The sequence below is a fragment of the Erigeron canadensis genome, chromosome 6, assembly GCF_010389155.1.
Source record: "Erigeron canadensis isolate Cc75 chromosome 6, C_canadensis_v1, whole genome shotgun sequence".
NCBI classification, from domain to species: Eukaryota; Viridiplantae; Streptophyta; class Magnoliopsida; order Asterales; family Asteraceae; genus Erigeron; species Erigeron canadensis.
The window spans coordinates 5995653-6057157 of NC_057766.1; the positions used below are offsets into that span (position 1 = coordinate 5995653).

At 33.3% G+C, this 61505-nt stretch overlaps 2 protein-coding genes, 1 long non-coding RNA gene and 1 pseudogene across 3 annotated transcripts; 1 reads left to right on the plus strand and 3 right to left on the minus strand.

Annotated features, from left to right (window-relative positions):
* Nucleotides 1–20832: 20832 nt before the first annotated feature.
* Nucleotides 20833–22553, minus strand: LOC122604213 (annotated as a pseudogene).
* Nucleotides 22554–25735: 3182 nt separating this feature from the next.
* On the plus strand, nt 25736–26292 carry LOC122602532. Its single transcript, XR_006324302.1, has 2 exons — nt 25736–25869; nt 26007–26292. It is a non-coding gene; the product is annotated as an uncharacterized LOC122602532 (long non-coding RNA).
* A 10078-nt stretch (nt 26293–36370) lies between these two features.
* LOC122604214 (disease resistance protein At4g27190-like) lies at nt 36371–39150 on the minus strand. Its single transcript, XM_043777107.1, has 2 exons — nt 38291–39150; nt 36371–38207 (listed from the first exon to the last, which is right to left on the minus strand). Exons 1-2 carry the CDS (start codon nt 39148–39150, stop codon nt 36371–36373), a joined length of 2697 nt encoding a protein of 898 aa, XP_043633042.1.
* Nucleotides 39151–40915: 1765 nt separating this feature from the next.
* LOC122604215 lies at nt 40916–41729 on the minus strand. Its single transcript, XM_043777109.1, has 2 exons — nt 41290–41729; nt 40916–41219 (listed from the first exon to the last, which is right to left on the minus strand). Exons 1-2 carry the CDS (start codon nt 41727–41729, stop codon nt 40916–40918), a joined length of 744 nt encoding a protein of 247 aa, XP_043633044.1.
* Between the last annotated feature and the right edge of the window lie 19776 nt (nt 41730–61505).

Below are 61505 nucleotides of genomic sequence, written 5' to 3' on the forward strand. Positions count from 1 at the left end.
CCCACAGCGTCGTATCTTTGTTAAAAATATGAATATTCGGCCTCCAAGTCACTACTTATCTTCAAAAACAAACGCTTTGACATACGAAAACGTTGCCTAAACTGTCTTGGATTATACGTTGGATGCTCAAAAAAACAATGACGCATCAATCTATCATTTGCCTCTACCCTTCATCGAACAAGTATTGTTCGACGAAAGAAGCCCAGTGGTTGAACCGGGGGCGTAACCGCGACTTGTCCGACTCGCATTGCGAGTTGGACGGCCATAATCGCAACAATCTCGACCGCGTTATCGTACTCATCGGAACCAAAACTAGTTGTGGACTTATCTTGGCTAACATGAGAAGCCGATGACGCGGAAGACATGGATGATTTTTTAGAGAGAAATGGAGTGAAAGATGTGAAAGAAGTGTTTCAGTTTTTTAAAAATGAAATGGTGTAGTAGTATATATATATAAGTAAAGTGAAGTTTTAAATAAAATAAAAAAATCAAAATTTTGGAAAACTAGCAGTTTGTAACTGCCATTTTTGTTTTGAAAACAACACACAAACCGGGTGATGAATATTGATCAGGGAAGCTTTTTTTGGCATTTCCGCCCCCCGGGGCGTGTAGAGGGCGGCGGTGCGGCGGCAAAGTGCGGTGTCGGGCTGTTTATCGGACCACTCCATACAGTCTAAAAATACAGTTTTTCGATCTCTCCACCGTTTCCATCATACAAACAAATATAAAAATAAGCTTTTGATAACAGTTTTGATCTGTCCCCAGTTTCATTTGCCCGTCAGACATCAAATCAGCAGCGGTGGCCGCAGTAGCAATGGTGGTGGTGGTGAATAGTGATGGTGGCTAATATCAGGCGACACATCAAATTAGGGAAGAGTTATCTATTTTGGTGTTTAATTGTGGGAGGAGATTTTGGGTAAAGGTAAAGGAATTCCTTGGAATATTTAGACATTCCATCAAGATAGTGAAGGAATTGTCAATTCCTTATTTTATGGAATTTGATGGAATTTTTGAGATTCCAATTCATTTCAATTTTCAACCAAACAAAGAAAGGAATGAAATTTAAATTCCAATTCCCACGAATTCCGAAGGATTCCGACGAACCAAACAGCCCCTAGAGTAGTTTCAGTTATGGGAGTTTGACTTACCCGTGACAAATAATATAAATTGTTAATATAAAAGGAGAAAGTATAATTACTTTAAAAAGGAGGAAGTAGTTTGAATGCGTGTAAATCATCTTATTAAACCATGATAAAATATATTCTTGAAAAGTTTAACCTTCTTTCTTTATTTTAGCGATACTCTAGTGATCTACATGTTCTTCTAAATTACCTGCATGATTGGGATAAATCTTATGACTTTTGAAAAATTCTTTATTAATCCATCCCACAAACGTGAGAAGTAAGACTTGAACCCAGGTAAACTCTCTCAACGTCAAATATCTTATCAATGTGTCAACAAGCTCATTGGCAGTTATTACTTTTAATGACTTAACAAGTAATAATAGAAAGCTATAAATAAACAAGTAAAGAACACAATAGCTAAGCAGTCATATGTTGTGTTGAGTCATGGATTCGCTGAGGAGACTCAACATTAAAGCCTATCAGCGACTCAATGATGACACATTATCTTCAAAACAAAGATAAGTTTGATGACTCGCTACACAGTTTGTAGTTTGTAAGAATGTAAGTCAAATGTGGGCGGGAAAATGAAGATAAAAAGAATGGGTCCCAAGGACGCGTGTCAATCTGCAAGTACAAAGACATGTGACCCTTGTACCAACATGGTACATTGGAGCTTCTCTAGAACCCACTATGCAAACAAGCAAGATTGAAGGCAAGAAAAATTGTGTACCAGACTTCTACATTGATAGATGATCGACAACCTTCCAAGTGTCAACATTTACATGCTGACATGTATTGCTATCTATCTATCATTATATATGGCAACACATTGTCTAGCCATTTGTTGGTTGGTGTATGTCATATTGTATTTCACATAGTGTGTGTTTATTTACATAAGTTTAAAAGAATTATGTCTTCTGTGTGTCAAAAACTTAACTTATATTTTCTTCTATGTTTTTGTATGTTCATTCACTGTTTAATCAATACTTTGATTAAACTTGTTTTCAATAATGTTCTTTTACATTAACTAATTTACATTAGTTGTTTAACTATACAATATTGCAGACTGGAGACATTTATGTTGCCTCTGATATGTATGTGTAAAAGATTTGTAACTTTCAAGTTTGGTGAAACTAACTTGAATAATATGCTTACCTTTATCGGGGCTAGGGTTTCCCTCATTACCCTTTTTTTCAAAACAAGCTCGTAAAGGAATCTAGTCAAACTAAGATTCACAATTTGTTTACAATTAAACATCAAAAGTGAATAGCAGTACTTCTCATTATAGCTCATTGGTTGAACACCAAATAAAGTCCTCTAATGAAGCAGGTTTAAATTCTGCAAAGGGGACAAGGTTTTATCGCAATTAAATGTCGTGCCTTCGGGCGGTTTAGTTGGGGATTTCTCCTCATACTAGATATTAAGGGTGAATAATATCAGAGAAACTGTGTAGAGAGAGAAATGAGATTTATCATGCCAATTGTATATATTATTTCACTAAAATGTTGTTTATATACATCACACGCACACCACCGACTCACAACTAACTTTCCCGCCAATCCCAACAACCAACCAAATATTTACATTTAGCCCTCCTTGACTATTTATTCTATTTATTTATATCCATACAATATTACACATATATCATTACCCCTCTCTTAAGAAATTTTTGCCATCAAAAATTAAAAGTGGGAAATCTGCATTTCAAATCTTCAAGAAACTCCCAAGAGGCTTCACTGATTGGCAGGCCCTCCCAGTGAATTATCACCTTAGTAGCAGCCTTTGAACCTCGTTTAACCATTCGAGTATCCAACACTGCACGAGGAGTAAGGAGAAAACGTGGGCCAGTTGGAATTGGAGCAGTAGGCACAATAGAACCATGAGCTTTCCTAAGGAGAGAAACATGGAATGTAGGATGGATTTGGGCATCGACAGGCAAATCCAGTCGATATGCAACTTGTCCCAATTTTTGTAAAACAAGAAATGGGCCAAAATACCTTGGAGAAAGCTTCCTGTTATGGTAATGCTTCATGGATTCTTGGGCAAAAGGATGTAATTTAACATAAACCCAGTCACCCACTTTAAGTTCTCTATCTGTTCTGTGTGCATTTGCAAGTTGCTTCATTCGATTTCTAGTATTTTCCAAATTCTGTTTCAATTTCTGGATCATGCTTTCTCTGACTCTATGTAAATCCTCCACAACAGCCAAAGATGTATCACCAGGAATAAATGGGAGGTGAACTGGTGGTTTAATACCATAAAGTGCTTCAAAAGGAGACATATTGACCATTAAGTCAATGGTAGCCATTTCAGCCAAGTTAAAGGAGTGTCCATACACATATTTCTGAGATAAGACTCCAAGCATCTGTTTACCACTTCTATTTGACCATCAGACTGTGGATGATAGGCAGAAGAAAGAGCTAGTTGGACACCCTGCAGCCTCATAAACTGTTGCCAAAACTTGCTAATGAAAACAGGATCTCTGTCAGACACAATTGTGGTAGGGTTACCATGTAGTTTGAAGATATGATCCAGAAAAACTTGTGCTATGGTAGTGGCAATATAAGGATGAGATAGGGGAATGAAATGAGCAAATTTTGTGAATCTATCCACGACCACCATGATAGTATCCTTCCCTTGAACTCTGGTAACCCAGATATGAAGTCCATGGAGATGTCTGAAAAAATAGTCTGTGGTACTGGTAATGGTTGAAGCAGGCTAGGAAGAGCTTTGGGCTCATATTTTGCTCTTTGACATGTTTGACAATTCTTAATGAACCGTTGCACATCCTTAATGCTCCCTTTCCAATAAAATAAACTCTTGATCTCAGCCAATGTGGGAGTAATACCTGAATGACCTTCTATTGCTGATGCAAGAAAAAGATGAATAACTGTATGCTTGAGCTGAGAATTACTGGGAATGATAATTTTGCCTTTTCTCTTCAATAAACTGTCCTCCCATGATCTATTTGGTACAGTCTCACCCTCTTCTAATTTGTCAATAAGAGCTTTAGTGACTGGATCAGTAAGCCATGCAGCTTTGATTTGATCTAATAAGCCTGCTTGAATACTGCTAACCCCCATTGGAAGAGTTGTTGAGCTATGTAGTCTGGATAAAGCATCAACAACCACATTCTCCACTCCTTTCTTATAGCAAATCTCATAATTATAACCCATGAGTTTTGTTAACCACTTTTGCTGCAAGGGAGTTGCAATCTTTTGTTCCAAAAGGTATTTTAGACTCTGATGATAAGTTTTAATCACAAATGGCTTGGCAATCAAATAATGATGCCATTGTTTTACTGCCATTAAAATGGCTAACAACTCCTTCTCATAGACTGAAAGGCTTTGTTGTCTTACTGAGAGGGGTTTGCTGATAAAAGCCAAAGGATGGTGGTTTTGCATAAGTACATCACCAAAGGCCTATTGAAGATGCATCGGTTTCCACAACAAACGGTTGTGTGAATTCTGGTAATTTAAGGACAGGTGGGGTGCTTATAGCCTTTTTAGGCTTATCAAAAGCATTTTGAGCTGCTGCAGACCACAAAAACTTATCTTTTTTGAGTAATTCATTGAGAGGTTTAGATAAAATACCAAATCCTTGCACAAATCGTCTGTAATAACAAGCTAAACCCAAAAATCCTCTAAACTGCTTGACATTAGTAGGAATTGGCCAGTCTTGAATAGCTTGTATTTTTGTTGGATCAGTAGAAACACCTTCTCCAATAATAGTATGACCAAGATATTCTACTGAAGTACCACCAAAAGAACATTTGTACCTCTTAGCTTTGAGAGAATGAATTCTCATCAATTCTAACACCTTTTCCAAATCTGCCAAATGATTTTGCCAAGTCCCACTGTAAACTAGGATATCATCAAAGAAAACCAGAGCTCCTTTCCTTAAAATATCCTTGAAAGTTTCATTCATTAATGACTGAAATGTGACAGGGGCATTGGTGAGTCCAAAAGGTAATACTAAAAATTCATAGTGACCCTGATGAGTTTTGAATGCAGTTTTATACACATCAGGCTCATGCATCCTGACTTGGTCATAACCAGACTTTAGATCCAACTTAGAGAAAGTTGTAGCACCATGAAGTTCATCTAAAAAATCCTCCACTAAGGGAATAGGAAAGACATCTTTTATTGTAGCTTCATTCAATCTTCTATAGTTAATAAACATCCTCCAGCTGCTATCCTTTTTCTTAACCAAAATGACTAGAGCTGCAAAACAACTGCTGCTATGCCTGATAATGCCACTGTCCATTAGTTCATGTGTCATCTGCTCAATAATATCCTTTTGTGCTTTAGGATATCTGTATTGTTTGAGATTGATTGCAGCTTGTTCATCTTTTAATGGAAATTTGTGATCACAAGATCTCTTTAGGGGCAGGCCTTGGGGTGTTTCAAAAATGTCTGCAAACCTTGATAATAAACTCATTAAATCATCTTAAGTTTTGGAATTCTTCAAAATAGGATCACACATTGGCTGCCTGTCTGCAGAATCTTGCAGTGTAAACAATTGTGCCTGAACTACTTCTCTAGCATCATTGACCATGGATCCTAATTTCTCCATATAGCATAAACTAATTCCACGTTGCACAATCCCTCTTAATTGTATATCCCTTCCCTTAAAAGTGAACTTCATGGTCAATATCTTAAGAATTTCAAGCCACTGCACCCCCAAAAATATATCATAGTTTGTTAATTCTATGATAAGCATATCAGCATTGAAATCAATCCCCTGCATTAGCCACTCAAAATGTTTACACAATGTAGGATACTCAATTCTATTTCCATCTGCCACAGTCAGTTTGACATTTGGAATTTGGATAAGAGAATTGCCTGCCTTATCCACAATATTAGAACTCATGAAATTATGAGTTGATCCACTATCAACTAAAATGTGCAGCCTTCTACTACCAATGTAGCCAACCACTTACATTGTTGAATATGATGGAATCCCCATAATGGCATTCAATGAAATGTGAGGATCACCCTGCATTAAAGGTGCCTGAATTTGTCCTTCTCTTTCAATTACTTCTACCATTTCATTTTCCCACTATCATCAACCTCTACTAAAAATAATTGTCTCTTTCCCTTGCATACCCTAGTGTGATCAGCTACAAACTTCTCAGGGCAGTAAAAACATTCTCCCTTGGCCCTTTTATCTTCTAAAAACTTATTTGTCACAGATTTAAGTACTAAAGCATTGGATGGAACAGAATTGAGTGGAGTAGCTAAAATAGGATGTTTGGCTACACTAGTTAATGATGTATTCTAGTTGTGTTTGCTCTGTATGAACTTCTAGTGCCAATACCAGTTTTGGCAACCAATGCTTTGTTAGCTCTATCCTGCAGTCTAGCTAAGGAGTGAGTTTCCTACAAATCCTTTGGTTTAAACCTGATATTGCACTTAATTTCAGGTTTAAGGCCCTCAATGAATAAACTCACTGAATATTCTTCTGGTATTGTGACCTTATTTAACAGCAAATCAAATTCATCACAATATTCATCCAACTCTCCAGATTGAACTAAGGCTTTAAGTGCTCCCATGGCATCCTCAATCAAATTTTGAGCAAATCTAGCACTAATAACACGCATATATTCATCCCAAACTATATCCTTAAGATCCTTGCCACTAGATCTAACATAAGCTAAGTGCCATGACAAAGCTCTACAAGAAAGATGTAAAGCAGTGTATCTAAACTTGTAATTAGCTAGAGTTTCATCCATAATGAAGAAGTGCTCACACTCGGAGATCCATCCTTCCACGTCATCACCTTCAAACTTTGGAAGTTCGATTTTTATGAGGCAATTATTGGAAATCCGGCTGTCATAATCGGAATCCCTAGCAGTTCCAATCGGACGTTGACTTTGAAGACGGTCAAAAGTATCCTCCATTTGTTTCTGCATATCGAGAAACATTTTCTTCATTTCTGTGAATCTTGCCGTTGTGAATTGATCAACCCTAGCAATGCCCTTAGCGAGTTTCTCAACATCTTGATTTCTCGTCGTCATTTTAGAAGAAGAAGATCTGATCGGCGAGATTAGTGGTGGAAAATTCGACAAGTAACGATCAGAATGCGGATCAAAAACTGAGGAATCTGTGATTTCTAGTAATTTTGATAACAAATGGTAATCGGAGAATGAACTTCACCGGAAAGTTGATCGGAAAACAGAAGCGTGACCGAAACGGTTAGCTCTGATACCAATTAATATGAGAGAAACTGTTTAGAGGGAGAAATGAGATTTATCATGCCAGTTGTATGTATTATTTCACTAAAATGTTGCTTATATACATCACACGCACACTACCGACTCACAAGTAACTTTCCCGCCAATCCCAACAACCAACCAAATATTTACATTTAGCCCCCCTCGACTATTTATTATATTTATTTACATCCATATAATATTACACATATATCAGTGAGGGGGTTCTCTAGCGTGGACTCGGTTAAGACAACGTAAGCTAGATCTCTTGTTACGAGCAAATGATCCATACCTTAAAAAAAAATAGTGAATAGCAAACTACGGAAAACACAGTTTGATTAACAAGCTAGAACTTTTTCTTCACAGGTGGTCATTTGTATTTTTGTTGGAAAAGAATGTTTTTCTAAAAGTCGAAATTATTACTCTTTTTCTATTTTAAATATTGAAATTCGACTTTTCAATTTTTTTAAATTTGATCATAAATTTTTGTTTAGATTATATATCGGTCGATGAAAAATCTATGTCAATATTTGTTTTACTTATCTTTGAGCTAATGGATCTTTCAACAGGAGTAGATTTAGGTTTTAATAAACACGTTACGTTACCTCAAACAAACAAACGTCCTATGGTCAATAACATGAACAGGATTGTTGAAGTGTGATCATTTTATTATAAATCGCATGTCCAGGAATAGTTTAAGCCTACGGGGTCACACGAAATGACACTGTAACTCTATATTATTAATTAGTATATTAAAGTAATATATTAATTAATTAGATTACGAAATGATTAATTTAAATATATTAAGGAGTTAATTATATTTAATTAATTAAATGGAGGATTAAAATGTGAAATATGAAAATTAGAGTTGGGCTCTAAATCCATATGGGGGCCGGTTGGATTAAGGCTTGGAAAGCCTTACTTCTAACTTGTTTTCCAAGATTGTTTTAACCTAATTATCCCCTATATATAGAGGGCTTAATTCAAGGTTTTTATTCATTCTTTCACATAAGATAATTCTTCTCTTTTCTTCCTCTCATTCACTCGACCGAAACTTTTAAGGGTGTTCGGTTTTGGTGTTGTTCGAAACATCCACATGAACATGGATATATATAATTAATCATTAGCATTAATTATAGTATTGTTCTTTAGTCGGCAAACTTGGTTTTAGATTCACGGAAGTTTTCGAATTAAAGGGAAATTAACAAAGGGATTTGTTAATTGTGATTCGGGTACTAGCATACAATATACGGGGTGTCTAGTGTGCGATTGTAAAGGGGTTTACTTTAAAACCCTATATAATAATAATCTTATTATTAATAATATTATTGGAAGCTTTGCGCAAAGGTACACGTTTTGATTCTCTTTTTGTTAATTAATAATATTGCATATACGTTTCTTTTCCGCTGCGTACTCGTGAATTGTTATATGTTTATGTGCTTATATTCTAACAGTGGTATCACGAGCCACATATGTGATCTATTAATTACAAAGATGAAAACTTGAAGGGGGTTTAAGGGTGGTTGATTTTAATTAATTGTTAAATAATTAAAAGGTTGTTTTTCTTATTTTCTAATTAATTAAATCGGATCTTGATTAAATAAAAATTAGTTTTTTGTTTAATTAAAGTTTTAACCTTGTTCAATGGAGATTGAAACCCTCAAGCAAGTTTTGAATTGTGAATTGATATAAATTATGTGATGAATTGTAAGATTATGTGTATAGTTTTATTTAAAGTTGTTAAATAAATAGCAAAATCATAAGAAATTCATGCAAAATTTATTGTGACTTTACTGGATATATGAAGAGTTATATTATGCAAAGCATGTTGATCCAATAATTAGGGTTGATTATTAGATAATTATGTGACAATGTGATTTTTGTGTGTAAATTTTCTGATGTGCGACAGTTTACTAGAAAAATCATATTAATTAATCTGTAATGAGTTAGAAGTCGTGATTTGGACTGTAGAAGCCCAACACATAGGGCTACAACTTTGTAGTTTTGGTCGAAAGCTGAATCGGAGCAGAAATAGGCTTAAACTGGTCGTGAAGCTACTGGAAATTTCCAGACAGCATGTATATGTGTTTATTTGCAACTTGTTAAGTTAATATGTTTAAAGGCTTACGCAATCAAGGTAACGTGATGCATGTGGTCCTCTTCTTCCGAAGGGGGAGCCGAAATTGAACTTTTGCATGAACCATAGTGACCATGTTTAGGTGGCCCACCTTAACTTGTTACTTGATTAAATAGTTCGGTAATTAGTAAGTTTTATTAATTTTTGTATTTTGTTTATAAGTTGTATAAAGGTGATGCAAAAATTGGTTTTGAAAATAAACTTGACTAAGAACTATCGAAATAGAGATTTCATTAATAAAACTGGAGTCTTGCAACCTTGAGATACACCGGCTCACCCATTTGAACAAACTCTAAGAGAGATATAAGTCGGAGTGCGCTAGCCTTCTAAAAGGGCGGGTTTTTAAATCGCGTTCATCGCATACCTTTGCCCTTGCGCTTCTTTGTGCGTTCAAATAGAGCTACCGAGCTCTCTTGTGTTGTAAGACTATACAAATGATTTTATTAAATATTATGTTTCGAAGATTATGCATGAGTCTTCAAACATAAACTTTTGATTCACATCAAATGCATTACCCATTTAAAGTTAAGTCAATGCCACCCACTTTGCTAAGAACACTTGCCAGTGCTTTTTGCTCTACGTGAGACGTAGGTGAATTGTATCTCTTCAAGGTGGATTACCACTCGTTGTGAGACAGCGGTGGACTATCTACATGTTCTTAATTGGGCGACTTAAAACGAGTTAAGAGGTGAGACCTTAACCCGTGGCATAAGATGGGACAAAACATGTTTACAAAACACTTAATACCCCTTTACAGTGTTGTTGTAAGTCCCATAATTCTAGGAGTTGCATGAATGCAATTATCGATTCTCGATTACCTTTTGAATACCATTATTTCTAGCAGATCAACTGATGAAATGATTGTATGTCAAGTTGGATCCTAGCCTTAGTGAAAGTAGTTTGTTAGATGAATTTAACAAGGGTAAATTACATTTATTAAGGATTAATTATTGAAAATACCGATAATTGAACTTTTGTCTGTTTTGAAGATGGCAACAACAAATCCTTCTCAAAACATACACCAATCGGCTTTCAGGTCGATGCTAGAAAGGAAAAGACTTTCTGGAGCCAAACTTCAATGACTGGGTTCAAGTCATTGATGAGCAGACACCGTTGTTCCGGGAGCGAATGCTTCAACTTGAAAATTGGCTGCATACAATGCTCGGTATGATAGACACGATGAGGTTGCTTGTTTAATGTTGGAAAGCATGAATGCCGACCTTCAAAAGCAATTTGAGCGTTCATTTCCATATGATATGCTCACTGAATTCAAGTCTTTGTACTAAAAGCAAGCCGGAGTGGAGTTGTTCGACCTAGTTCATCAACTTCATGACTTGTGTCACGAGCATGGAACATCGGTTAGTTCTCAAGTACTCTAGTTGAAGAGGTACTCATGGGCAATTGAAAAGGTTAAACTATACTTATCATCTACATATTACTATTGACATGAACCTAAAAAGGGGATTTTTTAGGAGTTCATGCGCAATTGTGATATGCATAGCATTAGTAAAACCACAGCTAAACTTCATGTCATGTTAATTGAGTATGAGAAAGAGCTTCCAAGGAAATCTGCTACATCCCGAGTTCTTATGATCAAGGGGGGAAAGGTTTGGAAAGCAAAACAACCGTAAGCTAAGGGCAAGATTTTTGGTAAGAGAAAACAAGTTGTGTTTGTCTCAAAACCTTAAAAGTCCCTTTTGGCAAAAGGAGCATACGGCTAAAGTATCTAGCTGAGTTAAATGTGAAGAAGAAGCAAGCTGGTTCGGCAAGTGCTTCAAGTATCTTCAAAATTGAATTATATGCGTTGTTATACAAATAATAGTTCAATAGCAAAGAGTCAAGTTTAACTTGGACTCTAATTATCTTTGACATAGTCATCTTGTTTAATTTTGTCAAGAGATGCATTTAAAGACTTCAAAGGGACGGTGTCTTACAATCAAATGATGAATCATTTGATAAATGCATGGATTTGACATTATCATTAGCAAGAAACGCATTGGAAATCTTCATTATGAAGAGATCTTGCAATCAAATGATGAATCATTTGATAAATTGCGTGTTTTTTTGGGATTGTCGTTAGCAAGAAACACATTGGAAATCTTCATAATGAAGGAATCTTGAATTCAAATGAATCATTTGATAAATGTGTTGTCGTTAGCAAGAAATGCATACTTCAAATTGAAGGGATCTTAAAATCAAATGATGAATCATTTGACAAGAGATTGTTAAATCAAATGATGAATCATTTGACAAATGCATGCCTTGTGGTTTTGGCAAGATGACAAGAATACCTTTTCCGCATAAAACCGGAGAGGGCTAAGGAATTACTTGGACTAATACATTCAGATGTATGTAGCCCATTTAGGCATGTAAGTCGAAATTATTACTCTTTTTTCTATTTTAAATATTGAAATTTGACTTTTCAATTTTTTTTTAAAAATTTGATCGTAAATTTTTGTTTAGATTATATATCGGTCGATGAAATTAGTTATATCAATATAAGTTTATATATATTTTATATTAAGTATTATATGACATACACTAAAATACTTATAGTTAAAGTTGCAAGAAAAAACACTCAAATGATCGAAACAAAAGATTTAAAATGATACATAGAGAGTATATATTAAAGATAAAAGACCAACTAGCAAATTACTAGTGGCCAAATAATACAAAAATACAATCTAAAAATACAATACTATACACAATTTAGATTCAACTAATTGCAAAGACCGTAAAAAACTTGAAAAATCTATGTCAATATTTGTTTTACTTATCTTTGAGCTAATGGATCTTTCAATAGGAGTAGATTTAGGTTTTAATAAACACGTTAAGTTACCTCAAACAAACAAACGTCCTATGGTCAATAACATGGACAGGATAACCACCCCATAGATATTAGTTTTTAATGACTATAAACATAAACTTTATTTATGAAATTAGAATATCAGGACATTCACCTAACACTAACACATATGCAATGCATAGAGAGTATAAATATTTATGGTTTTATGTACCATAAAGAATTAATGTTTGATGATTTTTTATTTTTATACATGAATCACAAAATATAATATAATCATGTTAAAAAAAACAAAATATAATATTGCTAATTATATTTGAAAAGTTTCGAAACCATACCCTATAGCTTTTATTTGTAGAGCGCAACGATAAAAGTGAAGTTTCAACTACACAATAAACAAATATCTTAAATAACCATAATTTTTTAAGGACACGAAAGCTCAAATTGGATTTTTCAAATGCAACCATGTGATTTGGACATATATCTTAAATCTTATAATATAATGTCATTATTGATTCTTTTATATGCGATTTATCTATGTTATCTTTTACATATTATATACATTTATAGTCTTTTTCTTAAAAAAAATTTTTATCACACATATAATTGCACTTTTAGTCAATTTCAAATGGGCATAAAATATTACGAGAGAGGTACTCGTGCAATGTGACAACTAGGGGTGAGTACGGTTCGGTTTAGGTCGGTTTTTGACTAAAACCGAATCCAAACCATTATAATTTGATTTTTGAAAACTAAAACCATTAGGTTTCGGTTTTTTCGGCTTCGGTTTTTTCGGTTTGGGTCTATTTCGGTTCGGTTTTAGTCGGTTTTTAACCACTTGTGCTTTTGGTCAAATTGAGCTTGAAAAGTTTATAAGTTTATACCCTATAATTACACCATATTTAATTTCAACATGTTTTCGAAACAATATTAGTAACAATAACACTACAACAATGACAACAAATCCATAAAATAAAGTTGTACAAACTTCAAACAAACTTTATATATAACTATTTGTATCTTTTACGCGTTGTTTAATTATACAATTATTAAAGTAAATCAATCTTGTTGTGTATTTTCATTTAAAACATATAAATGATATTATTATATACACCTAAAAATGCAAATATATTAACATATTTACCAAAAATTAATAAAGAAAATGATATAAATATAAAATAAAGTAAACAATATATATATATGGTTCGGTTTTTCATTAGAAACCAAAACCGAACCATAAATTTCGGTTTTTAGAAAACCAAAACCAATAGTTTTCGGTTTTTGGTTTTTTCGGTCCTTGGTTTTTTTGGTTCGGGTTTTTCAGTTTTCATGGTTTTTTCGGTTTTCGGTTCGGTTTTTGCTCACCTAGTGACAGCGATGGCGGCGACAATGACAGGGGGTGGGGTGACGGTGTGATTATTGTTATAAAAGTAATTGATGTAAAAAAAAAAGTGTTATTGTAATTTTAATGTTTGTGGGACGTATCCTGTAAATAGTTTTATTAAGAGGAAGGTATTTAGATAAAGAAAAAAAAATAATTAGTAAATAGAAGAATATGAGTATTTTGGGTTATTAGTTCTTAATATTTGTGAAGATAGAGTTTGTGTTTGTATTGTGGGTTTGGAGTTATGTAATGGGTTTGGTGTCTCGAATGTTGCTATCAACTACTAACTATTAATTCGTTATTCAACAATTGAAAATGGGTACATTCAAAACTAAATGGTTTACAAAAAGATAAGTTTATCTTATGGGAAAATGTTACATGATATTAACATCATCTAACTTAAATGATGTTCTCTCATAAACTTACTCATATCAATTTTTACACATGTCAAAAAGTCCCCATGATTTTCATGGTTTGTGAGAGCAACATCATCTAACTAGATGATGTTAACATCATTTAAGTCATCCCCTTTATCTTATATGTAGTTAAGATAATATTAAATTAAGTAATTACAGAATTCGCCTTTATCGTGAACCGTACAACTTTCACCCTTAACTTTCAGAAATTACAACTTTGGTCTAAAAACTTTTGCTCTACCAAGTTCATATTTAAATCCACCCCTAAAACAACATCCACAACGATACGACCCAAATACCACCACGAGATTTATGCCCATCACCACCACCAGATTCATATAGATCTTAAAACACCCTATTTAATAAACTATTAACACAACCAAAAATTTGAAACTGAATATTATATATTATTAGTAGAGCAAGAGAAAAAAATTAAATTTATCATTTAATCTTGATCATTGAAATTCAAAGAGAAATTAATCCTAACCATTAAAATTGAATTTAAACTTTTCTTCTTTAAACATTGTAACTAATTTTAATTTAATTAATAGTTTATATTAATGGTAGTAGTCAATTTGTACATCAAAGGCTTGCTGTTTTCGGAAAAAGCATGCAAAGTCTTCATACGGGTATGCTGTATGCATCTATCTTCAACCAAATTTATACACACACCAAAGTTTAATTTTATCCATATACAAAAAATGAAAATAAAGAAATTCCCCAAAACAATAAACGATTAATTCAATGAAGTTGATGTAATATAACATTATCTAATAAAATTTCTTTTTAACTTTTAACTTTTTTATTTATTATTGAAAAATAAAAAATAAGCTTTAAAAAAAATTTAGTTTATAAATTAGCATTAGTTCATCAATATATATATAATATATATATATAGTAAAAAGTTAAAACGAGAATTACAAAAATGTCGAGAACCATGAAAACTATTATTTTATTAAGATAAGTGAGGGTACTATTGTAATATAATAATTGATAATTTTAATAATAATAATTTAAATCATAAATTCCCTTAATCCACGGAACGGTTACAAGGTATTTAATTAATTAAAGTAGCTTTGACATTATCATATTGATCTAACCAATTCAATTTTAACTATAACCTATATAAATCGTAAAGCTCACAGGCTCATAGTTTTAGCACTTTTTTTTTTCTATTTGAGAAATTGGCACATAGCACTTTCATCGTGACATTTTTATCAACCAATTTTTTTAATATATAAATAGTAAATTATTTATACATTACAAAAACTATTAAATTCTTTTATTATTTATACATAAAAAAATTGTTTTATTATTTACACATAAAAAAGTTAAAAACCTATAAACACATGTGTACACCGAAATACGCAAATGACCATATCCCAATATCACATACGAAGCATCTAAACGCATTCATATCGTAACATAAGTGTACATTGAATTGAAACACACATATTCCTTTTGATCTTAAAATAAACACATTCACACTGTGACACATGTGTTATGTGTACCCCGGAACACACGTGTTATGTGTACACTCGAACACACATTTACAATTGTGAATAGGGTTATTCACATGTGAGCGCATTTATTATACGACTGTTCTTATATACAATTCTAGACTTTGTTATAAAAAAGATAATCTGTACACTTATATATAAGGTCATTCACAAACGTATTTGATATAAGATTTTTTTATTATACATTTTGAACTTTGTTGAATTTTTTTTTATGAATAGGGTCACATGTGTACCATAGACAATTTATGGTTTTAAAATATTTTATATTTCGTAATTCAGAAATTCATAAGTTAAATAGAACTCACGTTTTAATCCTATTTTATGAAAAATATATAACAAAAATAACCTATCAATTATTAATCAATAATACTAATAATAGTAATAAAAAGATATGTATGCTTTTTTTTCGAAAGATAGATGCTCAAATTTTGCAAAACCGTTTGAGCTAACTGGAAGGAACAATTGAATTGCGGATAAATTGCGTATTCAATAATCTATTTGATTGTTATATTTTAATTTAATTAATTTAATTTAATTTTTATTATGCCAATTCTAACCTTTTACACGACCCAACTATTTGAATGAATGAATGTATTTACCAAAGTGCCATTAATGCTTCTAGACCCTTGATTTACTTAATCCAACAGATATAATTAGTTCTTATAGTTCTTGACAATTTATGTATATATATTTATTGCATCTTATCGATAGCAAAAGGCTATAAATATCAACCTCTTTTTATCATTATTATTATTATTATATGTACTAGTCTTAATACTTATACGATGTACGGATTGATTTATAAACTATTTAAATATAAATCATAGAACTTAGTATATAAGCATCCCGTTAGCTCTTCATATTTCTTAGACCATCTATCTCCACTATCTCCGAATTCTCTAAGCCGTAAGAAGTCCGTAAAATGTGAATAAAGTCCTCCTGCGAAAGTTCATCGTCTTCACTTATCTTGTTTTTTAAGGTCAGTTATTGTATGATGTCGACGAACTTTATAACTATTGTCTACTAATATGAAGTTTGTAGCATTATATAAATTATTCTCAAACTTAGCGAAGTGTTTAATATTTCGTTTAGATGGTAAAGTTTGGTTCACATGACTCTATAAAAATAACACATTATATAAAGTTTTCTTTTAATTGTTTGTTATGTTATCTACATCTATATCTAATTCTATACAATTGTTTATTATTTTCTTTCATATTCAAATCAAAACCTTACCAATTCTTTAACAAACCAAAAAGAGGTAATTTATTTTGGTTCAGATGCCCGTAATAATTATCGTTAGAAACATATATAAAGTTACACATAATTGTAGACACAAAGAAGTAAAAAATAATAAAAGCATTGCCATTTGTACAATCTATATCCAATTAAAAAAGCATGAAAGTTAGATAGATATATATAAGATCTTATTAGTCTAGTGGTTGTTAGATAGTCATCATACACATTATTATAATATTGTATACAAATTCTTAGTTAAAAACAAAAAGTATTAATACTTTAATATATATATATATATCTATAGGAAAGGCATTCAAATGTAAAAGAAATTAAAATAAAAATAAATCTAGGCCTTCTAATACTTGATCTGACGGTTACAAATTTTAATAAATTTTTAGTTTTAAAATATTATCAAAAAAGGTATTATTGGGAGAAAAGAAAAAAGGATTTACACGTTAAAAAAAAAAGGGGGAAAAGAACTACTCCTATAACTGTGCAAGTATGTAACCGTCAACCATGTCCATGACTCCATGTTATTTTCCAGTTTTAATGTTTTAATAATATTATTATTTTTAAATTCTAGTAAATCTTGTTTTATGGACAGATACATGATAGTTGAATTATAAATCCTTTGTATTTTATGTATGTTCAGAATTCGGTGCATCCACTTTTTATATAGCCATGTTCTATAATAGGAAATATTGTATGTGTAAAATTATTAGTCTTAAGATTTTTATATATATATATATATATATATATATGGTGCATTCATTATTATTTTATGTGTATGTAAAACCTTATGCATCCATTATTTACAATTATAAATTTGTGCATCCATAAATTTGATGCATCCACCATTGTTTGTGTATGTAAAACCTTATACATCCATAACTATAGTTTATAATTTTGTGCATCCATTATTTATAACTTTAATTTTATGCATCCACCATTATTTCATTTTTTTTTTCGTTCAAAAAAACCTTATAATTTTATGCATCCATAATTTTATTCTACAAAATTGAAAAAGATAAAATAACTAATGATATAAATTTTGTTATTTAAAAACTTTATGGTTTTAATTTAAATGATGGAAGTTTTTAGTTCCTCACGTACAAGTGTGGTTACATTTTCAAATTAATTGAAAAGTGAGAGTTTAATAAATAAAAAATCCATCCATATTAAAATTACGATTTTACCCTTTGTTCTTACTGTCCTTATTTTAAATCTGTTCTCACCGAAAAATTACCATATATATATAGGGGGGTCATCCAATAAGAACAAACAAATAATAAGAACCTTGTAAGAACCAATAGGACACTTACAAATCATCAACCATCAAAAAGGATAATTTAGACAATTTACAAATACATTTTATCAAGCAGTTATTAATTCACTAAATTAACCGACTATTCAAATTTAACTTATATTCGAACGAATGCATATATTCACATGTATATTTTACCAAATCAACATTACACTCTTTTCTTTCTTTTTTGATTTCACGTTTTTTACAAATAATTTATATATATAAATGGATGCTTCATGGGAATCAAAATCTAATGATCCGCTCACTAATGTCATGCAATTTTTGGAAGAAGTTACCGTTCGATTTTAGTTTTCTTAATAGTAGGTGTAATAAGGGTTCGATTTGCATGAATTCGAATACAATCGATTCGTCCTCTGTGATTTTGAATGCTACGTTCCTTGGATGCACAAAACTTCTTAAACAAATGGATGCATAACTCTTATATAATTAGGATGCATAACTTGATCCGTAGATCTTCTTACAGAATTAATGCACAACCCGATATGAAATAGGATGCAAAATTTTCCTTAATCGTGGATGCATAACTCTAAAAAGGATGCATAAGTCATATTAAAAGAATAATGGATGCATTGATGCATAATGTTAAATTTCAATACTTGAGTTCTTGTATAAAAGTTCTTCATGGGGTTGACCTCTTTTTAATTCTCAAAAGTAGGATGCATGTTTTTTCCCTATACGAATAGTTTTCTATCAGACATTCTTATGTAAAAGTTTGATGCAATTTCTTACGTATCTTCAATCGCTTTTCTATTTTATTTTATATAAATATTCATCCAATTTGTAGTTTACAATAAAACTATGAACGTGATGTAACTACTTTTACTAATTGGAAACCGCCATGAACATGGTGTAATCTGGCATAAATATTTTCGATTTTTGTTTTTATTTTTCTTTATTTTCAATTACTTTTATGTCCTTTAAAATAGATGTAAAAAGACACATTCATCATTAATTTTAATAAATATTTCAAAAATACCCTCAATCATCTTAGCCCTTGATTATTTTCATCCAATGGCCATAAACTATTCTCACTGTTCTCATTTTCAACATGTTCTCACTGGAAAGCTACCCAATATATATATAGGAGGCTCGTCCAATGAGAATAGAATTAATATAAGAAATATTAAGAATCAATAGGAAAATTGAAAATAAGCAAACATTAAAAAGGGTAATTAAGATAATTACAAAATATAATTAATTATATGATTTTACAAACAGTTTTTTGATTATATAAAGTTAACTGCCTATTCAAATTTGATCGAATATTTGCGTCTGTTAAATCGTTATTCCAAATTCAATTTCACGTTCCAAGTTTCCATCGCCTTTTCCAATTCGAGTTATGCATCCACATTTAGGAGTTATACAGCCTCTTTATATAAGATTTGTGCATGTATATGAGTTATGCATCCATATATATATACGACTTATGCAGCATGTTTATATAAAACTTGTGCATCTGTATATGAAAGACTAGTGCATCCATGTGGTTAAGATGATTTGTACAGAAAATGGACAATGCATCCAAAGTATAGATTATGAATTGAATTTAATTTATTCGAATTGAAGCACTGTAAAATACATATTAATGTTGGAAAAATTTAATGGTACGTGAAAAATAATGAAAACAAACGATGCGTAAACACTTATTACACGAACTGTTTAGAAAAATAAAAATCTAAAAAAATGAAAAATAAAAAAAGTAGAGGTCATAGCTAAGGCGCTGAGACGTTAGGTAATATGCAAGTTTATAGAATATAATAATCTGTAAGTGATACAGTATGTATTGGATATAATAATCCATAAGTGATATGCAAGCCGTAAAGGCGGTTAAATTTATAGAATCAAAACTGCTTGGAAAAAACATAAATAAATTGTATTTTACAATTGTCTTAATTACCTTTCTTTAATGTTTGATGATTTGGAATTCTCTTATTGGTTCTTATTTGTTCTTATTTTATTTTAGTTTTTATTAAATGACTCCCCTATATATAATTATATATATATATATATATATGGTAACTTTCTAATAAGAACACGTAAAAATAAGAACAGTGAGAACAAATTATGATCTTTGGATGGAAAAAATTAAATGTCAAGATGATTAATGACATATTTGAAATTATTCATTCAAGTAGTGGTAAAGATGTGTTTGGTTGGACTCAATGGAATAACGATGGAATGGAATAGACGTAGTAATGGAATGACATAGGTAATGGAATATATAATTACCATACCATCGAAACGTTTGGTTGGTTTTTAGAATGAAATCCATCATTAAGTTTACATTGTTTGGTATGCTAAAATATAAGGTGGAATGGAATGGAATTGATGACAAATGACAATAATATCCCTGTTATGTAGACTAAATATAATATATGGATGTAACCGTAACAAAAGATATACTCATAGACATTCATTAAACAGAATTATAAACACTAGACAATCACATTTACGTAAACAGCATAACAGGAAAATTATTATAAGATTAAATACCAAGGTTTTGAAAAGATTCAAAGACATGTTTCAAAAGTAAATCACTACTTTAAACAAACTCAAATCTTAACCACCTAAAACACAAACTAACGAGCATTTGGAAAATAAAGTGTAAGGCATGCTACTTCAAATTGAAAATTCGTAAACTCTTCAAATCAATTAAGGTCAAACATCATCAAGCATCATCGTTCAGCACATCTTCTACCCATTCGAGTTTGTCTTCATCACGAATTGTATAAAAGATTACCATCAAGTCCTCGTCACGTGAAAGCATACATACAACTTTGTTGCACTGACGGGAAGTCAACCCATCCATTTTTTTCATCTCTGCGTGAAGGTTTTTACGAAGCTCCTCGCGGTCCCTCTCAATTCCTAACACTGATGTGAAGCTTTTTGTTGCCTCTTCTATCTTGGAACCAACTATGTCAGCTGAATCTTTCAAGCTGTTAACAAGAGGTTCCCATGTATTGCTTCTTTTCCTCTTTCGGCGACTACTAGATGACTCTTCTCGTAAGGGAGGAGGAGCCGATGTAGTAGTTTTCGGCGGTGGATCAAATGACAATTCCTCTAATCCATCATCACTATCTTGTTCTTGTTCAGTGTCCATCTCTACTACAACATCTGCAACTGTTTGAGCTTCTTTTCGGTTTGCACGATCCTTTCCAAACACCAAACAAAGGTCCACGTAATGAGGGAATTTTTTACCTCTCCATTTTGTTGCATTCTTGTACACCTTACAAACCAATAATATAAAAAAAAAAATAAAAATTCAAGCAAGTATGAAAACGTATAAGAGTACTTCAAAACTTGACAATATTAACTCTTGCTTTTCTTGTAAGGATAATGCTTTGGATGTCATGTTTTTTGTAATTAAGGCCCAGCAAAGAAAATGATATTATATTACATGCAAACATTTAGTTACCTTGACCTGAGTCTATTGCATATAACAGATTATTTGTGGTTTATAGTTTAGGAGATATTCTCTACACATGAGCTAATTCCTTATCGTTATACATGATTATCATATATTTTTAAATTATCTTGCGTTATAATATACTACTTACTTGAATATATGCTTGCCAAACTGGTTGGGGTGCTTCAAGCATATGATTTTCCTCGTCCCATCCAAAACCACTCGTGTTATTCCATTCTAGCATGTCATGCACAACAGACCAGTCACCTTTTAGAGTCTTAATTCATGATTCAATATGTGGTTTCGCCTTTAAGCCTGAATTGGGAAGTAAGACGGCTAGTTGCTTTTCCACAGCATTGAAAAACCCAGGTTTAAAACCATTGTCTGACTTGAATTAAGATCCCGAGTTTATCACATCAATCATGGCTGCCAACAGTTTCTCATCTTCTATGTCATTCCATTTTCTTTTGTTCTTTGAAAAACCTAGGTTTAAAACCATTGTCTGACTTGAATTGAGATCCCGAGTTTATCACATCAATCATGGCTGCCAACAGTTTCTCATCTTCTATGTCATTCCATTTTCTTTTGTTCTTTGAAAAACCTAGGTTTAAAACCATTGTCTGACTTGAATTGAGATCCCGAGTTTATCACATCAATCATGGCTGCCAACAGTTTCTCATCTTCTATGTCATTCCATTTTCTTTTGTTCTTTGAAAAACCTAGGTTTAAAACCATTGTCTGACTTGAATTGAGATCCCGAGTTTATCACATCAATCATGGCTGCCAACAGTTTCTCATCTTCTATGTCATTCCATTTTCTTTTGTTCTTTGAAAAACCTAGGTTTAAAACCATTGTCTGACTTGAATTGAGATCCCGAGTTTATCACATCAATCATGGCTGCCAACAGTTTCTCATCTTCTATGTCATTCCATTTTCTTTTGTTCTTTCCTGGACCCCTTTTACCTTCTGGTTGTGATTCCATGCCTTCACACGTAATATTAATGATGTAGTTCATATCAAAACATAAATTGAAATATCATTACATACTAAAAACACACCTTTTTTATTTAGTAAATACAACAATTACTTAAAAAACACTGCATAAAGTAGCATTACATACTTAGAGTCTCATAATAACAGTTTCAAGAAAAAAGAGAACAAAATTATCAACTAATCATCATTCCACTACAAGAAAAACTGATATTACTGACAGATTTCCGACGGAAAAAAATTCCGTCCCAAATTACCGACAGCTTTCCTACGGATTTCAGACAAACAACCAATAAAAATCATACAAAAACATTTACGACGGATTAGGGACAGATTACCGACAGATATATAAACCGTCGGAAATCCGTCGCTATTAGGGACGGAATTACAACGAACTTCATCTTGCCGTCCCTAATCCGTCGGTATCAGGGACGGATTAGGACCGTCGGAAATCCGTCACCATTAGGGACGGAATTACGACGGACTTCAACTTGCCGGCCCTAATCCGTCACTATTAGGGACGGACCAAATCTATTTTTTTAACGACGGATTTATGGCGGACTTAAATCTTTACGTCCCTAATCCGTCGCTATTATGGACGGATTTGCGACGGACCAAATATACCTTTTTTTATTTTTTCGACTATAAGAGTAACGATTTGCATATACAAGTAACGATAAAGTGTATTTATACATTTAGATTTCTAATGTTACGATCTACGCACCAATGGACGATTTGTTTGTGGCGTTCACATGTTCAACCGAGTCAGTATATATGTAGTTATACTTGAACGTAAGTGTTTGTAGATAAACTCGCAAGGATGTGTGAGTTTCTACACTTTTTATTTTTTTAATATGTTTATTTAGTGATATAGTTGTATTTAGGAATGAAAGTTTATGACCTCTTGTCAAAATATTTTTTTTAAAAATAATAAAATAATTGGCCGTCCCTAATAGCGACGGATTAGGGACAGACCAGTATGCGATTTTGCGTTTTCTCGAGCATACGAGCATCTATATTCACATATAAGTACGTATTAAGTGTTTTTATATATATATGGAGTCCTATTGGTACCATATAAACACAATTGTCCGTTTTGTTTGATGCATCTACACCTTTAACCTAGGGCACATATATGTAGTTTTATACTCGAACGTAAGTGTTTATAGATAAACTCGCAAGGATGTGTGAGTTTCTACACTTTTTATTATTTTAATATACTTTTTATTTTTATTTTAATATGTTTATTTAGTGATATAGTTGTAATTAGGAATGAAAGTTTATGACCTCTTGTCGAAAATGTATTTTTTAAAATAAAAAAATAATTGGTCGTCCATAATCCATCCCTAATAGCGACGGATTAGGGACGGACCCATATGCGATTTGCGTTTTCTCGAGCATACACGCATCTATATTCACATATAAGTACGTATTAAGTGTTTATATATATATATATATATGGAGTCCTAATGGTACCATATATACACAATTGTCCGCTTTGTTTGATGCGTCTACACCTTTAACTTAGCGCACGTATATGTAGTTTATACTCGAACGTAAGTGTTTGTAGATAAACTCGTAAGGATGTGTGAGTTTCTACACTTTTTATTTTTTTAATATGTTTATTTAGTGATATAGTTGTAGTTAGGAATGAAAGTTTATGACCTCTTGTCGAAAATGTTTTTTTAAAAATAAAAAAATAATTGGCCGTCCCTAATCCGTCCCTAATAGCGACGGATTAGGGACGGACCAGTATGCGATTTTACGTTTTCTCGAGCATACGAGCATCTATATTCACATATAAGTATGTATTAGGTGTTTTTATATATATGGAGTCCTATTGGTACCATATAAACACAATTGTCCGCTTTGTTTGATGCGTTTACACCTTTAACCTAGGGCACATATATGTAGTTTTAAACTCGAACGTAAGTGTTTGTAGATAAACTCGCAAGGATGTGTGAGTTTCTACACTTTTTATTTTTTTTAATATGTTTATTTAGTGATATAGTTGTATTTAGGAATGAAAGTTTATGACCTCTTGTCGAAAATGTATTTTTTAAAATAAAAAAATAATTAGCCGTCCCTAATTGCGACGGATTAGGGACGGACCAGTATGCGATTTTGCATTTTCTAGAGCATACGAGCATCTATATTCACATATAAGTACGTATTAAGTGTTCTTATATATATTGAGTCCTAATGGTACCATATATACATAATTGTTCGCTTTGTTTGATGCGTATACACCTTTAACTTAGCGCACGTATATGTAGTTTTATACTCGAACGTAAGTGTTTGTAGATAAACTCACAAGGATGTGTGGGTTTCTACACTTTTTATTTTTTTTAATATGTTTATTTAGTGATATAGTTGTATTTAGGAATGAAAGTTTATGACCTCTTTTCGAAAATGTATTTTTTAAAATAAAAAAGTAATTGCGCGTCCCTAATCCGTCCCTAATAGCGAAGGATTAGGGACGGACCAGTATGCGATTTTGCGTTTTCTCGAGTATACGAGCATCTATATTCACATATAAGTACCTATTTAGTGATATAGTTGTATTTAGGAATCAACATTTATGTTTTTTTTTTGTTGAAAACATATTTTTAATAAATAAAAACTAAAAGTTACTCTTGTCATGTTAGGGTAATTTTGACTCTTAGATGAAAATAAAGGATCAAGATTTAAAGATGATACTATTGGTGGTGGTGGCGGTGTCAAGTGGTGTAGATTGATTTATTATGATAGTGATTATTTTTAGATAATAAGGTCTTAAAGTGTTAATTATTAAAATAAAGGTTTAAAGTGTAAATTAATTGATTAAGTGCAAATTTGGTATTTTATAAAAACTATTTCGTAGTGGATGTTTATTAAGGGTAATTTAATAATTCCACATATAACTGTTGTGTAACTATTTCTAAAAATGAAGGGTATAATAATTTTTATAAAGAAATATAGATAACTATTGACTATTGTTACAAACTTACAATAACTATCGACTATATTATTAGGAATAGTACTATTTGTATTACTCAACCCTCAACCAATGAAAACCCTTCACACGGATCATAATCAAGTGGCAAGTACATCAACTCCAAAATTTAATCCTACGGCTCACAATCACTTTTAACAAAAACAAACCAACCCCTCTTTCCCCTGATCAATATACAACCCACCACCACCACCAAAGTTTATCTAATACCATTCTATTTATTAAATGAATAAAGGGTAGAGAATAGAAATACACGTTAGAGAAATGGTGGTGGCAGCACATGAGTTTATGTTACAAGGTATGTATTTACAAGGTAAGTTCTTGAATACGAATTTTTATTCCATCTCTATATATATATATTTACAAGTCTATCAGATCTTGTTTCCCAATATCTATTATACATTTTGATTTATTTCTTGGTTAGATCTAATTATATTTATTTTGCTATAGATCTAAAAGTTTTTGTTACTTTGGTGCGGATCTAATACCCATGACCGAATAACACTCCATTGGATAAACAAGAAAACGAGTTGGCATCTATGGATCTTCATTGTTGCCAAAGAGATCTACTTTTTCCCTTCTCTGTATTCTACTTCTTCCATTTTTTTTTAGATCTATGATACTTATTTACATTTTTATTATATTTGTTATTTGATTTTTTTTTATCTATGTAATGGAATTTGGACGTGTATAATGATAGTAGCATTTGTTAATTGGAAAGTTATATTTCTTTAAACTTCTTGTTTCGTGTATTTGATTTTTATATTTGGTTCATATTTGATTTCCTTTATAAATGTAATTGTTTCTACATTACAGTATTGTATACTGTATTTATATATTTTTTCCTTTTTGAAAAAACTTTTAGTGATGGATTAGGGACGGAAATATCCGTCGGTAATCCAATATCCCTAAATAATAATCTGTCGCAAATTCATCCGTCGGAAAAAAGCCTGTCGCAAATCTGTCGTTAAAATAGTCCGTCGCTAATTAAACCGTCCCAAATCCGTCGTTAAATATGTCTGTCGTAAATCCGTCGGTAAAATTTATGTCTGTCCCAAAATCCGTCGTTAAATATTTTCGAGGCCAATTTTAGGAACGGCCAGAATCCGTCTGAAATCCGTCGCTAAAGTCGATTTAGGACGGATTTGGGACGGATTTTGGCCTTCGGTAATATCAGTTTTTCTTGTAGTGTTCCTAAATAAGTGATGCCTAGATCTCCAAGCATTAAACATAGAAGTGGCCAAATTTGCTCTAAAACTTGTCCATTCATTTGAAGTTCCAACTGTTGCTATATGCTCCACCCGTGATCCAAGATTATGATGTTGTTCTTCATCGTCACTAAGTTCCCCATTACAAAATGGATCATCTGGGATCTCCTTGCGTATGAAATTGTACAATATACAATATGCAAGAATGATTTTATTTTGTGTTTTAATGGGATAAAATGATGGACTTCTAAGTATAGACCATCTTTTTTTTATAACCCCAAAACATCGTTCAATCACATTCCTAGCAGACGAGTGTTTCATGTTAAAATATTCTTCAGCCTTCTCTGGTCTTCGTCCATCTAAATGGTGCAAGGAACCCTTCTCCATTCGTGAACCCGACATCCACAAGATAATAATTAACTTTAGCAACTCTTAATCCATTTTCTCGAGGCATTGTGCTACGAAGTATTCTGCCATCAGCAGCAGACCCTTCCCAAACCGGTAATACATATATAAATAGCATCTCAAGAGAACAGGCAGCAAGGACATATTTTGTTATGTCACCCTTTCGGTTACGGTATCTAGGTTTATCTCGCTTTCGTACATTTACATTAATGTGTGTCCCGTCTATTGCTCCTAGACATCCCTATGACCAAATTAAAAACGAGTTGGTAACTAGTTTAGAAATATCATCCATAATTTGGATTCTTTAGGAAGTAATATACCTTGAACAATATCCATCGATCATTAGTTGAGTTTTCAGGTATGGGCTCGGGTTTCTGAAATAAGTGTTTCTCTAATCGTACAATGGCATTTAATACATTATTGAAGTGTTTACTTATTGTCGAAAATGAAACACCAACTCTCTATTTTTTGAATGATGAGCCAAGACATAGAGAAAAATGGCAACTTCTTCATTTATTTGGAGATACTTTGAAGCTTTCAACTTGCCATCAATCTCAAGCATATGACAAAGCTTAACAAAAGCTGGTGTATTCACTCTAAGCTGACAATGACAAGTCGTATTACTTTTATACACTAGTCTATGCATAAATCTTTGTCTCGGTGAGAAAAACATTATGTAGCGAGGTCTAAGAGGACACATATATATTCGTACAGCAATAATAGTGGTCACAAGTTGAAAATACCAACCAACCAGACTCATTATTTGTATCCATAACGAACAAAATGCCGCAAGTTTCCTTATTTTTTTCATTTTAACTATTCTAAGTCGAGCCATAACTGCAATAAAAGATAAAAATATCTTAAATTTACACCACGAAACATGATTTGTTGACATGTATACAGGTAAAATACAATAAATGTGGAAGTAGCTACTTTCAAGTTCTCAAATACAAATTTGTCATCAAATATCCACAAAACAACCAAATAATGAACAAATAATAACAACTCACCATCGATTGTAATTTTTTTTTCATTGACACATCGAACACTTAATGTGCATATAATACTATCAAGAAAATTATTAGTTCACACATAGGCAAATAGCTGATAATAATCATGTAGAAACAAGAAATTGATTAAACTTAAAAATACCTTGAAAGTGTGTTAATCGAATGTGATGGTCTGATGGAGAAGAAGGTGTGCAACAGATACCGAAAAATGAGAATTGTGTTGGTTAATAAGAACATGGGTGGAGTGGGTTGGGGGTATAGTTGTCTTTTTATTTGATTAACTCACGGAATGAAAAAAAAACTGGGGTAGTAGAGAGAATGAAAAAAAGGCTTTTTTTAAGGAATGTGATTAAGTGGGTAATGAGCTTTTCCTTTTCCATGTCCTAACCAAATACACATTTTTAAACCGAATGGAATTGGGTTTTCCATGTGCCATTCAGGCATACCAAACAGAGGGTAATTAAATAAAGGCAATGAAAAATTAGTAGAAAAAATGGATACACGTTGCGGGAGTTAAAAAAAAAAAGAAGAAGAAAGAAGGGAGTTATCAACTGATTGGTTATTACGTGTGACAAGCGGTTAATCTAATGAAAAATGAATGCTACGTTTCTATGTGTGTGCATGTAACCATTCAAAAAGTTCGCATCCACTTAATTTCAAAATTGTTTAACTAATTCAAGAAAACATTATATCACTTTGATCGTGGTGATTATTTAATTATGATGCTTTACAATATTAAACTAGGCTGCTAATTAAACATTAGCTTGACATGGATGCATAAAATTTAATCAAAATGACTTGATGCATAAAATTAACATGATTTTCGATGCATTAAAGATAACTTGGATGCTTAAATACTAATATGTCTCGGATACATAAATAATGAGTTGGAGACATAAAAGTTAATTAACCAAAATTTGGATGCATAAATTTAACATAACATGGATGCATAAGAAGTAACATGACATGGATGCATAAATATGTATTAATATATTGTTACATCAAAATAGTAAAGAACGGTTGTGTGATAAATTTTGCTGAGAAGGAAATTATAATAAATAGAGTGAAGGCCCGTGCGATGCACGACCGAACTTGTTCACTTGTTTGATGTCTTTAGTGATGGTTATAATGACTGTTTATCGATGTTTGTCTTGATGTCATTCCTGTAAAACGTGTAGAACTACATGTAACACAACGATATATATTTTAATAATGTATTAGGATACCAAAAGATGAGTCATATATATTACCAGACATGTAGATTTATGATAAAATATCATCATACAAAACCATAATAACGTGAACAAACTTGAATGATGGTTATATAAATCATAGCAAAATAGTGCTTAGAAAACTATATGTACAATGACGACTTGGTTAATTTACTTAGAAAACTTTATATAAATGACGACTGCTTCATTGCTTTTCCCGATCATTCAATGTCCTGCATCTTGGTTAATTTATTTGATAACCACAAATATATGTACAAAGAACATTATGTATAACAGTCCAAAGTAAAAATCTAAGTAAATTCAACTTTAGCATGTTTATAGATATAGATATAACCAATTGATCAGAGATCAACTGGTACTGTTACCATATGACCACATGCATGTGTGAAAATCTTGCCAAAGGCAAGAAGAGAAACTATATTTGACGACCCATGTGTAAAAATGGTGAATCACTGGACATGAGTTCTATGCGGTGTATACTCTAGGTATCAAGACGGTAAAGGAGACCATTTATTCAAAGAAAACAATCAAGCACACGATGGGTTATCATATGTGTATTCATTTTTGTAGAAATTTATTTGAGAAATGAATGTTAGAATTAGAACATTTTCTTAATATTTAAATCATTATATATAACCTTTATTAGGAGGATAGATTCATGTAAGAAGTTGAAAAGATAACCATTTGTAAGACAGACTGTTTGATGTATTCAAACCTATTTAGTCACTTGTAAATTGAATTACAATTATTAACAATGTATAAACATTAATCTAATGATATTGAATTTGAGTGTTTCGAAGACACGTTAATAATATATGAGATAAATTAAGGGGAGTTTTATGGGATTGGTCTTCATGAATATTGATGTGAAACATACGCTTTGGTAGATGAGTATTTGTTTAATATGATCACATATAATGATTGATTCTAAGTATTCTGTATATTTCATATCTTCATTTGCACTTGGCTTTTTAATAATGATATAATTTGTAGCCTAATACTTATAAACATTCAAAATTCTTATAAGATTGTGTAGATGATAACGTAGCAGCCACTTTAACTGCAGAGCCAACTAAGAATGCATGATTAAGTGAACCTTCCTGTCCTAAAAAACTGCAGTTACGTTTTCTGTATTAATCATTGATGCATTAAGAAAGTACAAATTTTGTAGCATGGTAGGTCAGTGACATAAAGCAAGTAAACAGATTTACGGTTATTGTTGAATTTGTTACAAATGTTTTAAAAGGGCTAAACATGATCATTCAGGACCTCATAAATTAACTAACTGACATTCTGCATTAAAAGAGACCCTTCATGTGTATAATGCTACAACCGATGACAATATGTGAAAGGCCTTAGATAGTTGTTTATTGTATGGTTATGACTCATCGTCTTTCTTAACTATGTTATACGATGACTTAATTACAGACCCAATAATATGGGTTAGTAACCAAAAGCATGCATGGAAACTATAACACCATAGTTATCAAAAGACAAACCATCATCATTAACGGAAACTCGAGTTCCTACATTCAAAATAGTACGGGGAAAACCAAACGAAAAAAAAAAAAAAAACGTAATGGGTAAAGACTTGGTTATAGGAGGAGGTAAAGCTAGCCAAGCAAAAGCTTTAACCGCATCCATGTAACCATTCCAATTTTATAGAAACATAAAGAAAACGAAATCATAGATAAGCCCAAGTGGGTCAGTATGGAGAATCTTGTATTGCCTGATTCACTGCAACATCTTCTTGTGTATCATTGGTCAACTCAGATGAGTGAATCAACCTGCAATCATATCACAACACATGAGTGTCAGAGAGGTTGCATGATGATGAGGAAAAAAAGTACGATAGCCTTCGGTTTACCCTAGCTTTGCATATTCATTGAAGGGGTTGTCACCTTCTTCAAGACCTTGGACACCCAATTCTTCACAGTCGGAATTTCCACAATAATGATGAACGAAATGATTGTATGAAAGACAACTCACTATAAACCATCTTTGGACAAATACATAATGTAAGCAACAACTTACAGTTTCCGGAGCTTGCGGCCACTTGTTTTTGCAGGAGTAGTTATCGCAGCAGGACGTTTCAGGGGAGTTGATGATGATGACCTCACACACGCCACCCCATCAACATAGGATGGCCCAATAACCTTTGAACAATTAAAGCTTTCATATTCACCAAAATGAATACATGTTTAGTGCCAATAAGCCCTTCAATAACGGGGGGCAACACGCCGCATCAGGTGACGGATTCTGGATATCAAAAGATAAACAAATTAGAACAGCGTTACATGACTATGTGTATTTGAGAATATGATCGATCGTATCATACCTCCAACTGTTCCTCTACCAAGGACTTAGCAGTCCTGCCTGCCTCATCAAACAACACGGCCATAATAGATGTGTTACCATCAGAACCATCGTTGTGATTGGCGATCTTCTTTTCTTGATTCAGATCAGTGTCTGTTTCAATTGATTCTAAAATATTTTATTTACATATATATTTTATTTTTTCTTTAGGGTTGTGAGTATTTGCTTTGATTACATCCTCTCTGCTCGTGTATGGGTCTCACTTTTTCTTAAAAGTTTGTAGTCTTACCTCTGGTAGTAGATTCATTATTATTGTGAATGATTCCTTGTGAATCTCCTGTCACAATATCTCTCTGTTGCCTAGCCTGATATTATTTTGGAATTACTGTTGGCGACCCACTGTAATTTGTCTCTCCTACCTTATCTGTAGCAAATTGCTTTGTGCTTGAAAAGCTTCAAGTGTAGAGAGTTTGGCCTATAGGTTTGGATCCTCTCTTTTATGTTCTCTATGTGGTGAGTGCTTCTTGCTTTCATTATTATCTGATAAATATTGTCTGATTATTATACTAACCCTTTTCTGGTAGAAGAGAGGATCTCTAGTGATACTTGTCCAGGCACTTGAGTGTCCTGGAATCTAGCTCCTCACTTGAGTTTTCATTTTTAGGGATTCTTGCTCTGTTTATCTTTCTGTGTGTGGTTCTTGTTTGTGTTCCTTGTCTTTTTCTTTGGTTTATGGATGATCGTAATCCATTTGATGTAATGGATCTGTTGGGTACATAAATAAGTAAACTGGACTTTGGTGATGAACTTTATTTGCATGTCAATGACACTTCAGGTGCTCCACTGATTAACTTTAAACTAAAAGGCACTGAAATTATAAAGTATGGGCCTGTACAATGGAATTAGCTCTTGAAACTAAAAACAAAATGGGTTTTATTAATGGCACTTGTGAAAAGTCTTATGATAATGATGTTCTTGCTAAACAATGGGACAGATGTAATTCTATTGTTCTATCTTGGATTCTTGGCTCTATCACTTAAGAGTTGTATTTAGGTCAATTTTTTTTAAAAAATGCTTAAACTGTCTGGGAAGAATAAAAAGAAACCTATGATAAAGTAGATGGATCAATTACTTTTAACCAGCATCACATAATCAATTCCTTAACTCAAAATGGGTCTTCACTTTCTGAATACTATCATAAACTTAACTCTTTATGGAAACAGTTTGATGCTCTTACTAAATTACCAACTTGTACTTGTAATGCTGCAAAAGAAATTCAAGAACATCAAAATCTTTTAAAACTTATGCAGTTTCTCATGGGCTTGGATGATACTTACACATCCACTAGAAGCAATATCCTGACCAGGGATCCCTCACCTAATGTGAAGGCAGCTTTTGCCATTATTTCTAGGGAGGAGTCACACAGGGGTATTCCTTTTGGTGATGGCAGTTCAAAATCTCAAAACAGTGTTTTCATGGCTAAAACCTTTGATAACAAAGAAAGAAACAATAAGTTTTTCAACAGAAATGAAAGGAATTTTAGTAATAATAGAAGCTTTGATTCTGGTAGGTCCTCTGAATTCAGAAAAGGCCCCAACACTTCTCTTAAATGTGATAAATGTCTTAAAGTTGGTCATACTATTGATAAATGCTTTGAAATTGTTGGCTATCCACCTGGTTATGGGAGAGATACTTCTGCCAGGAAAAACATCTCTTACTCTTATAAGTCTAACAATAATGTGGTTGTCAATGATCCTTCCTCTAGTGGTTCTGTTTCATCTAAATCTGGTTCCAGTTGTGATCAAAACTCCAATGTTACCCTTACCTCTAATGAATACAACAAATTGATGAGTCTTTTAAGTGATAAATCTCCCTCCAAAAGTGTGAATGCCAATATGGCAGGTAATTTCTTCAATTCAAATCAATTTTTTAACTCAAACTTTTCTATATTCTTCTGTGCAAATGTCAATAACAAACCAAACAAGTTTGAAAATGCCTGGATTAGTGATTCAGGAGCCAATTCTCACATGACTTGCAATGAAAAATATCTTTTTAATGTTCATGACATTTCTGGTCTTGGTCTAACTGTTGGACACCCAAATGGCACTCAAGCCAAGATTTTAAAAATTGGTGATCTTAGACTAAGTAACCATGTGATTCTGTTTGGTGTCTTATATGTTCCTGAGTACTGTGTTAATCTTTTATCTGTTTATAGTTTAACCAGAGATAGTAAAGCATTTGTGGGTTTTGATCAAAACAAATGTGTTATTCAGGACTTACAAACAAAGAAAGTGATGGGGAGTGGTAATCAAAGTGGTGGATTGTACCTCTTTGAAAATATGTTTAGAGGTAATCAGTTTGTGAGCAACAATGCTAGTTTTAAATGCTTTTTGTCTTATCAAATCTGGCATAACAGACTTGGGCATCCCTCTGAAGCTGTCTTAACTGCCTTAAAGACCAAACTTAATCTTGAGGATAATTCTGACACTTCACCATGTGAAGTGTGCCATAAGGCAAAACAAATAAGGAATTCCTTTCCTTTAAGTGATCATAAAACACATTCCTTAGGTGACATTGTGCACCTTAACCTCTGGGGTCCTTATAAGGTTCAAAGTAGAGACGGTTATAAGTCTTTTCTTACCATTGTTGATGACCACACCAGGGCTGTTTGGGTATATCTCCTTAAAGGCAAAGATGAAACCTATGATAATTTTGTGAATTTTTACAACTTGATAAGTAATCAGTTCAATAAGAAGATCAAGATTGTCAAAAGTGACAATGGAAGTGAATTCTTAAATCAAAAAAGAACTCTTTTATGAATCAACATGGAATTATACATCAAACATCCTGTGTGCATACCCCTCAACAGAATGGGATTGTGGAAAGGAAACATAGGCACTTGCTTAATGTTACAAGAGCCCTTATGTTTCAAGGGGGGTTACCTTTATATCTTTGAAATGAATGTGTTCGTACTGCTACTTATTTAATCAACAGGTTACCCTCTGTAGTCTTAGCTGGAAAATCACCTTATGAGTTGCTTTTTAAAAGTGAACCTAATCTCTGCCATTAAGGGTTTTTGGTTGTCTTTGTTTTTCTACTATTCTCAATAATCATGATAAGTTCTCTAGTAAGGCTGAAAAATGCATTCTCATTAGTTATTCAAATGAGAAAAAAGGTTATAAATTACTAAGTTGACCAATATTCAAATGAGAAAAAATGCATGCACGTTTTTCACTTTTGATCCTTAAACTTTAAAAATTACAATTTTGACCCTAAAGTTGACCAATATTTTCAATAATCGTCCTTTGGCCTTACGGCGTTAGAAAATGGTCGTTAATGTACGCACGTGCTAGACACGTGAGGTCACTAATGTCATTTCACCTAACACCGAGGGACGAAAAGTGAAAAAATAGCTACTTGGGGGACGAAAAGTGAAAAATAGCTACATTAGGGATGAAAAATGAAAATCATACAAATAAATTTATTCTTTCATTCTTTCTTTCCCGATCATCTTCACTGATGGAATTTTTCGAGTAGACATTTATTTTCCAATGATATCTAATAAAAACTCGACTTTGAATCCAAATTTAAACCACAAATAAAATCATTTACTCAAATTTATGATATTCAAAACACAACCAATCAAACAAATTATAGTTCAAATATGCCAGTAAATTTTTTTTCTTTTCTAAATTTTGATTTTAATTGAAATGGGGACGGTGGATGGTGATGATTCTAGGTGGCGGCGGTTGGTTAGTGGTGATTCTAGTCGACGGCGGTGGTTGGAGGTGACTGTAAACGGCGGTGGTTGGAGGTGACGGTAGACGGCGGTGTTTGGTGGTAATTATAGGCAGCGGTGGCCGATGGTGATTGTAGGCGGTGGTGGCTGGTGTTGATTGTACTGGCGGTGGCTGGTGGTAATTATAGGCGGCGGTGGCCGGAGGTGGCGGTGGCTGGTGTTGGTTACAGATGGCGGCGACTCGTGTTGGTTACAGACGGTGGCGGCTATTGTTGGTTGTTATTAGGTGGTGATGATTGAAGAGCCTTAGGGGTAAAGGGGAAATAAATGTCTAGTCGGAAAATTCCATCGGAAAAGTTGATGGGAAAAGAAAGAATGAAGAATAAATTTATTTGTATGATTTTCATTTTTTGTCCCTCAAGTAGCTATTTTTTTCACTTTTCGTCCCTTAGGTAGCTATTTTTTCACTTTTCGTCCCTCGGTGTAAAGTGAAATGATATTATTGTCCTCACGTGTCTAGCACGTGCGTACGTTAACGGCCATTTTTTAACGCCGTAAGGCCAAATGACTATTATTGAAAAAATTGGCTAACTTTAGGGTCAAAATTGTAATTTTTAAAGTTTAGGGATCAAAAGTGAAGAACGTGCCAACTTCAGGGACGAAAAATGTAAATTACCCAAAATTAAATATAAAATTAAAGTTCAGACCTAAAATTGGGGCTTTTAAAACCTCACATAGTTATACACATATAAAAGTATGACAAGCTTTTTAAATTAGTTTGGATAAAACTTTTAACACTTTTATTTCAATATAGTTATAGTTATACACATATAAAAGCATGACCACTTTTATAATTTGTTCACGTTAAATGAAATATTATTCGTAGTGTATTAACAGACAAACATTAAATATCAAGATTAAAATAAATTACCTCTTTATTCAACAATGGTATTGTTGTTTCGGATATATTATTGCTTGAAGCAAAGATGCAAGTAATGTTGGGAAGGTACCCAAGTCTCAGCCACATCAGTTGTGAGAACTCCATTACAATGTTGATGTTGTCACACAAACCTACAAACTCTGGTAAATCTTCCAAAATTATATGCTTTAACTTGTGAAATTTAATCACCTCGGCTCCATTCTCATCACGTATCAGGGATTCCAGAACACGACAAGACTCAACTATGAGTCTCTCAAGATTAGTAAAAGTACTTGCCACGTTAACACCACAAGACTCAACTATGAGTCTCTCAAGATTAGTAAAAGTACTTGCCACGTTAACAGTGAAGAGGTATTTCAGGTTTTCGCACTTTCTAAAAGAAAGATATTTTAAATTGCAAAAAGAATATTGAGAAGGATGCATCAAAACATCTTCAAGGTGATTTATATCTTTCACTTGCAAATCAAGATTCTCTGTTTTCTCAGACAGTTCGTTTATTTCAGATGCATGAACCTCTTCGCAGCTAGCAACAAGCTTCAATGTATTTTCATATGAATAGGCATCACTCTCAAATATGAGACTTAACTTGCAACCTATAGATATCCTGAACCTTTCAAGTTTCTTAAAGGACACGTGATTCGGCCGAATAATATTCTTATAGAATTCAACCTCTAATGCAGTGAGTTTCTTCGAGACCATCTCCAGCCCTTCACAGTTGTTTTCTGTGAAACTAATAACTCTGTCGCTCAAACTATAAGTTCTCATATAAAGCTCTTCAAGCTTGTCTAAGTTTTGAAAGACACCATCACCAATATAAAGCTTGTCGCATTCAGTCAAATCTAGTAACTTCAGGTTTTTCAAATTTCCGATGGTAGATGGTAAGTACTCGATGCCAGTGTAAGCAAAGCTGAGTATTTCCAAATTAATGAGATGGCCAATAGAAGATAAATCATCCATCAATGAGCATGAATGCAGAGATAGCACACGAAGGCTGCTAACACATTGAAGTGATATTGGAAGTGATGGATATAGGATACTACGATATGAAATGACTTGAAGTTTTTTCATTCTAGTATAAAAATCTTCTGGAGACATGAGAGGCACTTTCACGAACATCCAGCCTGTATTGATGATTAACGTCAAAAGTTTAAGTTCAGGGTAATCAAAGTGTCGGGAAAGTTCAGGTATGCCTATGCTTAAGATTCTTTCGCAAGAGTCCCGTGTATCTTGAGTAGGCCATCCTGACATGTCACTGTGGTTAACAACGGAAGCTTGCTTGAATTTTGAAATATTAGATAAGACGAAAGAACGTGCAAGATCATGCATTTTGACACATCCTTTTCGATCACTTTCAATCAGCAAATCTGCACGTATGAGGTTGTGAACAGAAGTGTTAGTCCGCTGTCTTGCTTCAACTAAACTATACACATTAACAAACAACTTCAAGCCCCATCCATACCTCATCAAGTCCTCCAATGGGATATCAAAGTCATCGGGAAATAAGCCACTAAGAATGAAAATTTTCTGATCATCATCATTTTTGAGATAGTCGTAGCTTATCTCAAATATGTGATGTGCAACAGCATAAAGGTCTTGAAGGTTATGCCTCTTTAAACGTGAAAGTGTAAGTTTCCATGCACCCTTTGTTTTACCTGTAAGAGCCAAGGCAATGGTTTTTATGGCCAGCGGCAACCCACCACACCTCTTCACAATATCTTCTCCTAGCTCATTGAGTTGATGATCAACAGCACCATCTGAAGTTCCAATGGTTTCCAGAATAATTGTTTTGCTTCTGGATCTTCTAAACCAACCATTTTCAAAATAGAGCTAGGTTCAACACCCATCTGAGAGCAAAGTGTTCTATCACGTGATGTGAGGAATAACTTGAAGCCCTTTGGCAAAGGACTCGCTAGTCCAATATCTTTGAGGTCAACGATGTTCCAAAGGTTGTCCAATATAATCAAAATCTTTTTCTTGCCATTTTGGGACATCCCCAAAAATCTTTGCTTAAGACGATCAGCCCTTGCTTCTCTAGTTGTTTCTGACAGATTTTCACCTGTGTACTGTGCAATAGAACCTTGAAATGCAATTGGATCAGTGCTATTCCCGATGACCACCCTTACAACCCGGTCAAACATTTTCCTATTCTCGACAACCGCCTTTAGTTCTTCCATCATAGTAGTCTTGCCTATACCACCCATACCACATAGAGCCATCAACTGGGTCGTATCACCTGGTCCAAGCAATTGCAATGCACATTGAAATATCTCTTTTCTAGAACCAAAAATGTTTTGGGTAACATCGTCTTCCAGTACTTGAGGGGTGGCAGAACTAACCACACCAAGAGGTATTTGCTCATTAGTCCAATCCAAAGCAATTTTTTCTTTTTCTTCCATAAGACCGTCGACATCCTTGATGACAGCGAAGCAATGTTTGCCAGTTTTGTACCTTCTCTTCATATGTACACATCCATTTCCATCCGCCGAATTATTATCGGCTTCCCTATCGATGATCACTTGAGCGTCTTCCAGCCAACTTTCAACACGATGAGGTACCATTAAATTTTTCACATGATTTTCATCTTTTCTGTTCGTCATATCAATTGCTGCAGAACTCAATTTCTTTATTTTGGCATGCATGTCTCTATCATACTCTCTAGAGTGAAAGAAGAAACGCAAGTGTCTCTTAATGGGAACCAGCAACGATTCAACAAAGGGAGTGATAATTGCAGAGACAACCTCCATTCCAAATTAAAGCTGTATAATAGTAATCAAATTAATTAGTTAGTCTCGTAAACTGTAGTGACTCACACAAGATATCTATTGATGTAAAGTTTTATTTTTGTCCATTTAATAATTGTTTACATGTCATTTTAACCATTTTGAACTTTCTTTCCTTTTTTTTTTATTATTTAAGAACTAAACTTTGAAAAGATTAAACAAAACATTCGCATAAAATATAGTAATTAAATGCCACGTGGAAGCCACATATATTGTTGCATAGTGTTAAAAAAAAATACACATGTAAAATGGTAGATTAGATGATAACCTTCAATCTAGCCATAGGTAATCCAATAGCTAAGATAAGTTTTTTGGTTTCAATTTAATTATTGTTTTCAAAGAACAATTACCATGCATATATATACTATAAGACTACCGGCATGCACGATTTTAGTCTTAAAGGCGTATTTATATTGGTGTTGTTTAAACTTACTATAAACCGAATCATTTGAAATAAATTTTGATGAACTAGCGTTGTACCCGCACGATGCAGCGAGGAATAAGAAAAAAACGTCGGTGGTTTGATGGTGGTTTGTGGGGCGGCGGCGATGAAAAAAAAAAAAAAGCCGGCGGCAGTGGATGGTGGTTTGATAGTGGTTTTTGGGGCGGTAGTGGATGGTGTTTATGGGGGATAGCGTACATAGAAGGTGGATTGTGGCGGTGGATGGTGGTATTTGGGGCGGTGGTGGATGGTGTTTATGGGGGGAGAAAATCAGAGAAGGGGGGAGGTAGAGAAAATCAGATGAACGTATGTGTGTGTAATGAGCGTGATGGAGAAAAAATAGGGTAGTGTAAATTAGGAGGGCATAAAAGACATTTTAAAGGTAGAGGTGTTAAAAGGGAGGTGGGGTAGTTTACTTATTAATGGAGTATAGGTAGTAAAAAAAAAAAATTCATAATCCAAATTGCAATGGATGGTTGTGTATTAAATATTCTTAAAAGAGTCAGAGTCAACTTACAAACGATTGTTAATTTAACATTTACTTCTTGCCATATAAAAATGGTTCTTGATTATAATTATAAGGTAGTGAAGATTATAAATATTTAATTAATTAATTATTAATTTATGGTGTAATAATTACTTGCTTTAGATGATAGATTAGATCATGATTTGAAAGTGGCAGACACGATTAAGAATGGGAGATGGATATATTAGGAGGAGGGAGTGGTCATCCCTCTTCTCCCAACACTAACTAATAAAATTTTGCCACCTCATTTTATTCTATTATTTCCCTATCTTCCCCAAATCACTGGCGCCACTTCCCCCATCTCCACCTCATCATTTCTTTTTCATTTATTTTTCATTTATTTTTAATACTATATAATTTTAAAAACTATATAAAATAACAACATTAATCATTCATAAAACATCACATTTTATTAAAAATATTAAAAACACATTACAACATACTAAAAAAAAACGACTTGCATAAAAAATAAAACATTACGACATACTAAAAAAAACAAACTACTCATTAAGATATGGCAAATCTTGAGCCGCGACATGCTCCGTGAGGTCGAATCGAAGACGTTGATGGACATCCTCATCTTGTATCTCATCATATGCATCACCGTTATAAATTGCTTCCACCGGCGGATCCATGATATGAACCGGTGATATCGCCCTACCATCACGCTTTATGATCATTTTATGCAAAATACACACCGCATAAACATATTGACCAATTTTCTCTTTGGTCATAGGCCGGAGAGGTCGAATGAGAATCTTTCATTTTTCTTTGAGCACACCGAATGTGCGTTCCACATCTTTTCTTGCTGCCTCTTGTAACCTCTTGAATTTCTTTTCCTTTGGGTCGGTAGGATACGGGTATGCTTTAACTAAGGTCGCCCACTTGTTGTAGATTCCATCGGTAAGATGGTAGCCGCGTTTGTAATCCCGTCCATTCACAGAAAATGAACTATCTGGAGCCGTTCCTAGTATCTCTTGAAGATACAAATCGAATTGATTCAACACATTGAGATCGTTGTTCGACCCCGGCGCTCCAAAAAAAGGCATGCCAAATCCACAAATCCTGTGACGCCGTAATCTCAATCATAATAGTAGGCACACCATAGTCACCTCTCGTATATTGCCCTCTCAACCTTCTAGGACAATTCCTCCATTCGATGTGGGTACAATCGATGCTACCAAGCATGCCAGGAATGTGGTGCTTAGCCTCATGGGCCTCGAATTTGCGTGCAACATCGTGTTGAGTCAGCCTACGTAGGTACTCTTGGCCGTACAACTTAATGATAGCATCACAAAAATGATCAAGAGCTTCACGTGAAGTTCTTGCGGACACGCATAAGTACTCGTCATACTCATCGGGTGCATTGCCGGTTGTGAGTTGTCTTACGGCTGACGTGATCTTTTGTGTCGCCAAGAAACTTCTCTTGCCTCGAGCGTCGTATCCTTCTTGAAAATATGGGAAGTTTGCTTCAATGTCGTCTGCTATGGATAAAAACATACTTTTATCCATACGAAACTTGCGACGAAAATAAACTTCGTCATACTTTGGTTCTTCAACAAACCAATCGTTCATTAAAGTTTGAAGACCAATATCATGCCGACGATCTACACTTTGACGGGGTCGGAATTCACTAGAGCTTGCGGTGTCTTGAAGATATTTGTGTGCTTTAAGCAAAAATTGCAAAGAACTATCCGTGGATTCGTCGGTAGGAATATCCCGAGTCGAGTAGTAGCCTCATGGAGGAAGACGAGGCAGAAGAAGTAGGATAATTTAAATCCTCCGACGAAGAAGAATCGGATGACATGTTTTTTTTTTATATATAAAAGTGATAGAGTTTTGGTATATAATTTGAAAGAAAGAGGAGAGAAAATGGAGAAGAATGGTGTTTTGTTGTATAAAAATGGTGAAGTGGTGTTGGTTTTATAGAGTAAAAGATTAAATAAAATAAAATAAATTTTTTTTTTAAAGTAACAGTTGTGAGACCCGTTGGTGGGGGGGGGGGGGGGGCACGACTTTGACCAACCAATCACGGCCTCTCTCTCTCTCCTTTCTCCCTTTCTTTTTCTTCCTTCCCCCCATCGGGGTTCTTCCCCCATTTTCTCTCTCTCTCCTACGGTGAACCACCGGCGGCGGTGTGCCCGCACAGCCCCGCGACCCTGCTCCTCCTTCCCCGCAACCACTCCCTCCCCCCTTATCAATAATATTAGTACACCTTCAGAATAATAGAAATCATAAAGTGCTTTAACAACCAAAAGATGAATTTTAGTACAAACAGGCTTAGGAAGACTTCACGGAAAATTGGCCAAAGCATGCAATTTGGTATAGTCAAATGGTGTGCTGGCTGTTCAAGGGAAGTTGTTGACCCAAGACAAGACGAAGAAGTGGTAGCAAAGTGGAAATCTACATTGTCCTTTTTGCAAGTTAACTGCAGATAGCAATGATCATTTATTTTTTCTGGTATAATGTGTGGGATGGTATGAAGCCTTTGATGCATAATATGAAGAATGACAACAAAGTAACAGATTTTATTAGTGAAATGGTTGTAAAGAAAGTAAATAAAAGCATTGGTTTGGTTGTGAACAGGGTAGTGTTAGCTGCAATTGTGGAATTTAAGTGTAACACTCCAAAATTTGAAGAGTGATCTAATACCATTATTATAGTTATTAGTGGAAAATAGTATGTAGGATATTCAGCACAAAGTGGCTTGTATACGCAGATTTTTTAAGTTGTATACTCTCTAAGTGTCGGGTTATATGTTTTTAAGTGACGGGTGTTTAAAATTGCTAGATAGAGGGACTAAGGACGAGCTTTTGGCCCGGAAACCCGAAGATGGCCCTAGCCCGACTCAACCCGAGCTGAACCGGCCCAGACCGGCTGCTAATCAGTTCGGTCCTCGGGTTTGTATATTGTGCATTTTCCGTCTTCAGTCCAGTCTATACCCGAATAAAACCCGAAACCCCATATTGGACTGACAGGTTGCTTTTCATTGGGCTTTTTCTTTAACTCGGACTCCAACTTCACTTCCAATTCCAAGTCCGATTTCTATTCTAACTAAAAAAAAATAACTAATATTATGTTGGAAAATAACTAATAAAAAAAAAAAAACTAATATTATGTTGGAAAATAACTAATAATTCTGCTCATAAACATATTCTTATTCTGCTTACTACGTTCTCCAGGCTCTCGTCCAAGAGTGGATTTAAGCCCAGAAGTTCAAAACAAGTTTGTAGCCCAGCAAAAGAAGCCCAACAAGTAGTCCACTAAAAAAGAAACAAAAATTCGGGCCTTATCAGGTTGGATCGAGACCGACCGTATAACCCGGGAACGGAACGGACCGGACCGAGTGCTAAACGGGTCGGGCCTCAGGTTTGGTTTTTGTCAATTTCCGAGTTTCGGTGTTTACCGGGCCGGGTTTAGGACCGAGCTGTTTGTTAGTGTTCCACCCAAATTTTAAATCCTCATAAATTTCAATTAGTGGCTCCATTTTTGTCAAATAATCCCTTGATTATCTCAAGTTTGCCTTTGACAAGACTCGAACCCAGGACCTCTCCTGTAAAGTGGCGACTGATGGTCACTAGGCTATTACCTAGTGGTTATAAGTATGTATTCATAAGAATACATAAAGTTATGTTATTAAATGATGTTAAAAAACAGTTTGGGCGTTACATTAAGGATGTTCAAGAATGAGGAGGATCAGTAAAATTCTATGCCAGATTATTAAAGAGAGTGTTAGGATAGCACTTTGATTGCCATCTAAAACTATTTGGCAGTTGGAGTTGTGATTAGTAAGTGCAAATTGGAATAAATATCAGCGCAAGATAAACCTTCTTGGTAACACTAATTTGACCCTTTTAAATTTGAATTTTTTGTGATATTTATATGCAATTCTGCATTGGGTAGTAGTTAGCATGTTCTATGGTAGAATGATGTGGTACAGACCACGTTTACACACCAAAAGTAGAATAATAGCCAGCAAAAGTAGGCTATTATATTAGATAGAGTAGTCCTAATAAATTCGATGTACGGTAGCTTATAAATTGTATCATAAATAAATTCGAATATGTCTCTTACATAATTCGTGATTATGAAATAAATTATAGTTAAAGTAAATCGATGATCGAAACTAAATTACAATAAACAGTAATGATAAATATAATATACGTCTAGTTAAAGTTTTGGATTTACCTTAAATTTTACAATCACATCAAAATTGGAACTTGTAAGTATAGTGGATGACGGCAAATAGCCTTGTAATTTCGGATCGTACACTCAAATTTTTGAAGTCTTCATATAACTTATTATAATTAATATAAGTAATAGGAGTTGAAGAATTGAGACAAAAAAATAGACAATTTTATTAATGAAACAACCATTAATCAAATAAGGATATAATGTGTTTTGTTTCTATAAGCTAAGAGTTAGAGTTTAATTATAAATCTACTAAGGAGATTGAATCTATGTACAATTCAAAAAGCTAATTTAATAAAATTAATAAATTAAAAATATACATGTCGATCAAGGATTACGTAATATGTCATTTGAAAAACATCTCAATCATGTTTTAGTTTATTGGTAGATAGAAAAATACTGAGTTAGAGCCTCAGCAAGCTTCAAAACTGGTCTTAGTCTAGCAACTCCTAGTTCATAGAACCTAAATAATCTCGACTCTTCTAAGCAATTGGCTCATAGGCCTTATATAAAGACATCAGACGTGACCTAACTTAGTGAACAAATACTTAGCAAGAATAAGAAACTATTATTAAAAAAAACACTTAACACCTTTATATTTTTATTGGATATTGTTCCAGCATATTCATATCATAGAAGCTTTTGCATTATGGATTTAGGTAATAGTGTCTAAAATTGGTATAGATGGGTTGTACAGTACATACGGTTGTCCATTATACTTTTATTTGGAGTTGTAGATAGTTTTTATGATATTAATATAATTCATCCTTAAGAGAAAAAAAAATCAAATGTTCAAAATTTAAGACATAAGTCACGCGCATTATAAAATACTAGTTGTATATTCACGTAATGAGACGACGTTGGCAAAGATGACGATCGGTGATAGTAACGGCGATGACAATGCATAGTGGCGGCGAGTGGTGGCCGCAAAAGCTAGTGTAATTTATTGATGTAAAGGTAATTGATGTAAAATGAGATAGTGTAATTATTCTAAAATTTGAAGGTTAGATATTGTTACTTATTTCATTAAAGATATTTTTGATACATTAAAAAAGGCAATGGAAATATATATAAGTAAAGTGAGGGGTAAAACAGGTAGGTTATCAAAATTTGAGAAGGGGATTACGTCGAGACACACCGTTAAACTAGGTAGATTATAAAAAAAGGTTGGTTGTTGTAAAATAAAATTTATTTGAAAACAAATAAGATAATTACGTCGAGACAAGTTTGTACATGACTACATGACCTCATTTGTAATTGATTACAATAGTAATTAACAGGCCATAGTCAAAGGTCAAAACTACAACACTTTCGAGTTTCAACGGGGCTCAAAATCCAGATCTACAGGTTTATTCTTCTGTTGTTAATGTATATTGGACTAAGCATATCAAACACATTTCTAAAACAATTTCGTATTAAACAAACAAGCTTATACATGCCTAAATGATTTTGACTAAACAAACAAGGTTGTTTGTAACAATCTGATTTTGACTAAACAAACTAGCTTATACATGCCTAAATGATTATAATTATAGTAGCAAATTAACTTAGATGAAAAAGGTTATACATCTGGTTAAGTGTGTGTATATATATTTATATATATGTCTAGTATACCTGAAATGGAAGACCACCGGATGTAAATTTAAAGAAATATGAGAGAGACGATTGGACTTCAACCCACCAGGATGTTTGTTTTTTTTGTAAAACTAAAGAAGAAAGAAAGAGATGTAGAAAGATTTATAAATGAGTGTAGTCTGAATTGGGGGGAAACTGGAATATAAAATTGTATTGGATATAGACTTCGAGATCCAATATTGACTGTTGTGTCATATTTGACCGAGTCTCGGGTAGCATTTCAATTGTCAATTGTAAATAATATAGAAAGAACAATCAAAATGTAGCATTTCAAAATGTAAATAATAAAGAAAGAACAATCATTGCATTCACATACAGCATTTCAACTGTCAATTGTAAATAATAAAGAAACCTGGTAGTCATTTTATTAAAATCATCTAAATCATCTTCAAAGAAGATGTATACCATACCAACATGACAATATATATTTCAATATTCATTAATAATTAACATTGTGGCTTTTTATCCTTCTCTATATTCATTAATATATATAATATATATTTTAATATTCATTAATAATCTCCTCTCCCTCTATAATAAAACAAGGTTCCTTACTTAAAAATCTTATTAAAAATTTGCCAAGTGACAGCCTCCCCCTTTATTTCATAAATTATTTTATAAATTTCATAAATTTCCGTAAAACATATGATTAAAACTAAATAAATCAGTTAGTTTTTTTATTTTTCCTTTTTTCTCACCATAAACATCGATTTCACACATTTTTAAAATCTGGAATCAAAACAAAAGCATCATCAGCGTGATCTTATCTGTTTGATGTAAGTGTAAATTTGTATTTATATCTACATCTATATGCAATTAACTTAATGATGTGTATGTACTGTGTAAGTATTGATAGTGTGTGTGCGTGCGTGTGTATATATATATATATATATCTTAATTCTGTTTATTTTAATGACTTTTTTTGATGTTTATGCTTTTGTGTGTATTGTGTTTCGGTATCTATTATTAGCCATATTTGTTATTTTGTTATAAGGAGAAAATCTTCAAGTTTAAGTCCCTGATCAATTCAAATGATTAATTTTGGTTGATATGATATGCGAATAAGGTGTTTGATAAAATGTTTACTGGAGAATCTCCAAGTCTAAGCCTTCAAACCTGAATTTGTTGTGGTTTATATCTTTCAATTATTGAATATAAATAATGGATGATGGATGCCTATTTATTTTAGTAACATTTTTCGATTTTTATGCCCTTGTATGCATTGTGTTTCGGTATCTATTATTATCCATATTTGATAGTATTTGGTACAAAATGAAATATATTTAGAAGATATTAACAAGATTGTATTTTTAACAGTTGTTGAGGTAACTGATGAGTGATCTTCAACCAGCTTCTCCTCACCTGTTGAGTGACCAGGTTAGTAATATTCATTGCATTGGTGTAAACTGAAATTTATCAAATTTTGATCAATTAGTCATGGATTGAAGAATGGAAATGAGGTGGTGGCACTCTTTTCTTGACATTGTGCTAAAGTTCTCTTTTGGTCGGCACCTTACTTAATGGATTGTTTATACAACTATTATAGTTTTTTATCATTGGATTTGAATAAACTCTTATTAAGTTTATTTTTGCGACAAGTCTATGATTTAAATAAAATTGAGGCAGATGTGCCTTGTGAGAACGGTTCAAGCTACGTGGATGATTGAATGATACTTCATTGGCATATAGGTTTGTTCAATAGGCTATTACGTATGTTATGTGGGTTAAATGTTTCGGTTTTTGAAGTTGTAATAGGTATATAACAAGATCTTTGATTGCTTGGCAAACTAGGATTAATAGATGAATAACCTTTTATTGAAAAACAAAAAATGATGTACAGAACTATGAGTCAGGTAATTACATGGTTATGCATCAACTGGCTTAGAAGGTATCTTTTGAAGAGTGACAGTTTGTCATATTTGGGTATGCCTTCCAAACCTTTACTGCAGTAGATATGTGTATATTTTGAAGCCATTCATTCTAAAGAAAGATATGCAATCATATTGTTATTGAAAACTTGCCTACTCAAGATAGGACACAATACACTTGTGGAATAAAAGTGACACAAACACTGCATAATCGTTTACTCTCAACTGTTAAAGAACATGTATCTCATAATATCTCAATATTTCAAGACAATGCCAGGTAAACACATAATATCTCATATTCATCAACCTTGCTGTCCCAGTTATTACCCCTTTCTAAAGAATGAAACTTATGTAACAAGTATATATCATGCATTTTTTAGGGTTGCTGAAGATTGGGTGAAGTGATTCGAGTTTAAACACAGTTTCATGAAAAGAGATTAAGTACCTTAAGAAAGGACAATGAAGTTTAAGTTGTTAAGGGTTAAGTTTCTGCGTTCAAAATGGGGATTTGTGGTGATGAAATGATGAATTCAAATTTTAATGTGAGTGAGTGAGGTGATTACATTGATGCATATTTGAGCTTTCCTTTATGAAGATAGGTTGCTTCAATATTCAAAAGCTGCCTCTTTGTTTCATAAATAATTCTATTAGTTAACTTACTTTCATCCTATTAACATATAATATATCAACATGAATTACATACAATTTTATACATATTTTTGGGTTTGAAAATGTTGGTTAAATTCTGTATTCAAAATTTTGGTTAAAAGATCCGGATTGATTAGCTAGTTAACTAATATTGAAAGAACAATCATTGCATTCACATAGCATTTCAAATTGTATATACGACTACGAGTAATAAAGAGAGGACGATCATTGCATTCACATATAGCTTACAATTGTCATTATCTCTACTACTTTATAAAAATTATCACATTCTCTCTTCTAACACTTTTCAACACTCTCTTTCATAAAAATGTGCCAATACGAAATGATCGTTCTACCATTGATGAGTTAATTAATTATTTCTCTTTCCTTTATTTATTAATTTAAACATCTCCACTTAAAATACCTATAATACCTTTAATGAAACAATTGACGACACAACACCACCGCCGCCACCATACCGCCATTATCATCACCACCGCCGCATTACGCGGGTAAAATGCTAGCCAGCTATAAATAATTAAGAAACCTGGTCGTCATTTTATGGTAAACCAAAATGCTTTTCAATATCCATGAATAAATTAACATTGTATTTTGTGTTCATGTTCATATTCTTAGGGAGCGTTTGGTTCACATAATATTTTTTAAGGAATTAGAATTTGTCAAAGGAATTGGAATTTGAAAAAATTGGAATCAGAAAGTTCTAAAATTTACCATGTGTTTGGTTCACCGAATTCACCGAATTCAATGGAATTCAGTTAATTGAATTGGAATATAAACTATAGCAAATGACACAATTACCCTTTCTTGCAAGTTTTGTTTTTCATTTTGATAATAATAATGATAATAAAAGTGATGTAAATAATAATAATAATAATAATAATAATAATAATAATAATAATAATAATAATAATAATAATAATAATAATAATAATAATAATATAATAATAATAATAATAATAATGGATCTTATGTACAGATGATAATTACAATAATTAAAAAATAATATATATACAGATCGATTAAAAAATAATATATATACAGATCGAACGTATACACCAAAAAGTCATGATATCATTTTCCCCAAAAGTATTCACCTGCAACTTCTTTCTAACTTTCTTTAATCAATTTTATCTTCCGGACGACTCTTTCTTTAATCTTCTATTCTAACAAAATATTTTTTTCCAATCTAACGATGATGAATAATATAACAAGCATACTATAGTTTAATACACAAAACCTGGAGTTTGAATGGTGCTGCCGGAAATCATTAGCAGAGGCGGCCGAAAACCCTAAACGACGGTGGCAAGGAGGTAGTTGGTCAGTAGATCGGGTGGTTGGTGGCGGCAGAACAACGAACGTCCGTTGATTACAAGGCTCAAGAGAAAATAGGTTTGTATAGTTTATGGGGCTTTTTTGTCAAATTATTTCAATTCTATTGGAATTGAAAACTTTTCATAGGTTTAGTGAAGGAATGTTGAATTCTGTATTTTAAGGAATTTGAAGGAAATTTATGAATTCCAATTTCATCTTTTTTCCAACCAAACAACCTAAGGAATGGAATTCAAATTCCAATTCCTTTGAATTCCTATGAATTCCATTGAACCAAACATGCCCTTATATCTATCAATTAGCTACATGTGCAGACTCGGGTTGTCTATAGACAATTTACACGGTAAGACTTGATGAAATATATATATATATATATGAGAGATCAAATAAGAAGGTATGTTAAGAAGACAAGGGAGAGAAGGTCCTATTAGCCAATCAGAGTGTGACACGTCGCCTCTAAAACAAAATGCGCGGTGGCATTTTTGTAAATAATTTGACTTCAAACCTAAGCTGACCCAATCCACCTCAAGCTGACTCAACCCAAGATGACTCAGCCCAAGCTGACCCACCTTAACCTGATTCAGCCCAAGCTGACCCAACCTAGGCTAACCCATCCTAAGCTGACCCAACCGAACCCTAAGCTGACCCAAACCCGTAATATACATTTGTGTAGGTTAATCTACATTTGTGTAGATTATGTGTAAATTATGTCAAGCTAACCCAACCCCAAGCTGACCCAACCTGACCAGTCCCCAAGCTGACCCAAACTTGACCCAAGCTGACCCAACTCAGAACCTAAGCTGACCTAAAATCCATAATCTACATTTTTTTATAGATTATGTGTAAATTGTGTCAAGCTAACCCAAACCCGAGCTAACCCAACCTGATCAGACCCCAAGTTGACCCAAACCTGACCCAAGCCGACCCAACCCAGAACCCAAGCTGACCCAAAACCCATAATCCACATTTGTGTAGATTATGTGTAAATTGTGTCAAGCTGACCCAACCTGACCAGACCCCAAGCTGACCCAACCATGACCAAAGATGACCCAGACCCCAAACTGACCCAACCCCAAGCTTACCTAAACCTGACCAGACCCCAAACTGACCCAGACCCCAAGCTGACTGATCAAGCTGACCCAGCCCAAGCTGACCCAACCCACTGAGAGCCCAAGTTGACCAAGCTTCACGAAACTTTAATTTATTTACAAAATTGCCACCGCGCTTTTTTTTTTAATTTTGACACATGTCGCGTTCTGATTGGCTAATAGGACATTTTATCCCTTCTTTCCTTAACACACCTTCTTCCAGGATCCTCATTCTATATATATATATATATATTGATGTGTATAAAAAAAATTATTGTGAGTAAATAAACGATGATGTTAATTTTACTTAAACCTTTTGTTCGTAAATACATTTGTCAATTTTGGTACTTATGTTGTGACATTTAATTAATCATATGATTGGAACAGAATTTCTCTCGACGTAACTGGCCGGATAAACAATTTTACTATATTGAAGAAAAGATTCATGTATCACAAAAAGCCACAATTGCATCGAAAATACACAAGGCCAGGTATAAATGTATAATGTAATATATCAGAACTGATGAACTAAAAAGCAGTCAAGAAAATTACCCAATTCATCTTGATAAGCCTAGGCCTGAGTTAGTCACACCCCATGATAGTTAGACGTCACAACAAAGGCACGAATGTTATACAACAGACCATTAAATTTGATGAAATAATAAAATAAACACAGCTATATCTTTTGTATCTTATATCTTTTGTATCTTGTTGATTTCATATATATATATATATATATATATATATAGTGGAGGTGTTAGGTTTCAACTAATCCTTAAAATAAGATGACTTCAGTCATATTTTATCCTAGCAAACCAATTAGGCAAATATGTAAAACTCAGGTCAAAAGAGAAAAAAGGCCAAATGCTATCCAGAATGTGTCAAATACTTGCAAACTATGACTTAAATCACTCCATTAATGGTTGATATTCTATCTATTAATTTTAACAAATCACATTTATGGAAAGCATATCCTTTATAGTTCATTTTCACAAGAATGATGATAAACAAGAAAGCCGCATCTCCATATATAGTTGGAAAATTAATAAATCAAGAAGGAAAGGTACATACCCGAGCAAACCACAGCTTCTCCATGTTCTAGGTGTGATGGTCAAGTTTATCATAGTCCCTTGATTCATCTGTGCTTCAGTTTCAAGCTCCGGTATCAAATTATCACCATATTCAACATTCCAAAACTTCACAACTTGATCTCCAAAATGTAAACTAAACCATCACCTGCTGCTAAGAATTCCTAGCTAATTTCATCAACCATTGCAGAGGGCATGCTGCGTCCACGTCCATGGTATTCAAGGAAACTGAAAAAACAGAAGCAACTGCAATATTCATCTTTCAACTAATCAATTAGTTTGTTTGTCACTGTCCATGTCAGTTGAACTGCTGAAACTTCAGGAGCAAGCTGAGTTAAAGCGGCACTTCTATGTTTTGGCTTATATTTTCCGAGGGATCGTTAAGGTCATTCCGCAGTCGTGTATAACGAAAGACGAGAAATGTAATCAGTTAATTTCAAGAAATAATTTTGAAAAAAACGAGACCTTAATAATAAACTAAAACATCGAAACAGTTTATTATCTACTTATTGAATTGCCCCAAATCGTCTGTTAGACTGTTACGATTAAGACATTCATGGAACTTAATGTCAATGGGTACTAAAATTTGACTACTAAATAATATTCACCCACCTGTTGTATTGTGATTATAGTAAGCGATAAATGACACCATCACACCACCATCTACTCTTACAAACATACAAGCGAATGAAATTCATAAAACAAAGGTCTGAGAAGTAACCAACATAATATTTCGCTTCTCGATCAAAACAAAAAAAAAAAAGAATGAAAAAAAACCCTTGAAACATACAGTAGTTATTAAAGTAGCATTTGTTCAAAAAAGTCAATAGTTTTATCTAAATATGAATTTACAAGCTCACCAGTGTGGATTATAATCATACATTTCTTGACAAAACTTTCTCACCTACATAATTCAAGCATATCTCCTCATTATGTTCTCAATCGGGTTTGACCGAAGCGTATCTCCTCTCTGTTTTATCTAACTTTGCCAGCTCTAAGTATTTAATTAACTAACTAAGGTTTAAAAAGTTATGAAAATTAAGCATATAGACGTGGTTATAAAATTATACATACCTGCCTGATCTAAGTGGCGAGCAGTGGCGGAGCTAGTAGGGGGCTAGCCGGTGCTCAGCCCCCGCCACCTCTCAAGAGACCTTCAACACCGTACCTTAATTTCAAGATTCAAATTTTTAACTAACCGTGTATGCTATATTTTTAGGAGATTTAGTACTCTAAAGCTATGATTCACTATGAAAGAGATTTGTTATGAATGATTTATTTTAAGGGATAAGTATCCTACAATGTAACCAACTTTGGACTAATGAAATAACTAAAGTTTTGTGTATTATATGTAATCAACTTTAAAATATGTTTATTGTATGTAAGAAAATATACGTGGCAACCATTTAGAGGTGACACTTGTCTGATTTTAATTAGTTGAATACATTTTCTTACATACAATAAACATTATTTTCGAGTTGTTTACATACAATACACACAATTTTAGTTTTTTTCCTACTATAAATATTCATTCAAAGTTATTATACTTATCCCATATTTTAATTTAGACAACAAAGTTTTGCACTTCAGTTTCAATGGCGGCAGCATTGGTTTTATCATGATGGGATTGGGGAAGATGATACAAATATACATATAGGGCCATTCGTTTTTTATCACTATTTTATTTAACCCCTTAAAGGTTTTGAGTTACAAGTTTTCCCCTTAAACTTTAAGAGACAGTATTTTTAGTTATAAAAACAATAGAAGTTTCAAAGTTCACGTATATTTATATTTTAATTTCTTTTTTTCAGAAATACATGATATTTTGTAAGTTAATGATTAAAAAACCAAAAATTTATAAAAGATATTATGCTTGTATTCAAAAAGTAAACTCGTATACAAAATTTAATGATATTAACTTATAAAAAAAAAAAGACAAAATGGAAAATAAATTAATGAAATAAGTTTTCTTGTTTCACGGATGTTTTAGTTTCGAAAAGGGCCTTACAAATTATGTGACGACCCCGATCAACAATGGCATTACTTTTAACAACACACAAGAAGAAAAGATCGCTTAAATAACAACGATTTTCCAGTGAGGTTTTATAAGATAATAAACAGAAAGTCAAAGTGAAAGTCGTGATGGTAAAACTTAAGCCCCTCCTAATGTAAATTCCTGGCTCCGCCTCTGGTGGCAAGTTGATGTCCACCAACATTACCATAATTCTTTTACAGTGACATCATCATTTTACATGTAGCACTCCACCAACACCATAAGTCATTAAGTCCATTCGTATTACCATATGAAATCTGAAAAATGTCAAGAATTTTTAAAAATTGGATTAAATCAAAAAGACCATAAACGCAATAAAGTATATTCAAAAGTTGAAAGAAACAAACTCTGGCATTTTATCAAATACTTGGTGCACAACCTATGTTAATTATCATCTATGATCACATGTTATCATTTTGTTATTTACCTTTGAAATATATATTTTAAGACTACTCATCCATCTGACGGGATTGGTGACTAGTATATATAATAAAAGAGAACTTCGTTTATGGTAAATAGTTACCCCTTTAGTTTAACTAGATGGGAATATTTTCAAAAATATTGTACAGGATTTATATTTCTAGTACTTCTATTACTATAAAGGGATTTTAGTTTTTGTCCAATTATAAAGACTAGTGTATTCTACTAATAATATAAAACCATTAACTTACCCTAAAATATAATTATAAAGGTGGGGGGAAGGCTTCCCCACTCCTTCCCTCCCCGATTTTTTTCTCCTCCCCTCCCTTAATGCTAGGAGCACCTCGCCACCCCTCCCCACCCTTTTCTATTTAATTTAATTTTTATTTATTTTGTTTAAAATAATAACTAAAACATTTATTTAATAATCCAAAAATACAACTTAAAACAATAATTAAAACTAATTATAAATAATATATATTGTATGGAAAAAAATTTTTGAACTAATATATAAATAGTTTCAACTTTAGGGGTATAACTTGTAAAGTTGAATATAAATATATATAGATGGATCGTGGTCTGTGTCTTCCTCTTTCTCTTCTTTCTGCAACATATAGATATAGATATTTATATGTATATGTATTTATATGGCAGCTAGTTAAAAAAAAACCCATAAAAACGGTCAAGTATAACGGTCATCAAGCGGCACTGAAACCGACACCACCCTCCCCAAATCCCTCCCCACCCCACCGGTACTGGAGGGTCGGCGCGGTGTGCCAACCGGACCGGTTCCCTCCCCTACCCACTCCGTCCAACCTAAGTAGCATTAGTGATTAGGGTTTAATATATGCAAATGTAATTAACTTTGTACGACTGTTTATAGTGTGAAAAATTAAAATTGTGTTCAATATAGTAATGAACTTTCAAATCATGTGCATTGTATATATCCGAATCCGACCAATTAAAAATTTGTAAGTGTCACCTTATATAGTTATCATATATAACCGAATACATACAATGCAAAAGATTCGAAAGTTTATTACATACAATAAATACAACAAAGTTTTTTCACACTACATTCACATATATATTAAACCGTTTGATTAATATACAACATCTTTTAGCCATTTATAACAAATATATTTATTGTACTATGAAACAGATACTTATTATACTATATAGTATCAACTATATGAAGGAGACATTGTTGTGAATGACATTAGATTTAAGATTAACTTTTAGGTATTTTAGTTAGGTCCTATCAATCTCACTTAAGTGGATTGGTCATAAGATTTTCTTTAAAAGTGCTCCTTATGTGTAGGTTATGGAATCAATACTCATGGTGTGTAATTCTTAGGCCCTGTTTTTTTTTTTTATTATTTAATAAATTTAATAATTAAGAACTTAATCATTTAATCAAATTTCATTTTTTTTAATTTAATAATTAAACAAAATAACCATCAATTACATATATTTTACTTAATACATACAAACTGTCTAAATACAAACCGTCAATTACATCTATTAAACTTAATATAAAAATTGTTGATTTTGGAGCAGAAATCCATTGACCAAAATTTGGAACATCAAAACCTTCTCTTTGTTACTTTTTAAAAAAATTAAAATTAATTAAAATAAAATAAAATTGATACATTAACAACTTATTTTGATGCCTACAACCTTATGCATTATATATCCTAGAGAAAATTACACTTTTGGTACCTCAAGTTGGAAGCTTTTGCACTTTTAGTCTATAACTCAAAAAATTGCAGCTTTCATACGTAAAATTTTGTTTTTTTTTCCAGTTTTGGTACCACATTCATATGGCGTTAATTTTTGCCGTTAACGCCCTCACGTGTTGTCACGTGAGGGGTATTTTAGTCTTTTGGCCCTTTCTTTTTGAGAAATTTACACTTTTGATACCTCAAGTTGTCAATTTTTTCACTTTCGATACCTTAAGTTGTCAATTTTTTCACTTTTGACAAACATATATTTAATACACTCTCCAATTTCCATCTCACATATTAGCATCTATCAAATAACACACACTCAAAAATCAACAGACATGATTTTTTTATTTTTACGGCTCTTAAAAAAACACCCAATGGTGTTGTATCCATTCTTGAAATATTATATGTTGTTGGTGTAATTACGGGTGATGGTGGAAGAACTGAATGCATTGGTGGATCGATGGCCCAAAAAAAACTCATGTCGCCGGAATACGCACCCACCATCGACCTCTTTTCTTCATATTATTGAAAACCCTCTCACCCCTAAATTACCCTATTCTTCGATCGGAATATGCTACAAACGAAATTTGATTGGAATCTGGTACAAACGAGATCTGAATGGAATCTGTTATAGATGAATATATTTGCTACAAACGAGATTAGATCGGAATATCTAGCTAAGGTGGAGGTCGTGGTGCCTGGTGGGGAAGGATATAGTCGGTAACCCTTTCTGGTGGTGTATGATTCATATAAGAGATTTGAATTTATTTACGCATGTTTATGTATTGGATTTGGTATGGTATAGAGATATAGGTATACATGGATATATGGATGATCGCAATGTATGTTGATTTTTTAGTGTGTGTTGTTTGATAGATGCTAATGTGTGAGATGAAAATTGGAGAGTATAATAAAAATATGTTGTCTACTTCAAGTACCAAAAGTGAAAAAATTGACAATTTGAGGTATCAAAAGTGTAATTTTCTCAAAAAAAGAGGGGTCAAAAGACTAAAATACCCCTCAAGTGTATGTCACGTGAGGGTGTCAACGGAAAAATTAACGTCGTCTGTACATGGCACCAAAACTGAAAAAAAACACAAAACTTTAGGTATGAAAACTGCAATTTTTTGTTAGAGAATATAAATGCAAAAGCTGCCAATTTAAGGTACAAAGTGTAATCTTCTCTATATACTATTAAAAACCCCTCCCTAAATTTTCTAACACCACCACCAAATTAATTCTACAGACAGCTTCGTTAGAAAACCTTCCATTTGTTTCGTGCGTATAATTCGCCTTGCATATAGGCAGATTTTATTTTCCTGGATCTTTCATGATTTGAGGTTCGAATCATTTCTATTGAAATAAAGTCCATTCAATGGAATTTTAATTCAAAGATTTTATCAACAATATATCGATCGATGACATTACATACTTTTTTGTGATACCAAGTTTCATTGATTTCAATGACAGACGATGGCTTCAAGATTGTAAGCACGCGCCATTTTCACAAATTTATGGGAATCAAATGTATAGGCTAGCATGCATGAAGCTTACTATAATTTAGCCTCCATTTGTCTCATACATATGTTTGTCGTTCTAATTACATAAATGGAGGGCATACATGCAATATTAATAGTTTGAAAATTCATCTTATATAGATATAAATGTATAATGTCCTTTTTTGGAAAGTTGTAAGCTAGTGTTTGTCTGTTTGATCATTTGATTTCGAATTTTGTCCTTTTGAGGCTAACTAAGGTGCTGAACTCCCATCATTTCTGAGCACTATTTGTAACTGTAAATTCTACTTAATTACTTATGATGGTTATCCTGGAAGCAGTCTCTCTACCCTTAGATAGAAGTACACATCCCAAATCTCGCCTTTGATGGGATTAGGTATGGTTGTTGTTGATGATGGTTGTACAACTAACTTATACCCAGGACTTGGTATTGCACATATGTACCCATTGGCTTCCTTTGTTTTGGGGAGGGGAACATATGTATGCAGCCATTGAAAAGGGAATCTCAGTGATTAAAACTTGCATGTTTTAGGTAAAAGTAAGTAATGTTAGCAATCATCCAAATATTTATTAAAGGTAGCATAAGGCATGTCAATAGGCGGGATAGAATAAGTAACTCCCAATATCAACTTTGACGGGTTTTGGGCCCAATGCAGTCTTTGACGGTGCATGGGTAGTTTGAGATGTACACAACCCTAAACCTACATAAGGTAGAGAGACGACTTTCAGAATTTAGCGGAGGTAGAAAAGGACCTCTAGCCTTGACGAAGATAAGGATCGAACCTTGACCTTTGTATCCAGGGGCAAGGGCTTTAACCACTTGATCTGATGCTCATAATTTTCCACTTGGATTGTTAATGTAATGTTATAAGATTGTTCAGATAAAGTCTGAGATTAAGGTATGGAAAGGTGATAGCTTGCATTATAATATACACTTTGAATAAGTTTGTAACTATAAACGGCTCGTGGCTCCAGAGGAGGGCATTTTTGTGTTCTACACTTCTTTTTACTTACTGCATTAAGAATGTTCTCTTCTTAATTTGCTGAACCCTTACCTCAAAGTTGGAATCCTTTTTTAATCAGATCTCATGGCTGAAAATTTCAAGAAGTAACAGACCGTATTATGGTTTATTTGTACCTGCAGCTTTTCTACTCTGCCTAGCATTATTGATAGGCACTATATTTATCGGCAAAAATCATACAGAGGTATTCATATCATGTTAGTCCATGTCTATCGTACTACTTACAAATGAAATTAGTTATCTAAGATGCTATATGTTGATATTTCATATTAATCCTGATAATTCTTTTCATACATTTGATACAATTGGGCGTTCCTTCGCAGAAATCTTGAAATGGAGCATAGACTGTATACGAGGTGCACGCTATCAAATATAACAAGTGAGGTTTGTTTTTCTTCCATGTGGATCTATTATGTTGAGTACAACCCTAGAGGTTTGGCTCTTGTGGTATTGTGATGACCCACAATTGGGTTGTGGGTTCAAGTTCCATGGTGGACAATCAGTAAATGTATATGGAATGCGTGTACATATGTTTAGTTGCCTTTGCCTTTGAAAAATCATGTCGAGTAGAATTGTAATATGAACTGTCGGACTTTATATTAAATCCTGCAACATATATATAGAATACCTTATTGTCATTTTTAATCACTGAGTCACAAACTAAACATTTCACATATTCGTTATATAAAAATTTGCATAGAAATCGTGCGGGTTTTTTATATGAAGGAACCCTGTTGAACCCCTGTCACAAAAAAATGTGATACTGTGAAAGCATAAGCGATTTATCCGTACTGAAAACTTCGTTTTCTCTAGAAATTGCAACCACAGCCCTCTCCACAACCGCAAGCACCAATGGAACAGCTAGCTCCGCGACCTCAACTGGAACCACTGAAACCACAATTGCAGCCATCGGCACAACCACAACCAGATACTGAAACAAAAACACCATCATGAGGAAGAGGATCTTGTTGATGACATCAACATCATCATCATTAAACCAGAGTTTTGCTGAGAGATGGAATCATAGCTGGTAGAACAAGCTTCCTCGTAGATGGATGATCGAAGTGAAGAGGCAATATACATTGGAGTGTTTATCGGATTGGTAGTTGGTTAAATGGGTAGGTTGTTCTTGAACATTCACTGGAGAAGAATTATCAGGAGAGGATTGAGAAGAAGAATCATTAGAGAGGATGAAGAACTACTACTTGAAGAAGTAGCAACTTGCTCAACAGAACTGATGATGATTCATGAGGTTGTCAGGAACTGGATCATTGTTCGGAATGGTTCAATGATGACTTGGGTTCCATCATGAACGGTTTTGAATTGTAGAATTCTTCAAAAAGAATGTCTAACTCATCACTCGTTGGAGCTGGAAACTTCTTGAATTTGGATGCTAAAGTAGAAGTCCTTGATGAAGTCTTGAATCACTTGGACCATTATTTGTTGGTAGCAAACTTTCTGCTCGAAAATCATGCCCGACATCTCATCAAACCAAACATTCATTGTTTCTTGAATCGTATTTGTTCGGCGATGTAGACGATAAGCAATTGATGTCTTGGAAAACCAACAAAGTAACCTTCATCACCTTTCTTCTCGAAATTTCCAAAATTCTCCCGATCATTCAGAGTATAACACAACACACCCAAAGATATGAAAATAGTTGATGTTGGGTTTCGTTTGTTAACAACTTCATAAGGAGTCTTCTCAAAACGCTGATAACAATGGACCGATTCTGAGTGTGACAAGCAGTGTCAACAGATTCAACCCACATATTGGAAGGTAACTTAGAATAAGCTAGCATGGTCTTGCAGCTTCCACAAGCGTTCGATTTCTCCTTTCAACGACACCATTTGTTGTGGGTACGAACCGCAGAGAATTGGTGAGTAAGCCTTTAGATTACAAAATTCATCAAACAGGCATTTTTGAACTCAGTTTTGTTATCGAACGGAGTAACGGACTGGAAGTGAAGATTTACTTGAGTAGAAGTGATGAAATCGATCAAAGTTTGAGTTGTTTCATCCTTGGAGGCAAGAAACTTGACCCAAGTATATCTTGAATAATCATCAAAATAACCAAAATGTATCTCTTCCTATTTCGGCTTTGAACTTTCATTGGTCCACAAAGATCCATGTGAAGCAAATGAAGAGGTGCTAAAGAATTTGGAGATTTCTTCGTTATGAGCAGCTCGTTTATCTTCCAATGCACAAGAAGGACAGACATGCTCATTTCATACTTATAGTCTGGCAAGCCTTCAACAAGATGCTTATTGACTAAAGTATGTGTAGAAAAATTTAGGTGAGAAAGTCTTCTATGCCACAAACCAAGAATTCTTGAAGTAGCCTTTGAAATGAGACAAATATTATCGTTGTTGGTTATCATTAAGATTGACGTAAGAGGTTATCATCGCGGTCGCCACAAAAATGTCAACTCCATCTAGAGTTTGAACGTTGCAGAGAGATTGTCGAAAAAGAACTTGAAGATTGTTGTCACAGAATTGTCCAACATTGAACAAGTTATGACTTAATCCTTCAACATAGTGACTTTCTTATGACAATTCCATTGCGTTCAATGTCGCCATAGCCTAAGATAGGAGCAAAATGTTGTTAACACCAAACCGAACAGTCCTGAATTCCCATAATCGTTCGATAAAGTTCTTGAGCAATGCTTTATTGCCAGTCATGTGTTTGAACATCCGGAACGAGTATCCAAACACAGATGGTTATTTCTGCAATCAAGAAATT

Excerpts from the sequence above, each read along its gene's own strand:
- LOC122604214 (XM_043777107.1), bottom strand. The coding sequence starts at position 39,150 with ATGGAGGTTGTCTCTGCAATTATCACTCCCTTTGTTGAATCGTTGCTG. Across the intron at positions 38,208-38,290 it reads CCTTTGCCAAAGGGCTTCAA|AAGATCCAGAAGCAAAACAA; the intron begins GTTATTCCTCAC and ends TGGTTGGTTTAG.
- LOC122604215 (XM_043777109.1), bottom strand. The coding sequence starts at position 41,729 with ATGAACGATTGGTTTGTTGAAGAACCAAAGTATGACGAAGTTTATTTT. Across the intron at positions 41,220-41,289 it reads TGGAGGAATTGTCCTAGAAG|GATTTGTGGATTTGGCATGC; the intron begins GTTGAGAGGGCA and ends ACGGCGTCACAG.